At 34.3% G+C, this 72,089-nt stretch overlaps 3 long non-coding RNA genes across 3 annotated transcripts; all 3 read right to left on the reverse strand.

The window, feature by feature from the left end:
* Positions 1-12,062: 12,062 nt before the first annotated feature.
* On the reverse strand, positions 12,063-15,505 carry LOC111895491 (uncharacterized). Its single transcript, XR_008224599.1, has 3 exons — positions 15,297-15,505; positions 13,115-13,175; positions 12,063-12,216 (listed from the first exon to the last, which is right to left on the reverse strand). It is a non-coding gene; the product is annotated as an uncharacterized LOC111895491 (long non-coding RNA).
* A 4,536-nt stretch (positions 15,506-20,041) lies between these two features.
* LOC128126632 (uncharacterized) lies at positions 20,042-23,484 on the reverse strand. The gene is made up of 3 exons (XR_008224600.1): positions 23,276-23,484; positions 21,094-21,154; positions 20,042-20,195 (listed from the first exon to the last, which is right to left on the reverse strand). It is a non-coding gene; the product is annotated as an uncharacterized LOC128126632 (long non-coding RNA).
* A 4,542-nt stretch (positions 23,485-28,026) lies between these two features.
* On the reverse strand, positions 28,027-31,396 carry LOC111895490 (uncharacterized). The gene is made up of 3 exons (XR_008224601.1): positions 31,236-31,396; positions 29,057-29,117; positions 28,027-28,158 (listed from the first exon to the last, which is right to left on the reverse strand). It is a non-coding gene; the product is annotated as an uncharacterized LOC111895490 (long non-coding RNA).
* Positions 31,397-72,089: the final 40,693 nt, after the last annotated feature.

Consider the following 72,089-nt stretch of genomic DNA (forward strand, 5'->3'; position numbering starts at 1 on the left):
ATTCCTACTATGTTTAATGTCATTAAACCGTGATCGTACGTAAAAAGAATGCCCAAATCTGGCTTCGTATATTGAAGTTATGATTTTTCCAAGTTCGGCATAGCGACAAACTGCTAAAAACTCGAATCGGAGATCGAGCGACTTTTGGCCGGAATGACCTAAACGAGAATCGAAGGTCTCGACAATGGTAATTCAGCGGTAAAAAGTCTGGCAAAAACCGACGTCAGATAAAGAAGTTATGAATTTTTAGAGAAATTCCTTAAACACGACATTTTAAAAATAAATAATAAAAATAATTTCGAAATTTGTCGACGGAATCTAAACGAAAGTTGTAGAGCGTAGTCTCACCTACGCGTGGATATAAAGACCATCAAAAACGGAATTCGTATGAAGAAGATATGAATTTTAGAAGTTTATTAATTAAATTAAATATAAATTTAATTATAATTGTTTGGTATTATCCGAAGGGAGTCAGCAGATAGGCCGAAGTACGCCCTGCGTACCCTCGTACGCCCTGCGTACTCAAGGCCTAGGCCTCGGATCGTCCACGTCCCAACCTATGCGAAGCTACCCCTTGTCCCATCCGAAGTCCGAGGCAGTCGAGGACTTGGTCATGCATGACATACGCGTACGCCCCGCGTACCCTCGTACGCTCCGCGTACCGAGGCGGTTCCAGCCCCTATAAAAGGGATGTGAGGGTTCCGAAGAAAGGGCTCCATTTCTCTCCTTTCTTTTGCGTTCTTGCCTCGTTTTCCGTGCCCGTTCTAACCCGAAGCCCCAGTCATTTTGCTCAAGTCCCGAAGGTCGATTTTACTCCCGAGATTCCCGAGAATCCCGAGAAAAATCCGTTTCCTGAGACGAAACTCTGCCTGGTTTCCATCTCGCTTTCTTCAAATTTTCAAGTGAGTTCATACCCCTTAATTAACCTTTTAAATGTTCTATAAATGCTTTTATATGCTTTCAATGGGGGGAATACAAGTAAAATATATGAGTATCATCGTGTGTTATATAAAGAATTATTATATGCTTTTATTTAACCAAATCATATGTGATTTATAAACTTTATAGGGAACTTTTGTATATAAAATATGTTACAATAGCATTCTATCTTTTGAAATATAAATTGTTGTAATGCATGTATAAACTAAACATTTTCTTAGATTGTATGTATACTTGTCTATCTTAGGCTCTACAAAAATCTATACTTTCAATACAAGTGATTCCTTTTCTAGGTATTTCTAAACAAACGAGACACACTTTTAGAAAACTATAATAGGTATAGTTTTATGAGGATATTGCTAACTTTTACATACTAGAAACACGATTTTCAAGAAGTCACTTTCATATACAGAACAAACAAACATTTTAACACGTAAATCTATTTTTATACCACTGTTTCTGAGACATTAACTTGACGTACGTTTGAGTACACATTTCAAGTCCTATATTATATACCAGAATCCCTTGGAGGGGGAGCATGGTGTTTGTGTATAGATCTATACAGGCTTGACAACCCGCGCCTTGACTATTAGCTACAGTCCATCATTTGGGGTGACAAACGTCATAACATTCCAACGCCTGAAGAACGTTGTGTATAGGCATTCCGAGTCAATAGTATGGTTATAAAACTCACATGAGGTATTAAAAATGCATTGATTTACGAGGTTTTCAAACATATTGGTTATTTTACACTTACATACATTTTAGAAACAAACATTGGTCTTGAGAGAAGGCTATTTTTATACTAGTAGAAAATATAGGATTTTCTAGAAACAAACAAACAAGGACAAAACATTTCATTTCATAACAAACCTTTGTCATTTAATACTTATGAAACTCACTAGCTTAAATGTTGATCTACTCTTTCAAAATTACTTGTATGTCCTAGGGATTCAGTAATTTCAGGTATCAATATGCTTTTGAAGAAGGGATGCTGCGGCACCAGTTTAATCTCATATTTTGACATCATATTGTAATTGGTTTTGAACATGTAACTTTTGACAAATGTAAACTTTCAATTATATATATGATGGTTGTATTGCTTTCTTTACTATGTATTCATTTGTTACGTTACCACATGAAGTCATCCGCCCCCGAACGTTTCCGCCGTTCAGGTTTGGGGGTGTGACAAGATATGTCACCAATGTGGTGAAATTGAACACCTCAAGAAGGATTGCCCGATAGCGCAGAACTCTGGCACGGACGGGAAGATTCTCAGGATCGCAGCTGCAGGAGAGCCTACTCCAGACGCACGTTAATGTAATTAAGGCGTTTCGTTGTAACAGACTTATAAACCATTTTAATTTAGTATGACTCGAGTGTTACCTTTTGAGGGAGCCCGTCAGTTAAGGTACCATTGTGCTGCGTATACTTGTCTTTTTTAGTATACCTTATTCGCAGAAATAGTCTTGTAGTATGCCGAAAGTGTTGTAACTCTGTTGATGGTCGCACATCTGTATTTTGTCGGTAACGTCTTACGTTCAAATCTAATGTCTTTAATTTTCCTTATTATTCCGACATTATCATACAACTAGATTCAATTTGATCCACACCATACCAGCTTCTTAAGTACATCTCTTTCTCAGTAAACGTCTTTTTAGCGAATCCGTCATTTCAGAACACCGAAGTAATCATGCGTGGAGTGCCTCGTTCTTTTCTTTTCCGAAGAAATCCCCGAAGTACCACTCGTGCAGTACATCAAGTTCAATCTAAGGATTCATATGGTTGATCTATCACTGAGGAATGTATACATAAGGGTGATATATAATCAAGGTTCTACAGGTTTTGAATTGATGATTCCACTTTAACTTCTTTTCCCTCGATGGGATATGAGCTTAAAGAAGAATCAGTTATTCGACTACCTTATCAATCTTAATTATATACAACTCGTATACACGATATTGTGATCGCTGAACCAAATATGAATTCTAATGAACTTCATGACGGAGACTGCCCAAGACTACGAGTAATCGTGTCGTCATGTGAACAAACTTAGAACCCAGTATGACTCCTGTAAACAGATCACCCTATAGTCTAAACACCTACGGAGATACAAGAACAGCCCGGACAACGTAGCAAACTGCAAAAAATAGAATTAGAAGACTAGACTTCTCACCCTGGAGAACTCCGGTCTTATTCTACCAGAGGTCGACGGATTGCATCGTATGTACCTCTGATATCAAGGACTCCGTCAAAATTTTCCATTAGAAATCATTGTCTCTTCCTCGCATAGATGAAGCGGTTGAGCAAACGCAAGGAATGAATTACTTTCAGAAATGGTCCTGAGATCTGAATATCACCAGTTTGAGTGTGAGGGGTGGATGTCCGGAAGACTACCTTCTGAACTCGATGCAGACACTTCCAATCCGTAGTGATACCCCTCAGATAGGACCAATACGCCCGAAGCATTCATGAGTTTAATGAATAGAGTCCGTCCGTCTTACTTGGATCAGTTCGTCATTCTCCATGTAACGACTTACTTATCTACCCTCGTAGTAAGAAGTAACCCGCGGAAACATTACCTCGGAGATACTTTTCGCAAAGTTCTCTGAACACGAGTTTTGGAATTGAAGAGTCAAAATTTCCTAAGACACACTATTAGTGATGTGGAAATTCTTAAGTACTCTGTCAGTTTATTTAAAACCGTTGAGAATTTTTCGACACAAGAGCCGCCGACAGAAATTCGCCAAATTATAGGTCTTACAGACCTACTGTCATAGTTCATCCAGAACTCCCCGCAAATCAAAGAAACCTTTACGACTTTGACCAGCAGGGGGTGGCCCTTGACTGGGAAGATAAACAGGAAAAAGAAACCTTGGAGATTCCAAGTGTGAGACCAAGTTCTTTAGGAAAACTCACTCTGGGAATGGCTTAATACGCTTCGCTTCGCGTGGAAAGCTAAATCCAAGATAGTTAGGACCTCCGAGATTCTTACCAGAATCGGTCCTGTATTTCACAGACTAAACCTACTCCGCGAACTCAATAACGTACATTTTACCCTTCACGTCTCGATCTTGAAACCTTACCTTTCCGTTAGGACCCTCGTAAGTTCGACCCGACGAGATTAAGATTATCGAGATCCTCGCCTTCGTATTAGAACCGCAGTGACCCTTGACCAAGAGGTCAAGCGGACGAAGCAACGCCGTCGCCAGATAGTGAAGGTTCGTTGGGATACCAACCGAGGACCCGAATTCACTTATGAGCGCGAAAACCAATCGATTAGAAAGTTTCCACCTCATGACTCGATCATTCGTACCTACTTCTTTACCTAAATTCTAATTTCGGGACGAAATTCCCTTTAACAGGGGGATGATGTGACAACTCGAAATTTTCATTCGGTCAAACCCTAAAAGTCAATCACTTCGATTGATAGGTCAATTACATTATTACTTATTTTTAGCAAATTTATAGTTTGTTTGATTGTTTTAATATTACTCTTTAAACGAACGAGTGAAAGAAAGTGTCGTCTCGGGTTTTGAAATTTAAAAACCGCAAACACCTCGTGTCTTAGAAGTTCACGACCAAACTTTTATGTTTGAGTCGAAAAATCACCCAAAAACCGTGAACTCATGCATAAGCATGAGTTTACTCCCCAAAAACTAGTCATTTTGTGTTTACTCCCCATTTAACAAAAGAGTAAACTCCAAAAATCCTCTCAATTATCATCCTATAATTTATTCAAGATCTTCAATCTAGTTAGTGTTTCTAGCCCTTTCAAATTAGTATATCACTTAATCTAGTGATTGTACATCCTTTAATCCATCCATTTATGTGTTTTGACTAGTTTTTCCAAAACACCAAGTACACACACTAGTGTTCTTGGACTTTAAGTTCATTTCAAGCTTCCACAATGTAAGTACTTCTATCCTAGATTCATTTAAAGCTTGCTATACATGTTTATACTAAGGAAAAGTCCCAAGAACACCAAGAACAAGGTGTTCACGGTTTTGGGAGGCTCCCAAAACCGTAAACACCAAATTTAGTGCCTTAGGGTGCTTTAGGGTGTCTAGATGCTTCACAATGCCTTAGGGACTTATCTAGATCCAACCTTGATGTGTATATCACCTAAAAGATAAAGAAAACAACCATTTATATGTGTTTACGGTTTGGGGATCTCCCAAAACCGTAAACACCCCAAAAAGTGTTTAAATGTCCCATAAAAGTCCCATGGTTGTTCCTTATGTCTAAATCTAACCTAGTCTAGTGCCATGATTGAGCTAAGGACTTGAAAACCCCCAAATACCAAACTTATGGGTTTAAGGTAGTCAAATCATGAGTTTAAGATAGTAAACTCATGATTTTAAGGTAGTAAATTCATGGAGAAATGGTCCTTAGACTGTAAATTCCATTTAGGAGTGTTTTGTTGCCACACAACACTTCCTAAGGCTTAAACATGAAGTAGGAAAGCTTGGAATAGCTTAGAAGACTTCAAATCAACAAATGGTCAAAAGTTTAGGAGTTTACGACCATAAACTCAAGAGTTTACTACCGTCAACTCAAGGAGTGTTGGTCTTTAGGGAGTAAACTCATTTTAGGAGTGTTCCTTGAACCCCAAACACACTAGCCATTCCCTACACCGCTTAGATGCACTCCTTAGCACTTATAACACTTATACAAAGTGTTTCTCATGTCCTAGAGTGTCTTGACTTGTTTATTAGTTGTTTAAACACTAATTGTTTATATACATATGTCCTCATATGTAATTTATGATCTTTGGGCATGTCTAAGTCTTCACTTGACACCAAGCACTTATCCAACACTTCCTTCCGATCCGCTCGCAACAGGTGAGTTCATACCCCTTAATCAACCTTTTAAATGTTTTTAAATACTTTATGGGGGGATACAAGTATAATCATGCTACTTATTATATCAATCACATGTGATTAATAAGCAGCATTCAAATGATTGGCTACTCATTAGCCGTTTTATCAAACAGTTTCCTTCAAATGATTTTCATAAACATTTTATATGTTTAAAACTCCTAATTAAATTGTTCATTTTACACTGTATGTTTCATTTCAAACTCATTTACAATTGTGTTTCAAACAAATGTTTCTTTATACTTAAACTGTTATATCAAACCCATGCTTTCAACCTATTTTATAAATTGACATCAAGTCGATCTTTTCTTAGATAATAATTGTGTTCAAAGGTGTACAAAACTTGTTTTATGCTTTTATATTATCAATTGCATGCCTATATATGTATAGTTATATAAGAAATTTTTAAAAGACTTAGGAAGGCTATCCACCCTATTTCCTTTTCGCGCTTGAGATGTGGTCTGGTGGGACATCGGGTATCCGTCCGAAGGTTGTTTAAATATTAGTTATATATCGTATGTACATATATAGTCATAAAGTTCCTTTTAGTTCATCCAATTCCCTTGGGTAGCAAGGGTATACATCCATGTTCATACGTACCAGTTATATTACTAGTAAGCTACCATATGGGTAGTTTAGGAAGATACTAATACGTTTACTAGAACAATGAATCACACAAAGAGTCAGTTCATACATGAGTCATAATACTTAGTGATGAGAAACAAACATAATACTTAGTAATGAGAAAGAAACATAATACTTAGTGACGAGAAACAAACATAATACTTAGTGATGAGAAACAAACATAATACATAGTGATGAGAAACAAACATAATACATAGTGATGAGAAACAAACATAATACTTAGTGATGAGAAACAACCATATTACATAGTGATGAGAAACAAGCATACAGGCTAGACAGAGGAAGAACACACAATACAGCTTGCACATACATTACATATACATTACATTAGTTAGGTGAGCCATTAAAAGGGTCATGGCACTACCTGCCATGACCGTTTTTGTGTCCAGAATCTCCTTAATTAGGGAGCGTATGAGTTTGCGTATAGATCTATACTGGATTGACTATCCTACACCTTGCTGCTCGCTACTGTGGGACTTGCAAGTCTACGGGTGCCAAATGTTATGTCTTACGGCGTCTTACATCGTCGTTTTACTATAGTCAGTAGCAGGATACAGGTCGATCACATGTTACTTTAAATTACATTAGATTTAAGGTATTTAGTACGGTTGTAGTTAGATACTACACCATAGTACTGTTTCATTTTCCCATTACATTCACTTCGTGAACATTCACACGACGTGCGGTAATGTAGAAACTATATTTTTGGATTAATGATAGTCAGATTTGGGAAAATACACACTCTTACAAGAGCCACACACACAGACACTAGATGTCTTGGTAGAAGGATACGATTAGTAGGAAACATAGGCCTTCCTAGGATCATACAAAACATTTTCATACTTACAGTTCATATACATTTTCAACACTTACAGTTCATATACATTTTCAACACTTACAGTTCATATACATTTTCAATACGTACAGTTCATATACATACAAATACTTACATACAAATTAAGACACTAAAATACTTATGATCTCACCAGCTTTAAAGCTGATACTCTCTTTCAAAATAACTTGTATCCTCAGGTCAACCATAGACAGGTACCGATGCAAGGTTCAGAGAAGATGGTGCTCGTTCAAGACTCATCTTTCTTTTTGATTTATACTTTAGTGCCTATTATAATTTGACAGAACACACTTGTATTAAAATTATATTATTAATGCAATGGATGATGTTGTTGCTTGTTTACTACTTTTCATTGTTGTGATACTGTACATGACGTCCTCCGCCCCAGAACGTTTCCGCCGTTCATGGTTTTGGGGTGTTACAGAATCAAACGTAACATTTAGAATACTATAGGAGTACTTTATGCATACAATAACTTTAACTTTAATGTTCAACCTTATGTGCCTTAGTTCTAGACAATCCTTATCTCCGTATTATCCTACAGACACAATGGCTGGATTCCACCTACCAGGAGACCCCTACTACCCGGACCAAGACATTGTAGAAGGGATAGAGAATGATCTAGAAGAAGAAATGCAAGAAGAATCAGACTCAGATCCCGAGGACAATAACCTAACCTTAGGAGCTCCAATTCAAAATCCTAATCCTCGACCGGAATTTCATGGCTCGACACCTCTATGGGCAACCAACCTGAATAGGTGGAGTCGTGAACAGGATCAACCCCTTCCATACAATGGAGACCGAAGCTTTTACAATCTAAGTGAGGGAGGCTTAGCAGATAGAGTCCTTCCTATATTGGTTCACCGAATTGCTCGCATTGATGAACAAGGAAGGACAACCATCCATCAAACTGAGGAAAATGATGCGGACACCAGAGTCAATACAGTTCGCATCCGACAATTAGGATTAGCTCACGGGAGAATCCTAAATCAAAATGAAGCTTGGCATAGAGAGCTAACTGAAACTCAACCTGAAGTCAGGGAACTTAGAGCATGCCAGGCAAGGTATGAAATGCGTTTGCTCGAGATGCAACATCAGTTGGCAGGTCAAAAGGCTCAGCAAAACAGTTCCCGCCGCCAGTAGAGGATACTCTACTCACTCCTTCTTTTGGGTAGTGAAATAACCTTAGTATGTACTCTAAGTAGTACTCTTTTCATGTAATTATTCCTGTCTAGCAAGTACTGTCTCGTTAAGTCTTTATACTGTTAGTTTTCCCTGTGTGGTATATTATAGACCTACCCCAAAGTCTAATTTTCCGAATTCTAAGTAACTATATACCAACTAATATGACAGACCTCTTTCTTCCTTTAAAGATTATCTTTATCAATCTGCGCTTTGTCTATGTAAGCAGTTCATGACGTAAATTGTTATAGCAACTCACTACACTATCCATGTCGATCTAATCTATCGTAGTTCAACGTTATTTAACTCAACAACACTGGCGAAGTCTTTCCACCATTTCATCTGTAACCCTATAGCTGGAAAATGCCTTCTCGCTAATCAAACAAACTAAACCCTTTGATAAACCCAACTTTTTTATCACTTACACCCTTTAGAGAGAGACGATTATCATAGAATAACAAACCTTTATAACTTCAATTAGGGCAATCAAAACAACGACGGAGATTAAAACGTCCCTGAGGAAAGGCAAGGACGCCGTGTTTATAAGATACAGGATATAACAAATCGTTACCACTGAGGAGAGGACAGAGAGCAGAGGGAACCACTCGTGAAACTTGAGAGGTGGTATAGAACCTGATGCGTCAGACTAACAAGTAATAATTATTATTAGCTAATGAGTTGGTAAGTATAATACTCACGCTTTAAGATTGATACATCACATCCTTCTTCATGACTCGGAAAAGTAAAGGATATACCCTCTCCCAAAACTCATGAAGCTAGATCAACTTGATATTTCAACATTTCTACCCTAAATTGCAAAAACTAAACGTAAATGCGATACCTATTTCAACCCTCAAGTATAAATACATCAACTGAGTCGGAACATTAGAAACCGAATAACAAAGTGAGGAAATTATACGTATAAAGTCCAATTAAAGACGATCCTAGTTATCTAACCAACTCATTTCACATCATGTAACAGAATCATGTATTCAGCTGGAAGTAATTGAGGGGTTTTGAGCATTCTAACACGTCCTAAGTGTACATGCAACCCTAATAACCTTGGATCTATGTTTGTCTAATTATCATGCAAAGTTGAATTCCAAGGTTATATTCCTATCTATCATACATGGGGAACATTTTTAACTTGAATGAAAGATAGAATAACATACCTTGTTGTTGCGTATGATCCTTGAAACGTTGTGAGCCTAGCACCCCAAGTGTGATGCCTCAAATGCATCACACAGCACCAAATGAAAAGGAGTAAACTTTGAGAGAATCTTACACTTGCAAAATCGGCTCTAGCCCTCTTGTTTCTTAGTGTAACCGATTTTGGTGGAGAAGATGGTCTTTATATAGTGTGAAACATCTAGGGTTACACCATGTAAACCCTAATGTGTCATGGCTCTTCATTTCCATGACCCATGGGTTTGTAACTCCCATGAAGCATCCATGGAGCATCCTATGGGTTTAACCCAACTTGATAATCCATGGAGCCTCTTAGCCCACTTTACAAGTTATGTATGATTTACATAATCAACCCATATATTTAATTAGTTATCTTTTGATCACTTAATTAGTTCTAAATTAGTTCTTGATCAAACTAATTAAATAATATTATTAATATATTAGAACTTATAATATATTAATAAACCACAAGTGTTATTTCTCTCATTTAGTCTATCCAGTTGCATGGTGCCATGCAACCCAAATGGACCATGCCAGGTCGGGTCAAGTACATACCAGAAATAGTTATGGACTTAGACACCTTATCCAACAGTCTCCCACTAGGATAAGTCTAATAACTATAACTACAATACTTCAAGAACCGATCGGCAATCGTAGCTCTTTCAAGGTCTCTCAGAACTGGGAAGATGTTGATACGCCATTTAAGATAAGTGATTATATAATCCTCTGTTCTTGATATCAGTCGGACAAATACATGGAACAATGTCTTACTTATTGTCCAGCAGTTTGTTTCCCGATTTCCGATTTGTTTGACAAAGAAGTTAATTGAACACATCAACTGAGTTCTAACCGGGCTCGGTACATACGTCAAAATAAAATCATCGAGGGGCCCAGATATCAACTTCTAATCCAAGAAGGAACAGATAAACTTCGACTCATATGTTTGCTCTACTACTTATTGAATTATACACAAAGGCACGTTTTATAACATCTAGTTACCAATGCGTTTTCGTACAATCAATGCATAACCTACTCATAGGTAGCAAATCATATCTCTAGGTTTGAAGACTTATATGATATTACCGTCTCACGATCACTCAAGATAAATTCCATGAAGTGATTCCAGTGAGCGTGGGTTGAGTCCAATGCTCAGAACTTATGAGCACTCATGAGTGTTGTAGCCATGTCCAACAACATAGACCTCTGCAACCAATCATGACAGTCTTGATTCATACCTACTTCCGACATATGACCGACTGTGGAGGTTCGAATAATATGATATACCAAACATAATTATTTTGGAATTCATAACATGCAAAAGAAATATAGTAAACGATCGACAAGAGATAGAAAAACTTTACTCATAAATAAAACACCTTTTATTCATCATCTAATGTCAATTACACTTTACAAATTCCGAGGTTATCTAACTACTAAATCTAATATCATCCTTCAGCCCTATGCTCCGAGCATGCTGAAGCTGCTTAACCAGAGTCAGTTCCTTCATGAGGGGATTTGTTGGATTCTCATCTGATGATACCCTCTTCGTCACGAGGAGTCCTTCTTCTATTCGATGTCTGATGAAATGTTATTTTATGTCGATGTGTCTGGATCTCCCGTGATCCCTCGGTTCCTTGGCTAAGGCAATTGCACTTTCACTATCACAGAAAATTTCCATTGGCTCTTTAATAGCTAGCACAACTCCAAGGTCTCAAATGAAGGTCTTCTGCCATATCGCCTCCTTTGCTGCCTCACTAGCTGCTATATACTCTGATTCACAAGTTGAATCAGCCACTATCTCTTGCTTGGAACTCTTCCAAGAAATTGCTCCTCCGTTTAAGGTAATGACCCAACCTGACTGAGAGCGGAAATTATCCCTATCAGTCTGAAATCTAGGATCACTATACCCTACAACTCTCAAGTCTTCACTCCCACCAAGGGTAAGGACCCAGTCCTTAGTCCTCCGTAGGTACTTGAGGATATTCTTCACCGCAGTCCAGTGTGTCTTGCCAGGGTTCCCCTGATACCTGCTAACCATGCTCAAGGCAAAGGCTACATCAGGTCGAGTACACGTCATAGCATACATGATCGGTCCTACAGCCGAAGCATAAGGTATTCGACTCATTTATGCTATCTCAGCCTCAGTACTAGGGCTTCGTGTCTTACTCAATCTAGCGTTACTCTGGATGGGTAACTCTCCTTTCTTGGAGTCCTGCATGCCGAATCTCTTTAGCACCTTATCCAAGTAGGTACTCTGACTAAGTCCAATTAGTCTTTTACTCCGGTCTCTCAAGATCCTTATCCCTAGAATATTGTCACACCCCGCTAAAGCGAAAACACGAGGCGTGGCAGTATAAAGGGTTTCATAGCAAAAGTTAAAAGACAACACCAATCATAGTATTATAAATCATTACAATTTTACAGTGGGTTTTAACAACTTTTAAAAGAAATTACAATGTAAATTGAAATAAAACACATGCGAATCCTCCTAAAGTGAACTGTCCCTAAGTGCCACTTACTCGATGATTCCTGAAAAAGCATGTAAAACGAGCGTCAACTATAAAAATAGTTGGTGAGTACTCACAGATAAACAAAATAATATTGGTTCCATAAATTGAAATCAATATTTTGATAAAAGTTTCCAATAATAAAAGTATATTGTTAAAATGAGTAAATAAGTTTGTAAAAACAAAGTTCTTTGTCATCATGAGACATAAAGTATGTTGCCCAAATAAGATGCAACATTCATATTCTCATGGAAGATAAAGTTCGTTACTCAAACGAGTAAACAAGTTTCATTGCTAAAATGAGCAATCAATTTCGTTGCTACAAGGAGCAAACAATTTCATTGCTAAAACAAGTATATAAGTCTTCAGTAATAAAAGTTCGTTGCTATAATGAGAAACAAAGTCCATTGCTAATAAGCATAAAAGTTTCGTTGCTAAAATAAGTATACAAGTTTCATTGCTAAAATAAGTATACAGGTGTCGTTGCTAACATGAGAGTACAAGTTTCATGTGTCCATAAAGATTCGTATGTGCCTCAAGTTTCCATTCAAGAGTTCACAACCCAAGCCTAATGACCGAATCGTGCCCTATTGACTACTATGTGTATCGCAAACATAGTGTATAAAATGGTAAAATGCACTCAAGCGAATCGTGCGAGTGAAGAGTTGTCTACCTCCTGATAGCGCTATCCATAATAACCATAGGCTCAAAAGAGTTAATGAGCTGTGTCTAGAGATTCCAGGGACTTAACCGCGATACAGTCCTCATGAATTAAAGTAACATACACATACATACGAAATATAGCAAGCAAGTTTCATACAAGTCAAAATAAATACAACAAACATAAAAATAGTTTAGGACATGCTTTTCCACCCCAAAACATTTAAAAACCGAAAATAGGGGAGTGCGTGAATACTCACAATACATTGAGATGATGCAAATGGTGTCTTGACTATGTTCCACGTGTACCACTACCGATTCCTACAATATTGGTATTCACTAGTGAGTCTCTAATCGAAATGTAACACTAGTATACTTACTACTACAATAGAATTATGTCAATACTGAGTCACAATTGAATATTGATAAATTATAAATATTTTTTTCTATGGAAATTAAGTTTCAAAGAATCAATTGTATATAAAAATTTAAGCGGAAAATTTCCATTATTGAAATGTTAATATTTAACATTTAAGAGGTGTTCCAATGATTGAATATTCAAAACTAAATCAATTTAGTTCTAAAATTTCCCAAACTTTGAATTTTAGTTTTAATTGAAGTCAAAGACCTCAAGATAAATTTTCTTGAATTTTTGATTTGTCTAACTATTTTTCACCACTTTAGTTTCTTGAATAACCATAAAATTATGAAAACTACTAAACAGTTAATAAAAATTATCAAACTTCAGATTTCGGTTCTAAATGTGTTAAAAGACTACTAGATAAGTTTTCATGGATTATGGATATGCATAGCCATTTTTCATATATTTAATTCTCTAAATATATAAAAATTCATGAAAAATAGAAATCAGTTAAGAAAATGCCCCAAACTTTTTATAGTAATGTAATTACACATACTTAATCTTTGAAAAATATAAAAATGGGTTTCTAAACTGTTTAAACAATTTTTATTATTTTTATGCATTTATTATAATAAAAATTGAAATAAATATAAAACAGTTTCCAAAATTACCCAAACTCTTTTTATTACTGTTACTAAACATTATTGAGCTGGGAAAAATATAAAAATCTATTTCTAAACTCTTTAACCCAATTTTATGATTTTTGAGCATTTATTCTAATAAAAATTAAAATAAATAGAAAACAGTTTCTAAAATTATCCAAGCTTTTTATTTAAATGTTATTATACATAAATAGGCTGGGAAAAATATAAAAGATATTTTTCAGTGGGTATTTATATTTTTCCTTGTTTTGTCCCCTTAAATAATCATTAATTGAAGAATAAATAATAAACAGTTAAAATAAATTACAAAAAATTTTTTTAACATCATTTACAGTGTAAGTAATCTGGGAAAAATACCAAAAGTGGTTTTCATATTGTATAATCCGGTTTTGGGTATTTATGTGTATTTAAGTGTATTTAAGTGTATTTAACATTAGAAAATTGGAGAAAAATAGTATACTGTAGAGAAAAATCATCAAAATTTTTATGTAACCTCCTACTGTACAACATGATGTACTGATAAAATTTCATGAATTTTGGATAACCAGAAATATTTTTCCTATTTTTAGGCCATTATAGTTACCAAAAAATTGGGAAAAATAGGAAGGCTTGATGAAAAATTCTGAAATTACTTTTCTGAGAATCCCACTACAGGTAAGAGCTGCGACAATTGTTAGATACAATTTTCACACTTCCTAAAGTGGTTTTGTGATTTCTTATACCCAAACAAAAAGAAAATGGAAAATCGTAACTAACAGCAACATAAATCGATGACATTAAATGAGAGATCATTATTCATCATAGGGGTCATCCATGAATTTATTCCGGATTTATAGATTTCTAGAAGCATTTTATATGATTTATTGCCCTATTTTATTGCATTAATTATAATAATACGAGAAAATTGAATTGTCTTCTGGAAATTTACAGAGCATTTTATTTTGTTGACGAGAATCTGGGAAAAATCGGATTTGGTCAGAAAATGATTTTTAGATATTTATTTGGAAATAAATCTTTCATTAACATATTTGAAAGCTTTTTTAACAACAACTTTGATCATCAAGCATCTAAGCTTGAAGATCATCACATGCATGTTGTTTTGAAGACCATTCATGAGTTTGAAATGTTCAAAAATCGTTGTTGATAGAAAACTTTGGATGCATGTGGTGATTTTCCACCAAAACGTGTAGAAAAGTGCATTTTCATGGTTTTGACTTAGGTTTAGGTCATGGATCTTCACCATTTTGTAACATGCAAGATGCTTTTAGTGAAAATCTACCACCATTATCATCAAAACTGAAGTGAATGAACATTCACACAAATTTTCTAAGAGAATGGTGTAGAAGAACAAGGAAATGCAAGAAAAACCTTTAAAACTAGAAAGAAAAGTGAAGGAGATTGAAGGATTTTCGTGATTACCATGGAGAAGAACCCTAGAAGATTAAGATTTGAAGGTTAAGAGTTGTTCTTGGCTGGAGAATTTCGTGGTTTTAGAGAGGGAAAGAGAGAGTTTGAGTGTGGTAAATGGTGGAGTGTGAGAGAGAATGAGGGGTAGAGTGAGAGAGAGAAGATGGAGTGGTAGAGTGAATTGATTATGTGTTGGGAAGAGGAGAGAGAGGAGAGATCCGAATTTTTAATGAATAGAGGGTCTCCCTCTTTTAAATTTTATAAAATATAACTTTATTTTATAAAAATATCAAGTTTTTATAAAACATGCACCTTATTCTAAATTTTCCTTCACAAAACCTTGATTTTTGGCTTAGAAAATAAGGTTAAATACTAATGACTTCAATTTTTTTTTCCTTGGTTATATTTTACTAAATTGAGTTATTTTAAATTGATATTTTATAGTCCATACCAAATTTATGGATTTTTAGGTGTTAAAGTTTATAAATTTGAGTTTTTAGGGCATTTAGGGTTTTTGAGAGTTTGTAAGTCTTTGGATATCAAAATTAATTAAAATTTGAGATTTCAAACTATTTTAGAGTTTCATAACTCTTATTCAAGTTATAAATAATGTTTGTAATATTTTTTTATCGGTTTATTGGCATTCTATGTAGTGATTCCGAGATTCAAGCGAAATTGAGGAATCAAGTATACTAGTCCTACCCTTCAACTTTGACTTAAGTTTCTATGAGACTCTGACCTAACTTTTACTTCTAGGTCAAGTACATGATGTGTGTATATGATTCATGAAATGGTGTTCAGGTCAAAGAGTGACCCTAATATAGATAGTCACTAAAGTTAAGTAGTAGTAAAATTCACATATCAATGTCAAATTTAAGTACATTATCCATTGATTCTAATTGTTTCCAAGTTTCTAGTAGGTTATAACTTAGCTTCTAGTTACTAAGTCTAGTACGTGTAGTGCATATATGTGCAACTAAGTCTAGTCAAATCTAGAACCGACTCGAATTTTGACGGTTGTCACAGTCTCCCCCGGTTGAAAGAATTTCGTCCCGAAATTCAATTCGTGACGCATTCTATTTGAACTCAGCCGAATACAATTGTATAATTGGAGAGGTGGTGACTTGAAGAGCTCTGTGATTATTTTGGGTTAATTCCTCAAGGGAAGAGCCCAACATTTTAGTTATAATCAAATTAATGTTTCTCTAATTCGAGTTCTACAGTCTAGATTGCGAGAAATTAAGATCATGGAAATCATGATCCAACCATGGTGACCTAGTTGAAAAAAAGATCATCTAGTTAGATATTATCTGAATTAAGAGAGCGCTATAAGTTTTGCTGAATCACCAACTGCACTGAGTGTTAAATCCGCATTGATGCTTAAGTCGCATTCTAAATTAGCACTAAGTGTAAATTCGCCACCTAATAAAGAAGAGATTAGGAACAATTTGTTCACTTCTGGGATAGATATTACCTCTAGAAAAGATATATTTCGAAATAAGAAGGGGTAGCACGAATGAAAGGGAAGCGATCGAGGGTAAGTTCCTAAAAATACGTAGTATGGGTAGGCAACGAAGTTTTAGTACATCTCAAATGTAAAGGCTATTTAAGTGTCGTCTACAAAATTAATTACGAAATGATTAAGGATCTTCGAGGCTGTAATTACTACTACGGTTACTCTTACAATAATAGAACTATATTCGAAGAGTATATATAATTAGAGAGTCATTGTTTCCAATGAAGGCGGTGAAAGTTTATGATAAGTTAAATCACATTGTGTATATAGCATTTTAAGTGCTTAGAAGTGATAAAAATCTCACTATTATCAAAATGTGTTTTTAGAAATGATAATTAATCTCACTATTATCAAAATATGTAATAATTCTAAGATAATGTAGATACATGTGTGGCGATCCAACAAAGTAGTGAAATAATATAAAGATTAATTAATGTTAAAGGTTTAAGTCATCAATGAGGGAATTTATATAGAAATATTCATATTAAACTTTTGAGAAATTATCTAATTGTCTAAGTCAGGACAAATTCAAGTTTACGAGGAGTCCGAATACTTATGAAAACAAGTTTGAGAGTTTAGGAACTCACTGAAAATTTCAAAGTAAAATGCTATTTTATGAAATGTGTAAAAATGTTGATCTTTGGAAATAGTGCATTCTTAGTTTAGTGGTTCTACGAAAACAATCATTTAGAGAATAGATAATCGTAAAATTCAAAACTTTTGATGTATTGAAAGAAAAGAAAAACATAAGGAAACATATCCTTCACATATAATTTCCGAATATAGAAAAATGATAAGCATAAGAGTATTCATCTTGTGCATTAATTATAATGAAAAATTCAATGAAAATTGCATTTTAAATCAAGTTTCCGAATTTAAAACGAAAGAGCAAATGTAAATAAGGATTACTTGTTTAAGAGTAGATTTCAAAATACAAATAAAAAGTATATGATAAATGACATATTTGAATATGTCAAAGCTGACTAAATTAAAATTATTTTTCAAGACTACATGTATTAATCGCTCAAAACGAAAGGGTAGACTTCTAGTCTATATGTGCACGGACATGGTACCAAGAGAAGCAAAATACAGAGAAACAGAGTCAGACAATGTATTATGTTAATATTATGGCGTGCAAGATCTAAAATCAGAAGGAGAGCGAGAAACCAAGTTCAGGGAAAAGAAAAAGGAAGGTAGCGGCGACAACGATTGTTATTGTTAAAATTATAAGAACAATACCTATAGGTAGATTTAAAACCAGGTTGAGATATATTTCAAACTTCAATATTTTATGTATATTGATGGTTAAATGAACATATGCGAGTTTTAAAGTGTTTGCTAAGGATTGCTAAAAATTCACAAGTTATCTATTAAGTTAAAACTCCAATTGTAAAAAACAAAAAAAAAAAAACAAAAAAAAAAAAAAAGCACTACAACTGGTAATTGAAAATCTGACAGTCTTGACCCTTTTAGGCTTGAGTTCAACAATGGTTAAAATAGATAAGGTAAAACTCAGTATATTTAAAACAATAATTTCGCGTTCTCGAAAGTGCATCACTGGGAATTTAAAAGTGAACACTAAGTTTTCAAATGCAATAATTTTTAAAAACTTCATAGATTATAAAACTATATTGAAGCAAAGTACACAAATAATATGTGTTTTGAAATACAAGCATTAGAGATGTCTTATAAATATGTTTGAAGTAGAAATTTGCATAAACATCACGTTGGGTTTCGAGAAACACATTAAAGTAAATTACAATGTCTAAATGAGAAAACTGTTAAAAATGTCAAACAAAAGTGTTTTGAAGATTCAATGAAGCTTTTACCCATAAAATGAACTTCAATGTCATAGGTCTATGTTTTGTAGCAAAGATTTATAACACGATTATAAAAAAAAAATGTTTCTAGATTTGTGAAAACGAGTCAAAATGGTAAGCAATGTTTAAAATGGTTTATGTGCCCTCAAAAGCACATCTATCCATTGAAATGGATTTGAAATGAGATTGTAATAACATGATTAAAAACAATATTGGTTAAATTGAGTTTTGAATAAAAGTTTTAAGTTAAAGCAAGTTGTCAAAAGATTTTTAGCGACAATATGGCTTACATTGTTAGGAAAAATCTAATAAGTTGAATGAAGTGGTTATAAAATATTTTATCGATGATAAATAAAACCTATGAAGCGAAATAAATTTTTGATGGAAGATTAAGAAGTAATGAATAGGTATGTTAGTGTAGCTAATCGTACCTAAATACTAAGGTGAGTATAAAGCGAGTACCAATGTCTTTTTCCCCAAGATAAAGGACAAGAAAAATTGTTAGTAAAACGTTTTATGGTGCCAATGCAGTTTATGACCTTATATAAAGGTCAAAGAGATATCCTATGTTATGTTTTAAGCTCAATGTGGAAACAACCTAAAGCTAAATCGTAGCGTAGTAATAAAGTCTCACGTATGGGTTAAACCTCCGTATCTCCTCGTGAGTTGAATCCGGAATGCCCGCTAATGGTATCCAAGTGATTATTTAGTGGAGACTCATCTACCCCCTTACGTGATGCTCCAATTATCATTCGTGTCGATATCGAAACACTTTTTCATAGTTGTAACTCTAGTACGAGGACGATGAAGAGGTATTGAGGAATAATTGGTATAGGTTTTGACTTATGATTATTAGTAATGTATATCTAGCTACTAACCTTACATCTAAAGTCAATAGCTACCAAGGAATACCCATTCTCAACACTAAGTGCATTGCTCCTAGAGTGGCTAGTGATATAACCTAAGTGGTTAACCTAGCACATGATAAGGGATAGGAATATTTCTAAATAAAGGCATTATGGTAAAAGTGCACTTAGTTTCTAAGTGTACCTAGATGAATGCCTATAATATGCAATGCCCGTACGCACACCGAAAATTTTTGTTTTTCAAAAGTTTAAGTTGAAAATTGTTTTGAACATAATTCTAGTATAACTGTTTCAAGCCTTGCATTAAATTTCCTTAATTAAGCATAGTTGGCCAGGCTATACTTAATTAGAGTCCAATAATGCGTACTCGAATTAGTTATACCAGTAGTATGTTCAGTATTTTTAAAATGTTTAGAAATTTTTTTGGCTATAGTTGTGGTTTTCCAAAGGAAAACCGGTATTCTCTATAACCTTCGGCTCTAATACCATTTTCTGTCACACCCCGCTAAAGCGAAAACACGAGGCGTGGCAGTATAAAGGGTTTCATAGCAAAAGTTAAAAGACAACACCAATCATAGTATTATAAATCATTACAATTTTACAGTGGGTTTTAACAACTTTTAAAAGAAATTACAATGTAAATTGAAATACAACACATGTGAATCCTCCTAAAGTGAACTGTCCCTAAGTGCCACTTACTCGATGATTCCTGAAAAAGCATGTAAAACGAGCGTCAACTATAAAAATAGTTGGTGAGTACTCACAGATAAACAAAATAATATTGGTTCCATAAATTGAAATCAATATTTTGATAAAAGTTTCCAATAATAAAAGTATATTGTTAAAATGAGTAAATAAGTTTGTAAAAACAAAGTTCTGTGTCATCATGAGACATAAAGTATGTTGCCCAAATAAGATGCAACATTCATATTCTCATGGAAGATAAAGTTCGTTACTCAAACGAGTAAACAAGTTTCATTGCTAAAATGAGCAATCAATTTCGTTGCTACAAGGAGCAAACAATTTCATTGCTAAAACAAGTATATAAGTCTTCAGTAATAAAAGTTCGTTGCTATAATGAGAAACAAAGTCCATTGCTAATAAGCATAAAAGTTTCGTTGCTAAAATAAGTATACAAGTTTCATTGCTAAAATAAGTATACAGGTGTCGTTGCTAACATGAGAATACAAGTTTCATGTGTCCATAAAGATTCGTATGTGCCTCAAGTTTCCATTCATGAGTTCACAACCCAAGCCTAATGACCGAATCATGCCCTATTGACTACTATGTGTATCGCAAACATAGTGTATAAAATGGTAAAATGCACTCAAGCGAATCGTGCGAGTGAAGAGTTGTCTACCTCCTGATAGCGCTATCCATAATAACCATAGGCTCAAAAGAGTTAATGAGCTGTGTCTAGAGATTCCAGGGACTTAACCGCGATACAGTCCTCATGAATTAAAGTAACATACACATACATACGAAATATAGCAAGCAAGTTTCATACAAGTCAAAATAAATACAACAAACATAAAAATAGTTTAGGACATGCTTTTCCACCCCAAAACATTTAAAAACCGAAAATAGGGGAGTGCGTGAATACTCACAATACATTGAGATGATGCAAATGGTGTCTTGACTATGTTCCACGTGTACCACTACCGATTCCTACAATATTGGTATTCACTAGTGAGTCTCTAATCGAAATGTAACACTAGTATACTTACTACTACAATAGAATTATGCCAATACTGAGTCACAATTGAATATTGATAAATTATAAATATTTTTTTCTATGGAAATTAAGTTTCAAAGAATCAATTGTATATAAAAATTTAAGCGGAAAATTTCCATTATTGAAATGTTAATATTTAACATTTTAGAGGTGTTCCAATGATTGAATATTCAAAACTAAATCAATTTAGTTCTAAAATTTCCCAAACTTTGAATTTTAGTTTTAATTGAAGTCAAAGACCTCAAGATAAATTTTCTTGAATTTTTGATTTGTCTAACTATTTTTCACCACTTTAGTTTCTTGAATAACCATAAAATTATGAAAACTACTAAACAGTTAATAAAAATTATCAAACTTCAGATTTCGGTTCTAAATGTGTTAAAAGACTACTAGATAAGTTTTCATGGATTATGGATATGCATAGCCATTTTTCATATATTTAATTCTCTAAATATATAAAAATTCATGAAAAATAGAAATCAGTTAAGAAAATGCCCCAAACTTTTTATAGTAATGTAATTACACATACTTAATCTTTGAAAAATATAAAAATGGGTTTCTAAACTGTTTAAACAATTTTTATTATTTTTATGCATTTATTATAATAAAAATTGAAATAAATAGAAAACAGTTTCCAAAATTACCCAAACTCTTTTTATTACTGTTACTAAACATTATTGAGCTGGGAAAAATATAAAAATCTATTTCTAAACTCTTTAACCCAATTTTATGATTTTTGAGCATTTATTCTAATAAAAATTAAAATAAATAGAAAACAGTTTCTAAAATTATCCAAGCTTTTTATTTAAATGTTATTATACATAAATAGGCTGGGAAAAATATAAAAGATATTTTTCAGTGGGTATTTATATTTTTCCTTGTTTTGTCCCCTTAAATAATCATTAATTGAAGAATAAATAATAAACAGTTAAAATAAATTACAAAAAATTTTTTTAACATCATTTACAGTGTAAGTAATCTGGGAAAAATACCAAAAGTGGTTTTCATATTGTATAATTCGGTTTTGGGTATTTATGTTTATTTAAGTGTATTTAAGTGTATTTAACATTAGAAAATTGGAGAAAAATAGTATACTGTAGAGAAAAATCATCAAAATTTGTATGTAACCTCCTACTGTACAACATGATGTACTGATAAAATTTCATGAATTTTGGATAACCAGAAATATTTTTCCTATTTTTAGGCCATTATAGTTACCAAAAAATTGGGAAAAATAGGAAGGCCTGATGAAAAATTCTGAAATTACTTTTCTGAGAATCCCACTACAGGTAAGAGCTGCGACAATTGTTAGATACAATTTTCACACTTCCTAAAGTGGTTTTGTGATTTCTTATACCCAAACAAAAAGAAAATGGAAAATCGTACTAAACAGCAACATAAATCGATGACATTTAATGAGAGATCATTATTCATCATAGGGGTCATCCATGAATTTATTCCGGATTTATAGACTTCTAGAAGCATTTTATATGATTTATTGCCCTATTTTATTGCATTAATTATAATAATACGAGAAAATTGAATTGTCTTCTGGAAATTTACAGAGCATTTTATTTTGTTGACGAGAATCTGGGAAAAATCGGATTTGGTCAGAAAATGATTTTTAGTTATTTATTTGGAAATAAATCTTTCATTAACATATTTGAAAGCTTTTTTAACAACAACTTTGATCATCAAGCATCTAAGCTTGAAGATCATCACATGCATGTTGTTTTGAAGACCATTCATGAGTTTGAAATGTTCAAAAATCGTTGTTGATAGAAAACTTTGGATGCATGTGGTGATTTTCCACCAAAACGTGTAGAAAAGTGCATTTTCATGGTTTTGACTTAGGTTTAGGTCATGGATCTTCACCATTTTGTAACATGCAAGATGCTTTTAGTGAAAATCTACCACCATTATCATCAAAACTGAAGTGAATGAACATTCACACAAATTTTCTAAGAGAATGGTGTAGAAGAACAAGGAAATGCAAGAAAAACCTTTAAAACTAGAAAGAAAAGTGAAGGAGATTGAAGGATTTTCGTGATTACCATGGAGAAGAACCCTAGAAGATTAAGATTTGAAGGTTAAGAGTTGTTCTTGGCTGGAGAATTTCGTGGTTTTAGAGAGGGAAAGAGAGAGTTTGAGTGTGGTAAATGGTGGAGTGTGAGAGAGAATGAGGGGTAGAGTGAGAGAGAGAAGATGGAGTGGTAGAGTGAATTGATTATGTGTTGGGAAGAGGAGAGAGAGGAGAGATCCGAATTTTTAATGAATAGAGGGTCTCCCTCTTTTAAATTTTATAAAATATAACTTTATTTTATAAAAATATCAAGTTTTTATAAAACATGCACCTTATTCTAAATTTTCCTTCACAAAACCTTGATTTTTGGCTTAGAAAATAAGGTTAAATACTAATGACTTCAATTTTTTTTTCCTTGGTTATATTTTACTAAATTGAGTTATTTTAAATTGATATTTTATAGTCCATACCAAATTTATGGATTTTTAGGTGTTAAAGTTTATAAATTTGAGTTTTTAGGGCATTTAGGGTTTTTGAGAGTTTGTAAGTCTTTGGATATCAAAATTAATTAAAATTTGAGATTTCAAACTATTTTAGAGTTTCATAACTCTTATTCAAGTTATAAATAATGTTTGTAATATTTTTTTATCGGTTTATTGGCATTCTATGTAGTGATTCCGAGATTCAAGCGAAATTGAGGAATCAAGTATACTAGTCCTACCCTTCAACTTTGACTTAAGTTTCTATGAGACTCTGACCTAACTTTTACTTCTAGGTCAAGTACATGATGTGTGTATATGATTCATGAAATGGTGTTCAGGTCAAAGAGTGACCCTAATATAGATAGTCACTAAAGTTAAGTAGTAGTAAAATTCACATATCAAGGTCAAATTTAAGTACATTATCCATTGATTCTAATTGTTTCCAAGTTTCTAGTAGGTTATAACTTAGCTTCTAGTTACTAAGTCTAGTACGTGTAGTGCATATATGTGCAACTAAGTCTAGTCAAATCTAGAACCGACTCGAATTTTGACGGTTGTCACAGTCTCCCCCGGTTGAAAGAATTTCGTCCCGAAATTCAATTCGTGACGCATTCTATTTGAACTCAGCCGAATACAATTGTATAATTGGAGAGGTGGTGACTTGAAGAGCTCTGTGATTATTTTGGGTTAATTCCTCAAGGGAAGAGCCCAACATTTTAGTTATAATCAAATTAATGTTTCTCTAATTCGAGTTCTACAGTCTAGATTGCGAGAAATTAAGATCATGGAAATCATGATCCAACCATGGTGACCTAGTTGAAAAAAAGATCATCTAGTTAGATATTATCTGAATTAAGAGAGCGCTATAAGTTTTGCTGAATCACCAACTGCACTGAGTGTTAAATCCGCATTGATGCTTAAGTCGCATTCTAAATTAGCACTAAGTGTAAATTCGCCACCTAATAAAGAAGAGATTAGGAACAATTTGTTCACTTCTGGGTTAGATATTACCTCTGGAAAAGATATATTTCGAAATAAGAAGGGGTAGCACGAGTGAAAGGGAAGGGATCGAGGGTAAGTTCCTAAAAATACGTAGTATGGGTAGGCAACGAAGTTTTAGTACATCTCAAATGTAAAGGCTATTTAAGTGTCGTCTACAAAATTAATTACGAAATGATTAAGGATCTTCGAGGCTGTAATTACTACTACGGTTACTCTTACAATAATAGAACTATATTCGAAGAGTATATATAATTAGAGAGTCATTGTTTCCAATGAAGGCGGTGAAAGTTTATGATAAGTTAAATCACATTGTGTATATAGCATTTTAAGTGCTTAGAAGTGATAAAAATCTCACTATTATCAAAATGTGTTTTTAGAAATGATAATTAATCTCACTATTATCAAAATATGTAATAATTCTAAGATAATGTAGATACATGTGTGGCGATCCAACAAAGTAGTGAAATAATATAAAGATTAATTAATGTTAAAGGTTTAAGTCATCAATGAGGGAATTTATATAGAAATATTCATATTAAACTTTTGAGAAATTATCCAATTGTCTAAGTCAGGACAAATTCAAGTTTACGAGGAGTCCGAATACTTATGAAAACAAGTTTGAGAGTTTAGGAACTCACTGAAAATTTCAAAGTAAAATGCTATTTTATGAAATGTGTAAAAATGTTGATCTTTGGAAATAGTGCATTCTTAGTTTAGTGGTTCTACGAAAACAATCATTTAGAGAATAGATAATCGTAAAATTCAAAACTTTTGATGTATTGAAAGAAAAGAAAAACATAAGGAAACATATCCTTCACATATAATTTCCGAATATAGAAAAATGATAAGCATAAGAGTATTCATCTTGTGCATTAATTATAATGAAAAATTCAATGAAAATTGCATTTTAAATCAAGTTTCCGAATTTAAAACGAAAGAGCAAATGTAAATAAGGATTACTTGTTTAAGAGTAGATTTCAAAATACAAATAAAAAGTATATGATAAATGACATATTTGAATATGTCAAAGCTGACTAAATTAAAATTATTTTTCAAGACTACATGTATTAATCGCTCAAAACGAAAGGGTAGACTTCTAGTCTATATGTGCACGGACATGGTACCAAGAGAAGCAAAATACAGAGAAACAGAGTCAGACAATGTATTATGTTAATATTATGGCGTGCAAGATCTAAAATCAGAAGGAGAGCGAGAAACCAAGTTCAGGGAAAAGAAAAAGGAAGGTAGCGGCGACAACGATTGTTATTGTTAAAATTATAAGAACAATACCTATAGGTAGATTTAAAACCAGGTTGAGATATATTTCAAACTTCAATATTTTATGTATATTGATGGTTAAATGAACATATGCGAGTTTTAAAGTGTTTGCTAAGGATTGCTAAAAATTCACAAGTTATCTATTAAGTTAAAACTCCAATTGTAAAAAAAAAAAAAAAAAAAAGCACTACAACTGGTAATTGAAAATCTGACAGTCTTGACCCTTTTAGGCTTGAGTTCAACAATGGTTAAAATAGATAAGGTAAAACTTAGTATATTTAAAACAATAATTTCGCGTTCTCGAAAGTGCATCACTGGGAATTTAAAAGTGAACACTAAGTTTTCAAATGCAATAATTTTTAAAAACTTCATAGATTATAAAACTATATTGAAGCAAAGTACACAAATAATATGTGTTTTGAAATACAAGCATTAGAGATGTCTTATAAATATGTTTGAAGTAGAAATTTGCATAAACATCACGTTGGGTTTCGAGAAACACATTAAAGTAAATTACAATGTCTAAATGAGAAAACTGTTAAAAATGTCAAACAAAAGTGTTTTGAAGATTCAATGAAGCTTTTACCCATAAAATGAACTTCAATGTCATAGGTCTATGTTTTGTAGCAAAGATTTTTAACACGATTATAAAAAAAAAATGTTTCTAGATTTGTGAAAACGAGTCAAAATGGTAAGCAATGTTTAAAATGGTTTATGTGCCCTCAAAAGCACATCTATCCATTGAAATGGATTTGAAATGAGATTGTAATAACATGATTAAAAACAATATTGGTTAAATTGAGTTTTGAATAAAAGTTTTAAGTTAAAGCAAGTTGTCAAAAGATTTTTAGCGACAATATGGCTTACATTGTTAGGAAAAATCTAATAAGTTGAATGAAGTGGTTATAAAATATTTTATCGATGATAAATAAAACCTATGAAGCGAAATAAATTTTTGATGGAAGATTAAGAAGTAATGAATAGGTATGTTAGTGTAGCTAATCGTACCTAAATACTAAGGTGAGTATAAAGCGAGTACCAATGTCTTTTTCCCCAAGATAAAGGACAAGAAAAATTGTTAGTAAAACGTTTTATGGTGCCAATGCAGTTTATGACCTTATATAAAGGTCAAAGAGATATCCTATGTTATGTTTTAAGCTCAATGTGGAAACAACCTAAAGCTAAATCGTAGCGTAGTAATAAAGTCTCACGTATGGGTTAAACCTCCGTATCTCCTCGTGAGTTGAATCCGGAATGCCCGCTAATGGTATCCAAGTGATTATTTAGTGGAGACTCATCTACCCCCTTACGTGATGCTCCAATTATCATTCGTGTCGATATCGAAACACTTTTTCATAGTTGTAACTCTAGTACGAGGACGATGAAGAGGTATTGAGGAATAATTGGTATAGGTTTTGACTTATGATTATTAGTAGTGTATATCTAGCTACTAACCTTACATCTAAAGTCAATAGCTACCAAGGAATACCCATTCTCAACACTAAGTGCATTGCTCCTAGAGTGGCTAGTGATATAACCTAAGTGGTTAACCTAGCACATGATAAGGGATAGGAATATTTCTAAATAAAGGCATTATGGTAAAAGTGCACTTAGTTTCTAAGTGTACCTAGATGAATGCCTATAATATGCAATGCCCGTACGCACACCGAAAATTTTTGTTTTTCAAAAGTTTAAGTTGAAAATTGTTTTGAACATAATTCTAGTATAACTGTTTCAAGCCTTGCATTAAATTTCCTTAATTAAGCATAGTTGGCCAGGCTATACTTAATTAGAGTCCAATAATGCGTACTCGAATTAGTTATACCAGTAGTATGTTCAGTATTTTTAAAATGTTTAGAAATTTTTTTGGCTATAGTTGTGGTTTTCCAAAGGAAAACCGGTATTCTCTATAACCTTCGGCTCTAATACCATTTTCTGTCACACCCCGCTAAAGCGAAAACACGAGGCGTGGCAGTATAAAGGGTTTCATAGCAAAAGTTAAAAGACAACACCAATCATAGTATTATAAATCATTACAATTTTACAGTGGGTTTTAACAACTTTTAAAAGAAATTACAATGTAAATTGAAATACAACACATGCGAATCCTCCAAAAGTGAAGTGTCCCTAAGTGCCACTTACTCGATGATTCCTGAAAAAGCATGTAAAACGAGCGTCAACTATAAAAATAGTTGGTGAGTACTCACAGATAAACAAAATAATATTGGTTCCATGAATTGAAATCAATATTTTGATAAAAGTTTCCAATAATAAAAGTATATTGTTAAAATGAGTAAATAAGTTTGTAAAAACAAAGTTCTTTGTCATCATGAGAGATAAAGTATGTTGCCCAAATAAGATGCAACATTCATATTCTCATGGAAGATAAAGTTCGTTACTCAAACGAGTAAACAAGTTTCATTGCTAAAATGAGCAATCAATTTCGTTGCTACAAGGAGCAAACAATTTCATTGCTAAAACAAGTATATAAGTCTTCAGTAATAAAAGTTCGTTGCTATAATGAGAAACAAAGTCCATTGCTAATAAGCATAAAAGTTTCGTTGCTAAAATAAGTATACAAGTTTCATTGCTAAAATAAGTATACAGGTGTCGTTGCTAACATGAGAGTACAAGTTTCATGTGTCCATAAAGATTCGTATGTGCCTCAAGTTTCCATTCAAGAGTTCACAACCCAAGCCTAATGACCGAATCATGCCCTATTGACTACTATGTGTATCGCAAACATAGTGTATAAAATGGTAAAATGCACTCAAGCGAATCGTGCGAGTGAAGAGTTGTCTACCTCCTGATAGCGCTATCCATAATAACCATAGGCTCAAAAGAGTTAATGAGCTGTGTCTAGAGATTCCAGGGACTTAACCGCGATACAGTCCTCATGAATTAAAGTAACATACACATACATACGAAATATAGCAAGCAAGTTTCATACAAGTCAAAATAAATACAACAAACATAAAAATAGTTTAGGACATGCTTTTCCACCCCAAAACATTTAAAAACCGAAAATAGGGGAGTGCGTGAATACTCACAATACATTGAGATGATGCAAATGGTGTCTTGACTATGTTCCACGTGTACCACTACCGATTCCTACAATATTGGTATTCACTAGTGAGTCTCTAATCGAAATGTAACACTAGTATACTTACTACTACAATAGAATTATGCCAATACTGAGTCACAATTGAATATTGATAAATTATAAATATTTTTTTCTATGGAAATTAAGTTTCAAAGAATCAATTGTATATAAAAATTTAAGCGGAAAATTTCCATTATTGAAATGTTAATATTTAACATTTAAGAGGTGTTCCAATGATTGAATATTCAAAACTAAATCAATTTAGTTCTAAAATTTCCCAAACTTTGAATTTTAGTTTTAATTGAAGTCAAAGACCTCAAGATAAATTTTCTTGAATTTTTGATTTGTCTAACTATTTTTCACCACTTTAGTTTCTTGAATAACCATAAAATTATGAAAACTACTAAACAGTTAATAAAAATTATCAAACTTCAGATTTCGGTTCTAAATGTGTTAAAAGACTACTAGATAAGTTTTCATGGATTATGGATATGCATAGCCATTTTTCATATATTTAATTCTCTAAATATATAAAAATTCATGAAAAATAGAAATCAGTTAAGAAAATGCCCCAAACTTTTTAAAGTAATGTAATTACACATACTTAATCTTTGAAAAATACAAAAATGGGTTTCTAAACTGTTTAAACAATTTTTATTATTTTTATGCATTTATTATAATAAAAATTGAAATAAATAGAAAACAGTTTCCAAAATTACCCAAACTCTTTTTATTACTGTTACTAAACATTATTGAGCTGGGAAAAATATAAAAATCTATTTCTAAACTCTTTAACCCAATTTTATGATTTTTGAGCATTTATTCTAATAAAAATTGAAATAAATAGAAAACAGTTTCTAAAATTATCCAAGCTTTTTATTTAAATGTTATTATACATAAATAGGCTGGGAAAAATATAAAAGATATTTTTCAGTGGGTATTTATATTTTTCCTTGTTTTGTCCCCTTAAATAATCATTAATTGAAGAATAAATAATAAACAGTTGAAATAAATTACCAAAATTTTTTTTAACATCATTTACAGTGTAAGTAATCTGGGAAAAATACCAAAAGTGGTTTTCATATTGTATAATCCGGTTTTGGGTATTTATGTGTATTTAAGTGTATTTAAGTGTATTTAACATTAGAAAATTGGAGAAAAATAGTATACTATAGAGAAAAATCATCAAAATTTGTATGTAACCTCCTACTGTACAACATGATGTACTGGTAAAATTTCATGAATTTTGGATAACCAGAAATATTTTTCCTATTTTTAGGCCATTATAGTTACCAAAAAATTGGGAAAAATAGGAAGGCCTGATGAAAAATTCTGAAATTACTTTTCTGAGTATCCCACTACAGGTAAGAGCTGCGACAATTGTTAGATACAATTTTCACACTTCCTAAAGTGGTTTTGTGATTTCTTATACCCAAACAAAAAGAAAATGGAAAATCGTACTAAACAGCAAAATAAATCGATGAAATTTAATGAGAGATCATTATTCATCATAGGGGTTATCCATGAATTTATTCCGGATTTCTAGACTTCTAGAAGCATTTTATATGATTTATTGCCCTATTTTATTGCATTAATTATAATAATACGAGAAAATTGAATTGTCTTCTGGAAATTTACAGAGCATTTTACTTTGTTGACGAGAATCTGGGAAAAATCGGATTTGGTCAGAAAATGATTTTTAGATATTTATTTGGAAATAAATCTTTCATTAACATATTTGAAAGCTTTTTTAACAACTTTGATCATCAAGCATCTAAGCTTGAAGATCATCACATGCATGTTGTTTTGAAGACCATTCATGAGTTTGAAATGTTCAAAAATCGTTGTTGATAGAAAACTTTGGATGCATGTGGTGATTTTCCACCAAAACGTGTAGAAAAGTGCATTTTCATGGTTTTGACTTAGGTTTAGGTCATGGATCTTCACCATTTTGTAACATGCAAGATGCTTTTAGTGAAAATCTACCACCATTATCATCAAAACTGAAGTGAATGAACATTCACACAAATTTTCTAAGAGAATGGTGTAGAAGAACAAGGAAATGCAAGAAAAACCTTTAAAACTAGAAAGAAAAGTGAAGGAGATTGAAGGATTTTCGTGATTACCATGGAGAAAAACCCTAGAAGATGAAGATTTGAAGGTTAAGAGTTGTTCTTGGCTGGAGAATTTCGTGGTTTTAGAGAGGGAAAGAGAGAGTTTGAGTGTGGTAAATGGTAGAGTGTGAGAGAGAATGAGGGGTAGAGTGAGAGAGAGAAGATGGAGTGGTAGAGTGAATTGATTATGTGTTGGGAAGAGGAGAGAGAGGAGAGATCCGAATTTTTAATGAATAGAGGGTCTCCCTCTTTTAAATTTTATAAAATATAACTTTATTTTATAAAAATATCAAGTTTTTATAAAACATGCACCTTATTCTAAATTTTCCTTCACAAAACCTTGATTTTTGGCTTAGAAAATAAGGTTAAATACTAATGACTTCAATTTTTTTTTCCTTGGTTATATTTTATTAAATTGAGTTATTTTAAATTGATATTTTATAGTCCATACCAAATTTATGGATTTTTAGGTGTTAAAGTTTATAAATTTGAGTTTTTAGGGCATTTAGGGTTTTTGAGAGTTTGTAAGTCTTTGGATATCAAAATTAATTAAAATTTGAGATTTCAAACTATTTTAGAGTTTAATAACTCTTATTCAAGTTATAAATAATGTTTGTAATATTTTTTTTATCGGTTTATTGGCATTCTATGTAGTGATTCCGAGATTCAAGCGAAATTGAGGAATCAAGTATACTAGTCCTACCCTTCAACTTTGACTTAAGTTTCTATGAGACTCTGACCTAACTTTTACTTCTAGGTCAAGTACATGATGTGTGTATATGATTCATGAAATGGTGTTCAGGTCAAAGAGTGACCCTAATATAGATAGTCACTAAAGTTAAGTAGTAGTAAAATTCACATATCAATGTCAAATTTAAGTACATTATCCATTGATTCTAATTGTTTCCAAGTTTCTAGTAGGTTATAACTTAGCTTCTAGTTACTAAGTCTAGTACGTGTAGTGCCTATATGTGCAACTAAGTCTAGTCAAATCTAGAACCGACTCGAATTTTGACGGTTGTCACAAATATAGGCAGCTTCTCCTAGGTCCTTCGTATAGAAACACTTACCAAGCCAGGACTTAACTTCCTGCAGAGTTGGGATGTCATTTCCTATGAATAGTATGTCATCCACATACAATACCAAAAAGCTAACTATACTCCCACTAGCCTTGACATATACATAAGATTCGTTTTCACTCCTAGAAAAGCCAAATTCTTTGACTTTCTCATCAAACCGAAGATTCCATCTGCGAGGTGCTTGCTTTAACCCATAAATGGATTTCTCAAGCTTACACACTCTATTAGGGTACTCTTTATTGATAAAACCCTCTCGCTGACTCATGTAAACATCTTCAGCCAACTTTCCATTAAGGAAAGCAGTTTTGACATCCATTTGCCATATTTCATAGTCATGAAATGCAGCTATGGCTAACAGAACCCTAATAGACTTAATCTTGGCCACTGGAGAAAAGGTCTCATCATAATCAACTCCCGGAGTTTGTGATAAACCCTTTGCAACCAGTCGTTCCTTATAAGTGTGTACATTACCATCCATGTCGGTCTTCTTTCTGAAGCTCCATTTGCACCCTATAGTCTACGACCTAGTACATCCTCAACCAAGTTCCAAACTTGATTGTCATACATGGACTGTATCTCGCTATCCATTGCCTCTTTCCACTTGGCTTACTCAGGGCCTGCCATGGCTTCCGCGTAACTGTTAGGTTCATCCAGACCTATCAGTGTCTCATCACTGATAAGTGTATCACCTTCCGCAGTAATATGGAATGCATAGTAATGCTCAGGTGCATTCCTAACCCTTGTGGAATGCCTCGGAGGTACAGACTTGTCAATTGGCTCAACAGGAGTTTCCTCCTCAAGTTGAGTGCTAGGGTTTGAAGTTCCTTCACCACTTGACTCTTGAATTTCTTCAAGGTCAACTTACCTGTTGAATCATTAAAAGTGACCCTCTTGAACTTCTCCCTACCGCAGTCAGCACTGTAGTCGCTGCCAAGATTTTCTACTACAGTTATCCGCAACCGAAGTCCAAGGATCAGCAGTCTTAATTTTGTAATCAGTCTGTATTCTCTTATCTCTTTTATTTCTATTGAACAGTAGACCTTGCATGGTTACTCATAGAAAACCTTTTGTATTGTAACTCTTGCGTCTCTATAAATAGAGACCATGCTCTTTGTATCAGATACGCATCTTCACTTTCTAATACATCTTCTCTGGATTTATCCTTTCTATCTCCTTGTTACTCAACCATATTTCTTACTGTTACATAGCAGATTGCAATCACTCTTCGTAGCAAGTCTTTGTGACTTAATCACTAAGTTTGATCTCACTTACTAACATTGGTTTGAATGCATTCCAAGTTATGAATCAACTTATGTGTATACTTGATATAACAATTGTTGTCATTTACATTACTTTACTTTCCGCATCTAACTTGCTATCTTCTAACTATTAATATTATTGTTGAGCTAACATATCCTTCGCGATTAACTATTCCGCTATATACTTGTTCTAACCATTTTGTTCAAGTGTGTCTCAAAGTTTTTCCCTCAAGAATTAGTATCAGAGCCATAGTGGTTACTTTTTGAAAATCAGAACTCTGGTTTTTTGAAGAGCCCTCTATACCACTGAAGCTCATTTCTAAACAAAAAAAATCTTCAAAATGGCATAATCGTTATCACTGAATGTTTCCAACAGTGTTTGTGGTTCCAATCGAGCCCCAATACTGGTTGCAAATGAGTACCATCACTGGTCTCAAAGGATGGAAAGATATCTTAGACGACTTGGTAGAGATGTCTGGAGATCCATAGAAGAAGGACCCTACGTTCCAGTCCTTACCCCAGTCCAAACTGATGGAGCCACAACAAGGCTAGGAGGAGGTCAACCAGCTTTGAACCGTCCCACAAAAGATGATCTAGACAAGATGGAAAATGATGCTATTGCCTTTTCTGAAATATCTTGTGGAGTTGCACCTGACAACTTCGACATCATCAAAAATTACAAATCAGCAAAGGAGATTTGGGATGTTCTCAAAAACTTGTACGAATGTTCAGAGCAGGCTCAAGACAAGAAGCTCACTATAGCACTCAATGAATTCAATAACTTCAAAGACCACTCCAGTGAAAGTTCGGAAGACTCATTTAAAAGATTCAACTTGATTGTCACAAAACTGTCCAATCTAGGTACCATTCGCAACAATCATGAAACAAATCTGCAGTTTCTTAATGGCTTAGGAAGACACTGGACAAAAACCAAAATGATTGTACAAGGTGACAGGAAGATTCACTCATTATCTATCTATAAGATTTATGGAGAATTACAAGCTCAAGAGTCCACCGTACTTAAGGACTGCTCAGACTTCAGAGGTCCACTTGCATTAGTAGCTCAATCACCTCACACTCAAACCTATCCCACTTCGTATGACTCACCACCGCAGTCGTATGAAGCTGACTCAGAATATGACGATGAAGAAGAGTTTTAGAATGCCATTGCTCTTATCAGTCAGAAATTCAATCGCTTACCACCTTCATTTCGTAAAAACCAACAATACAATCAACCACCTTTCAACCGTAACTTTCAAAACAATCACTTCCATTCCACCAAGAACCCTCTCCCTCCACCGCAGTCTCAGCAAACACATTCCAAAGAAGTACCACCGCAGTCCCAATCAACTGACTCTGGTACCTCTTTAGAAGACAAGAGTGACATTATCATATGTCACAAGTGCAACAAGGAAAACCATTTTGCTAAGGATTGCAAGGCAAACGTAGTGAAAGATAGAGGCTTTTATCTCAGAATAGCTCAAGAACTGGAAGATAAAGAAAAGGGAAAGGCCTACGTTGCTCAAGTGAAGAGGAATCATCAAGTGTGGTCATCAGGAGATGAAGATGAAGATGATCTCAGCAAAGGGAAAGGCAAGATCTGTATGGTAGCAACTGCTGATGAAGACGGCTCAACCAATCTAAAGAAGAACCATTTCTATATGGCTAAAGATGGAACTCTCAGCATTGTGGAATAGGTAAAACTTATGATTCAAACTTTAAATTACAACATGCATGATTGTCAACCTTTCATAGACACACTCAATGACACTTGTGCTACCGTCCTTACAGACTACAATAAAGCCCTAGATGAGAAGAACATCGCTTCGCAGGAGATGTTCCATGTTAGACAATGTTTGGACAATAAGAGACTCAAAATGTCAATGTTAGAGAAGGACTTAATTCTAGAAAAAGATGCAAGAATGTTAAGTGAAACTCAATTAGAAATAGCCTTGAATCAGAGAGATCTAGCACAGAATGAAATTATACATTTAAATCTTTTAATTGAAAAGATGTTTAATGAAACTGAGGCCATTGAGAATCTTGTTAATAATGGGAATGTTGATAACACCTTTAACTGGGGTTGGTCCAATGGTTACCCAACCGCAACGGACTCCTCTCCTCGGTTCACACCGGAACGTCCCTATGTCCCACCAGACCGCAACTTCATGATCTGAGTAATAATTGTGTTTTAGAAGAAATTATCCCTGAATTTTCTACTCATGTTGACAACATAGATTCTCAGACATCATTCATAGCCGATGAGGAAATTGTTATTGAAAGTCCTGAAATCTCTTTAGACTTCCCATCCTTACAGTCTAACCGCAGTGTTTCTGACCGCAATCATGTACTGCAATCTGTCTCGTTTTCCAATATCAAATGTCCCATAGAAGTGTCCACCAAGACTTACTCTGCGGTAGTCCAAAGCACTACACCACTGATCGAAGTCAAAAGTTATGTGACTATTGAACCAATTAATCATGAATTACCAATTGAAAATTTTGAATTTGGTCAATTTTCTCAAAGTCCTGACTTCTCAAGTTCGGATGAATCAAGTCACTATTTTTCAAAATCCTCAAAAGATTTAAGGAAACCGCAATTAAATGTCACAGACTGCGGTTCTCCTAAGACCGAAGCAAAAAAGAGCTTTTAAAGAAGAATTTCGTTCCCGTGGCAAGCAACGGGAAATATGTTCAAAACTTAAGAAATCTGTGAAATGTCCAAAGTCAAAAAGTCCTGAAAAATTTGTTTTCTCAAATTATCATTTCAAGAAAACTGTTTCCAAGAAAACAAAAAAGAAGGAGTTCACTATTTCTGACAATACTCAAAAAACGTTCAAACCTAAGGATAAGTCTTTTCGATCAAAAGGTTTTCAAATCTATTCTCTCAATGATCCAAAATGGAAAGGTATCCTACCTACTCCAACCCTTCAAGTGTCAGTTTCAAAATCTCAAAAGTTTAAAGGAATTTTGCCAACTTCGGCACTCAAAAGTTCATCTCAAGTGTTTAAGAAATCACATCACAAAAGGTCTGCACGTGTCTTCACACCTGCAAGACCTGCACAAAACACTTTTTCAAAACACACAAACAAAAGGGTCAAATCTCACAATCCTCTAAATGGACAAAAGCATACTTTTTCTTTAAAACCTTAGACCAAGTCAAATGTCAGGGAGCATGACAAAAAGTTCTCATGTCAATGTCAATGTAAAAAATTCCAAAGAACTTCAAACACCCAGGATTTCAGGGTCACCTCTAATCTCTCCAAAAACACTCGTAATTATCCACAATCTTACAAAACTCCAAAGGACTAGGCTTGAAAGTTGACTTAAAATCTGTCCCTGCCACCTCGTATCATGCATCGATTAACACATCGTATGTGACTACGGGCTCCAAACTCGCTTGGGTGCCCAAATTAACCACTTAATTTCTATAGGCTTTGTGCAAGGAGGATCAAGAAGAAGAATGGTTGATCGACAGTGCCTGCTCCTTGCACATGACTGGAAGGTTAGAGTACCTTCGGGATTTCAGGCCTATATGCAATGGTGGAATTGTCACTTTTGGAAACAATGCAAATGACATCCTACGAGGCTATGGTGTTCTCACTATGGGGAACTTTTCCATTAAGAAGGTTGCTTATGTAGAAATCCTTAAACACAATCTCATCAGTGTTGGCCAACTATGTAAAGCAGGCCATCGAGTGGATTTTGATGATCAATTATGTTACATAATGACAATTGACATAAGCACTTGCTTAATCAAGTCACGATCTGAAGGCACAATGTATCCTCTGGATGTCTCTCTCATCATTGGTAAATTGCAGTTGTGCTTTCTCTCTAAAGTCGTATCCGAAGCTAGTTAGTTATGGCACCGCAAGCTCGCTCATCACAACTTCAGATACATCAACACCTTAGTCACTGAAGAATTGGTCAGAGGTCTACCCATTCTCAAATTCAGCAATGACACTCTATGTCCTGCTTGTGAATGTGGTAAGCAATCAAAAGCAAGTCATCCTATAGTAATTGATTCATCCATATCTGAACCACTCGAACTTCTCCACATTGATCTCTGCGGTCCATCAACAGTAGCTAGTCTTCATCATAAAAAATATATACTGGTTATAGTTGATGACTTCACTCGCTTCACTTGGGTATTCTTTCTCATACTCAAATCCGAAACACCGCAGATTCTCATAAACTTCATCAAAGAAATAGAACTTCAGAACAAGCTTCCAGTAAGACGCATCCGCAGTGACAATGGTACTGGATTCACCAATCATCCAGTCAACAACTTCTTGGTGTCAAAAGGGATTTTACATAACTTTTCAGCTCCGTATACACCTCAACAAAATGGTGTTGTTGAACGAAGAAACTGCACAGTTGTTGAAGCAGCCAGATCCATGCTCAACTTTGCCCACCTTCCTCTTTACTTCTGGGCTGAAGCTGTAGCCACTGCATGCTTTGTTCAAAACCGAAGCATTGTAGGCAAACGCCTCAACAAGACACCATATGAGGGCCTCAACAACCAAAATCCAAATGTTCATTCCTTTCACATCTTTGGGTGTAGATGTTTTGCGATCAACAACCGAGATCAACTTAACAAGTTTGCACCAAAGTCTGATGAAGGTATCTTTCTTGGTTACTCCACAAATAAGGTTGCGTATCGGGTTCTCATCAGACGTACAAGGATAATCACTGAAAGTTTTGATGTAAAGTTCGATGATTCTTACATTCGCAACACCCCTCCATCTAAAGAAACCACTGCCATTATGGAAAGCGATATTCCTGCCTCTTCAGGACCGTTAAATTTGGTTGAAGTAAAATATGATGATCTCTTCGACCCTGTTGAAACGGCGAAACTATCCGAAGTTCTTGTGTCTCCTGCAGCTTAACAACAACGTGCTGATGTTTCTGGACCATCTCTCTTCGAGGTAGCATCTCTCAATACTTCCACCTCTCCTATTGAGGGGGAAAGCGCTACTCTGGTTCGTACTACAACCATTGAGGCTCCAGTATTTGATAAGTCTCAAGCTCCCACCCTCAGAAAATCAACTGAAACTTCGCATTCAGATGAACATCCATCAGCAGTCCAGGGGGAACCTTCTCAGCTTCTAGATGAACTCCTTTCAGCAATCCAGGGGGAACCTCTCCAAACTAAAGAAAATGCCTTTCTCACTCCAACAAGTCAAGATGAATCAGCAGGCTATTCACAAATCTAAGGGGAACTTCCTTCCCCAAGCAACATCTGACATTGAAAACATTCCTTCAACCGCAGCTGCTGATCATTTGATGCCTCGTCTAAATGTATGGACGAAGGATCACCCACCAGGCCAAATTATTGGCAACCCATCCGCAGGTATCCAAACTTGATCTGCCAACGATTTATCTGATCATTGTCACTATGCAGCAGTTATGTCCACAGTCGAGCCTCGGTCTATCAATGAAGCATTATTGGAACCAAATTGGATTTCTGCAATGCAAAAAGAACTGAAATCATTTGAAAGAAACAAGGTATGGTAACTTGTTCCCATTCCACAAGGCCATAATATTGTTGGTATAAGATGGGTTTTCAAGAACAAGCTAGAGGAATCTGGTGCGGTTATCAGAAATAAGGCAAGGCTAGTTGCTAAAGGCTATAGTCAACTGGAAGGTGTTGACTACGATGAAACATATGCTCTGGTAGCTAGAATGGAAGCAATCAAAATCTTCTTAGCATATGCTTCTCACAAAAACATCAAAGTACACCAAATGGACGTTAAGAGTTCTTTTTTCAATGGGGAATTAAAAGAAGAGGTTTATCTTCAACAACCTCCCAGCTTTGAAAGTATCGAGTTCCCTGATCATTGCTACAAGCTTCAAAAAACAGTCTACGGTCTGAAGCAAGCCCCTAGAGCTTGGTATGAAAATCTTTCTGAATTCTTAGTCTCTTCAGGCTACAAAAGAGGAGTGATTGATCCCACATTATTTAGAAAAGCAAACGGGTCTCACCTTATGCTTGTACAAATATATGTGGATGATATCATCTTCGGATCATCTGATCAAGGAATGGTGGATGAATTTGCTAAGATCATGAAAAACAAATTTCAAATAAGCATGAATAGAGAGATTAACTTCTTTCTAGGTCTTTAAGTCAAACAAATTCAGCAAGGGATATTCATTCATCAAGAGAAATACACCACTGAACTTTTGAAGAAATACTCTATGGACAAATGCTCTTAGGCTAAGGTCCCTATGGCCTTCGGATAGAAGATCTCTGCTGATCCCTCTGGCGAATCTGTGGATCACAAGACTTATAGAGGTATCATTGGCTCGTTAATGTATCTCACTGCAAGCCGACCTGACATTGTCTTTGCAACCGGTGTGTGTGCAAGGTACCAGGCTGACCCAAAAGTGTCACACATGACTGTAGCCAAACAAATTCTTCGGTACCTAAAAGGAAGCAAATCTCTTGGTGTATGGTACCCCACAGGCAGTGACTTCAATCTTCAAGCATTTACTAATGTGGATCATGCCGGATGCAAACTTGATCGAAAAAGTACATCTGGTGGATGTCAATTTTTAGGAGGAAGACTTGTCAGCTGGTCCTCAAGAAAACAAAGTTGTGTTTTCTTATCTACCGCAGAAGCAGAATACGTGGCCGCAGCTAGCTGTTGTGTTCCTCCTAACTCAATGTGTTCCTACAAATGTTGGGAATGATGAATCCGGATCCTAAATTTTTCTTGAATTAACAAGCACCGCAGACCTTCCTGGTCTCCATTGCGGTCCTTACTGAAAGTTATTTATAATAGATGGTTTTGGAACATTCCCTGTTCTACAGTCGATGTACCGCAACCATATATTATATCTATCTTTCATGGGTCCTTCTTTTTTGTGATTACTAACTTTTGTACAAGTGCTCTCCTCAGTTTCCTTCACTGCAGTCATCTGCAATATCAAAGAAACCATCCGCAACTGATGTGTTCATCCGCAGTCACATGAATTACCTTCCAGACAATTTTTTTTTAAAAAAACAACAAAAAACAAAGTGTGCTATTTAATGATCCTTCATTAAATAAAACATTAAAAAAACATTCCTTTGAGTAACTGTTACATTCCTCTCTCCCATAACCTCAGGTCAGACCTATTTTAGGTATGATGACAAAATAAAAGATTTTCCAAATCAAATCCTCTAAAATGTCTCTTCCTAGTACCCAAACCATCCCATCCATTACAACTTCCACTTTATCCAACGGATTTTTCTCACCCCCTCCACACGTTCTCAAGACGTGATCTGACATTTCATTAAATGCAGCGTTATTTTGGTTAATCCCAATTTTTAATCTTTATCCTTTTTTAACATGTGGTTAAGATTAAAGATACCTTTTCACAGATAAACCATTTCCTTTTACCCAATTTCACCTAGGTCAAAACCTTTACGTTTCCCACTTCTTCAAATCACCATAAACCCCTCTTCCTCTTAACAAAGAAACCTTTACACTCTCAAAACCCTCAATCTTTCTCTGAACTCCTTAAGCTTTTTCAAAATCAACAATGGTGAAATCAAGTGTGTCAAAGAAACCAACTAAGCCCTCTGGATCACGAAGCTCCAACCCTACAGACTCTCCCACGATTGCTTCTAGTAATTTCAGAGCAATCTTCGATAATCATCCCTCATACAATGCCCCACTCAAGTTAATGATCAAGTTCTTAAAGAATCATCCTTTGTATGGTCCATTGGATGCTTTCACATACGTGGTTCCTGTATCTACACTCTTCAAATGTGCTTTTTCTGCATATCGACCACTCAACAATCTCCAAGAAGTTCATCTCAACCTAGTTGACGATTCCCTTGTTATACTGTCAAAAGAAAAGTTTCTCAACGCCATCAATCTATTGGTTCACCCTTTCATCAAGTTTTTCACCTCGTCAATGGCCGACATCACATCTGCTCTCTATCAGATGGGATACCAAAAGAAGATTAAGGGCATCGGTGAATTCAAGAAGAACCAACTGCCTGCAGTGTGGCAATACGTATGCCACTATGTCATCCGCAGTCTCTCCAGCAGAACCGGAGGCATCGATAACATGGGCCTTAAACTGCTGGAACTTATATGGAGTATTTTCACTATCCACCATGTCAACTACGGTCAAATCCTTTGGGAGGATTTCCTTCGGTACATTCCCAAGGAAAGCCCTAAGGAGAAACCAACCGAGCTCACTTTTGCTAGGTTTTGGTCCTTGTGCATCTTGGATCTTCATTCTGATGCAGGCATCAGTATGGGAGACGACATCAACTTCTTCATCACTAAGGATATTAAAAGGTACTCTCCATCAGCTAATCAAACTCCCTTTGGACCTATTCGTAGACTCCCAAACCACATACTTTCAACCCTTGGTCTTGAGACTGCTGATGTCTCTGACCACATAGAGACTACGGAGGGTATTGACCCATACCCACCTACGCCGCCTCTTCCATCCTCAGTTGTTGCTCCTGAAGGTACCGCAGTCCCTTCCTCTACCACTCTTTCCAATGTCTCTGGGAGAAGAAAATAGTTAGCATCAAAGAAAACCCCTCCAACTCCCAAGAAGAATACTCCCAAGGCAACCGCACCCACAAAGAAGCGTAAGTCAAAAATTGTTGTTGTATCTGACAGTGATTCCGGTGAGGATGCGCTACCTATTGCCATTCTCAAAAAGAGAAAAACCACTACCACTAGCCAAATGTGTGACGGGACTGATACCTCAGCCTCTCCATAGGCTCGGGTAGTCCTTGGGATTGCCGCAGATCCTTTCACTACAACTATCGAATACCACTCAAGCTCATCAAGTGAGCATGTTTCATCACATCGTGGAGACACCCCACCAGTTTCATCCCAAAGGGATGATACTGGTTCTCGCCCTAAGGTCTCCAGGGCTTCCCGACTGCACTTCTTTTCTGTTGAGGAGTTGAACTCCATCCTTTTATCAGTCACCCAAACACTACAAATAAATTCCCAACCGCAGGGCGCCTCTTCTACCCATGCCAGAACTGAGTTGAGGCCAGACTTGACCATGGGTCAAGGAGACCAAGGACACTCAGGAAATCCTACTCTACTTACATCTGTTTCAGGTGGTTTAGGCACGGTGAGCACTAATGTGCAAGGATCCGTGAACCCAAGGGACACCTTGGTGCGAACTCAAGGAGTTGACGGTAGTAAATCTAGTGATTCATGGAGCCGTTATCAACCAACTACCGAAGCTGAAATGAAGAAGTTTAAAGCTTTCAGAGGGGCTTTCCAAGCCCGTAAAGATCAGCAAATCAAGCAACAACAACAGAAAGAATAGGAACTTCAAACTGTGGCTAAGTATTGGGCAAATGCTATCAGCAATGCCAACATCGTAGCTACCATCCTCAAAGTTCAAAGCTGGATGGATCAAATGGCTGCATCTCTTCAACAACAACAAGCCGATGCAGCTGACCAACAAGCATCCAAAGTCCCCCTACTCCAATTTTTGAAGCTTCTCAAGATGAAGAACCCACGATCTCAATCAGCTCTGCTCCCACTTTCGGTCTGGATGATGACGACATTCAGGAGGTAAACAGACCCTCTCCCTCAGATGATGACTTAATGATGTTTGATGAAGGTGAAGAATCAAGTGGCTCCCAGCACTCCACCTTGAAACCCAAGAAGAAGAAGAAGAAGAAGAAGAAGAAGAAGAAGAAGAAGAAGAATGTGGTGACCAGGAAAGAGTTCTTATCTCTTCAAGCCAAAGTTGATCAAATCCTGGCTGCGGTCAAGCCTACTCAACCGCAACCAGATGATCTTCCAGGACCGCAGTCGCTTATTGAAAGGATTGAGCGACTAGAAACACGTCAAAGATTGGCAGCAGAGTGTCTCTCCCTGAATGTTGAAATTGGGATCCGCTCCCTAGACAATAACCGCAAAGCTGACCACAAGAAATTTCTGGCCACTACTGATCGACTCATTTCTGAAGTCACTGCAGTTAAAAAGGATCTTCAAGCGGCCATTTCGGATCAAGCCTCCAATTCTAAAAGGTTGATTGTTGAGACTCACTCAGCTTATGAGTCTGCAATCACTGTTCTTCAATCCACAATCAACCAGCTGCAACGCTCAATAACTACCAACTTTCATGGTCCTGAGATCCTTCTTCTAGTCAAAGACATCCACAAACTTCTCTTCAATCCTTTTATTCCCAATAGTCAGCAGCTGGCTGATGCCATGAAATCCCAATTCCAAGAAGTTTTCTCTAAGGTCGATGGCCTTCGTTCTTGGCTTGAGGAAGCTCCGGGGATGAATTCCTCAAGAGGGGGAAGTGATGAAGAAGAAGCCCATCACTCACATCACTCTCAGCACTCCCATCATTCAATGTCACCACATCAGAGTCCTCCCATCATCACTGAAAAAATCCTTCACCTCAAGCATCCCATCACTCTCCACCTTTTATTCCAGAAAAATCTGAAACTCCCCAACACTTTAAACTCCTTGCGGAACACATGTCCTCTCCAAGCTCAACTGATTCTCCTGCCACAGCTCAAAAGAAGTAAGACTGGAGGTCAGCTAAACTTGCTGAAGAAATCTAGAGGCTAAGTGGTTTCGATACTGTCATGGATGAAACCCTTATCAACTCTTAGGTCAATCCTCACCGAAGGCTGCAAGATGAAGATTATGTTCCCCACCTCACCTATGTAGAACCTCCTTCGGATGGCTACTGGGATGTTCCCATTTCACCCAATGCCAAATACTTCACGGTATTTGAGAAGTTTGACCAAAGCCTTCCTGATGCCAAGAGACTGCCTATGGAGTTTGAGAGACTTGCACAATTCTTTACTAAGTATGCCTCCCCCATAGAGCCCATATGGTCCAATGACCGGCCATCCGCAGTTGTAAACTACAAACCTCTGAAACTGATGAAGGCATAATTCTTCCAATACACCCTCACCCGAAGGGGGCATGACTACATTCGCACTCAAGCAAACTATCCCTACATGAACCCGGAAGAATTGTTTCTCATAGCCAAAGTATTTCAAAACAAGGCTGAGAAGCATCCAAAAATAAAGACTGCACTCGATCGGGCCAACAACTTCTTGATGGAAACTATGTACGACTTTGCCAAAATTGATGCGGACATCTATCCCATCATTTCCAAGAAGGTTGATCTACCACCACTCGACCCCGGACCGATGCCCACCGAAGGCTTTGCTGACAGATCTTTAGGTGCAACTAACTTCCCAGAGCTTGGCATCATTTTCAAAAGGAAAACCGACAATGTCAAATACTTTATTCCTATGAGTGCCATGCATCGGCTCACCAGGAAGCAGCTTGACATCTGCCGCATTGCAGTAGAGAAATCCAAATTCACTACCGCAGAGGTCTAGTTTGAGATCCTGAGGAGAATCACCTGGTTAGAGAATGTAAGGAAGTTCTGGTGGATCTTGATCAAATATCTTTGTCTTGATAAATGATCAGAAGTTAAAGAGGTCACATAGGGGGAAATTGTTGAATCATTAAAGGTGACCCTCTTGAACTTCTCCCTACCGCAGTCAACACCGCAGCCGTAGCCAAGATTTTCTACTTCAGTCATCCGCAACCGAAGTCCAAGGATCAGCAGTCTTAATTTTGTAATCAGTCTGTATTCTCTTATCTCTTTTATTTCTATTGTTCAGTAGACCTTGCATGGCTACTCATAGAAAACCTTTTGTATTGTAACTCTTGCGTCTCTATAAATATAGACCATGCTCTTTGTATCAGATATGCATCTTCACTTTCTAATACATCTTCTCTGGATTTATCCTTTCTATCTCCTTCTTACTCAACCATATTTCTTACTGTTACATAGCAGATTGCAATCACTCTTCAGAGCAAGTCTTTGTGACTTAATCACTAAGTTTGATCTCACTTACTAACATTGGTTTGAATGCATTCCAAGTTATGAATCAACTTATGTGTATACTTGATATAACAATTGTTGTCATTTACATTACTTTACTTTCCGCATCTAACTCGCTAACTTCTAACTATTAATAGTATTGTGTAGCTAACAGATCCTTCGAGATTAACTATTCCGCTATATACTTGTTCTAACCGTTTTGTTCAAGTGTGTCTCAAAGTTTTTCTGTCAACATTGCCTCCCACTATTTCCTTGGCTTATGAACTCTCTCTCTCTCTCTCTCTCTCTCTCTCTCTCAAGAAAGAAAGAAAGCCCTTCTAGCTACAAAGACCACATTTTCACTAGGTCTGCAGAAGAGGTAACCAAAGGATTTTGTGGGTAGCCGATGAAAATACACCTATCGCTTCGGGGTTCTAGCTTATCACGAGTCTCGCGTCTCACGAAAGCCTCGCAAACCCAAATCTTAATGTGTTCTAGTTTGGGTACTTTACTAGTCCACATCTCATGATGAGTTTTGGCAACTTTCTTTGTAGGGACTAGATTAAGGATATGGGCGACAGTCTCTAAGGCGTACCCCCAAAATGAGATTAGTAGCGAAGCTCGACTCATCATGGAACGAACCATATCCAACAAGGTTCGATTACGCCTCTCAGCTACACCATTCAAATCTGGTGTCCTGGAAGGTGTCAAACATGAGATAATCCCATATTCCCTAAGATACTCAAGGAACTATGAACTAAGATACTCACCACCTCGATCAGATCGAAGCATCTTAATGTTCCTGCCCAATTGATTCTTGACTTCTTGTTTAAATTCTTTAAACCTCTCAAAAGTCTCTGACTTATGCTTGATTAAGTAGACATATCGATATCTACTATAATCATCAGTAAAAATCAAATAATAATGATTAGCATCCCTTGTGGCATGTTTGAAGGGTCCACACACATCCGTGTGTACAAGATCCAACAAACCTTCACCCCTCTCACAAGAACCTGTGAAGGGTGACTTTGTCATTTTTCCAAGTAAGCATGATTCGCAACTATCATATGACTTTATGTCAAATGACTCCAAGACTCCATCCTTTTGGAGTTGACCTATGCGTTTCTTGCTTATATGTCCAAGACGACAATGCCATAATGATGCTTTATCCAAGTTATTATCATTCATAGAATAAATACACAATACATTATTTCTTAAGTTATCAACCACAGATATAGTTTCATACACACCATCACAAGGTAATGCTTTAAAATAAAGAACATTATTAAAGAAAGCATTAATCGAACCAACTTCATTATCAAATGAAAAGTGAAACCTTGTTTATACAATGCATGAAAGGAAATAATATTTCTTGCCATTTCTGGCGAATAACAACATTTATTCAAATCTAAACTAAACCCACTACTTAGCGATAAAGTATAAACTCCAATCTTGGTGACAGGTAAAGCTTTCCTATTCCCCATGATTAAGTTTATTCTACCATGCTCCACATTCTCACTTCTTCTTAGTCCCTGCAAATCAGAACATATATGAATACCACAACCGGTATCAAGGACCCAAGAGTTAGAATGGGGTGAGTTATTAGATAAGATAGTGTAAATACCTGCATGGTTGGCTTTAACTTTCCCATCCTTCACATCCTACTGGTACTTTGGGCAGTTCTGCTTCCAATGTGACTTTTCATGGCAATAGAAGCATTCAGCCTCTTTTGGGTCAGAAGAAGGAGTAACGAAACCTTTCTTGGTTCCACTTGAAGAAGAGCCATCAAGGGTCCTAGCCTTGGTACCCTTCGAAGAGCTCTTCCTCTTCTTCCCTCGACCTTTCCCTATTGCCAAAACTGGGGCGGAGTTTGGAGTAGGAGTGTTCATAACCGACTTACCCTTAAGACCTGTTTTTGCGGTCTTGAGGAGTCCCTGAAGTTTGCTGAGTGTGACCTCTTCCTTATTCATGTGATATGTCATACGGAATTGATCATAGCATGATGGTAAAGAGTGCAAAATTATATCTATTGCAAGCTCCTCAAGGAAGTCCACATTAAGCTTCAGCAACCGATCCACGTACCTTTGCATTTTCTGCATGTGGCTCGTGACAGATTCCCCGTCCTTCATCATGGTTGTTATGATAGAGCAGATGATTTCATACCTCTCTTGTCTTGCACTTTGATGGTATCTTTCCATCAGATCTTGGTGCATTTCAAAAGGGTAGAAGTCCTCATAGGACTTTTGGAGGTCCACGGTCATGGTGGCCAACATGATGCATGCCACTTTTGTAGCATCCCTTTCATGTGCCCGCAAGTCAGCGATCTCATGGGGAGTTGCAGTGGTCTCATCAATCTCCTTAAGCTCCTTGTTAAGGACATATTCTTTGTCCTCGTAGCGGGTAATCATCCTGATGTTTCTGATCCATTCATTGAAGTTGGATCCATCAAAAGTGACTTTCCCACACAAGTTCATAAGGGTAAAGGAGCCATTAGGATTAGAGCCAAAAGCAACATTGTTTGAAGAGATCTGAAAGAAAAGAACAAGATTAGTTTAGATATTTAAGAGAGTCGTTAATAAAACACCCAAATGTAATATTAAGGCTAGGATCCAATCACGACATATTATAACTTAGAAGAGGTATGTCGTAAACCAAGCTATAACATATTTGAAAGGTAGGTGAATGACGATTCACCAATTTTCACCATGAAAAACGAAATATAGATATTAGGTTTTTAATTAGTTCTTAAAAATTCCTAGATTCTTTTGAGATTAAATGAACTTTTCAAAGGCATGTTTCAATCTCGAGTGTGCCCTCCAAGTTTAGTGGCTGGGATACCGAGGATCACAAAACGAGGTGTGAAGTAACCATGCAAATCACTTGGTACCTTTAAAGTTTGTCACTCAATCGATGTGCCGGTAAACCACACAAGCTCCACCGATAATATGATAAACCTTAAGTCGCCCTTTACCTACCTTGTTTAGTCCAAGTTAGTGTGCCGGTTAACCACACACGCGCCACTAACGACTTAAACAAAGTGTAAAGTGTAATTTCATGGATTAGCACCTTATTCACATTTTTCCTAAAGTAAGTAAGATTAGGAATTTAATAAAAGCATTTAGTTACTTTATAATATTCATCATACTTTTAATGAGAATTTATAAGTCCATGTCCTACCCGTTCGGCTAACGACCCTCCACCGACCAAGGAAGCGATGGGTGAGAGTGGACACCCATTAAGTTTCCATTTTATAGGCAACAACCTTATACCCCCTTATAGACCGGCTTCATGAATGAGGCGTACTAGCGGTAAGACGACTTGATCTTATACATACATACATACATACATACATATATATATATATATATATATATATATATATATATATATATATATATTATTAACTTATAATATTATAAAGTATAAGGGTTGAATTTTAACTTTTAAAATTCTAAGGTGTCACACCCCCAAACCGGAACGGCGGAATCGTTCGGGGGCGGAGGACATCATATTCAGTATCATAACAGTTCATAGAAAGGAAAGTACACACCACCATAATATAAATATGTTTGAAAAGTTTACATGATTGTAGGTGTTACATGTTTGCAAAAGAAATCAAATATAAAATGGTGATCCAAAATATGTTACTAACGCCAATGCGTTAGTCTTCAGAAGTAGTTGCTACCTGGCTAGCGGTTTCCTGTGAATACAAGTTATTTCAAAGAAAAAGTGTCAACATTTAAGTTGGTGAGTTCATAAGTAGTGTTTTGAGAAGATGTATGCCATTCGAAAGTGTTTGCATGTTTTCCAGAAAAACCCTTATTTTCTTATTAAAGTATGCAATGCATATGAATGTTCGTGATGTAAATTGCAACTAATTGTACCAAGAAAATCCCTTATTTTCCTATTAGTTGTTTGGTTTGTATACAGGAAAAACCCTTATTTCCCTGACATAGCTGGCAGTCTCTAAGACCGAAAATCGCAAGCAATCGACGTGCTCGAAAGGTGTGGCATAGTTTTACATAGTAAAGCTATACGAAGATCGCACTTATTAGATGAAGAATAGTTTTAATGACTACTCGTTCATAAAAGCATAATACCATAATAATTGTATATCCGATGAGTTTTATAACCATACTAAACATAATATGCCTGTAGCGACGTTCTTCAGGCGTCGTAGCGTTATGACAACTGTCACCCCAAAAGACGGACTGTAGCTAACAGTCAGGGCGCGGGATCATGACTTCCCGTATAGATCTATACACATTTGACACGTTCTCCGAACGGGAGACTCTGGTTATAGACAGGACTTGTTGCATTATTTTCTAATAAAGAAAGTAACGTTTGAAGATATACACGACTCATGGATTCTCAACTAAGTCCGTAATAAGGTAGTAGTTTGTATGCAAAGTTTAACCTCTTTCACAATGTTTGACAAAGCATAATCATAAGTTCTTTGAATGCATGAAATGATTTAGTAAAGAATGTTACCCTTGATATGATGTGTTTGTATGTAAACGTATAAATAAAACATATTTCTATTTATAAACATATTATATCCCAAAGAGGGTAAAGCTGTGTTGTGAGGGGTTTTGTATCATAATAACTTCACCAGATAGTTAAAACAACAGTATGAAAAGTATACCAAAAGGTTAATGTTTCACACGAATTTAGTCATGTGTTAACTTGTATTCCTCCCCAAAAAGAGTATAAAACATTTAAAATGTATTTAAAGAGTGTTCAAAGGGGATATGAACTCACTTGATAGTTTGAAGATTGTGAGGTGGAAAACCGAGCAGAGTTTCGTCTCGGGAAACTGATTTTTCTTGGGATTCTCGGGAATCTCGGGAGTAGAATCGGCCTTCGGGACTTGAGCCAAAAAGACCAGAGCTTCGGGTTTGAACGGACACGGAAAACGAGGAAATGCTGAGAGAGAGAGAAGAGAAATGAACCCTTTCTTTGGAAACCCTCGCATTCTATTTATAGGAAGGCAAGTCTGCCTCGGTACGCGTACGTCATGCATGACCGAAGCCTCGACTGCCTCGGTTCGGATGGGACGGGTTCTTGGGTTATCGGGTCGGATGGGACGGGTTGCTGGGGAGGTGGGTCGGATGGGACGCCGGGTCGGATGGGACGTCGGGTCGGACGGGTCGGACGGGTCGGACGGGTCGGCTTCCTCGGATATGGCGACGTGGACGATCCGAGGCCAATCCTCTCGGTTACGCGGGGCGTACAGGAGTACGCAGCGCGTACTTCGGAGAAGGACGCTGACTCCTCTTCGGATAATATCCGAATTTTGAATTAAATAATTAATTAATTTATTTAATAAACTTCAAAAATCCATATCTTCTTCATATGAACTCCGTTTTCGATGGTCTTTATATCCACGCGTTGGTGAGACTACGATCTACAACTTTCGTTTAGACTCCGTTGGCAAATTCCAAAATTATTTTTATTATTTATTTTATAACTAATCGTTTTTAAGGAATTTCTTTGAAAAATCATAACTTCCTCATGCGAAGTCAGATTTGGACGTTCTTTTTGTGTACGCTCACGGTTTAATGTTATCTATGACTTTCATTTAGATACCTAAGGCTAAATGTTATCGTATTGAAACTTTGCGTTTTTCGTTTGATCGGTGTTGTCGGTTTTGACAGAAATCTTAGAATGGTCATAGCTTCTTCGCCATAACTCAGATTTTAGTGTTCTTTATTTATTTGGAACCTTTAAGACGATATCTACTACATAGCGTACTCCAAATCAGAGCTTTTGAACAATTCATTTATCGATGATATTCCCATTACATTCAAAAAGGGTTACAAGACTCGGTTTATAATGCCCGGGATAACGGGTTGTTACATCATCCCCCCGTTAAACGGAATTTCGTCCCGAAATTTAATACAAGGTAAGAGTTTTAGGGGCTGAGGAAGAGATGCGGATACTTTTGTAGCATTTGGTCTTCCCGTTCCCATGTGAATTCGGGTCCTCTCTTAGCATTCCATCGAACTTTTACTATTGGAATGCGACTCTGTTTGGTCCTTTTAACTTCCCTATCCATGATCTCGACGGGTTCTTCCACAAAGTTGAGATTTTCGTTTAACGCGATTTCATCGAGTGGAATTACAAGTGTTTCGTCGGACAAACACTTTTTCAGGTTCGACACGTGGAATACTGGATGCACTTTGTTAAGCTCGATTGGAAGTTGGAGTTTGTAGGCCACTGGACCAACTCTCGAAATGATTTCGAAGGGTCCAATGTACCTGGGGTTTAGCTTTCCACGCTTCCCAAAGCGTATCATGCCTTTCCAGGGTGAGACCTTCAGTAGCGCACGGTCGCCAATCTGGAATTCCAAGGGTTTACGTCTCCTGTCGGCATAGCTCTTTTGTCTATCCCTTGAGGACTTCAGTCGTTCTCGTATTTGCACGATCTTTTCGGTAGTCTCTCTGATGATCTCTGGGCCAGTAAGGGTGCTCTTAGTGACTAGACCTTTTGCCAATTGGGTGTCGCCCACTTCCGTCCAGCACAGGGGTGATCTGCACTTACGGCCGTAAAGGGCTTCGAACGGAGCGGTCTTGATACTAGTATGATAACTATTGTTATAAGAGAACTCGACCAAAGGCAAGTGAATATCCCATGCCTTGCCAAAGTCGATTACACATGCTCGCAACATGTCTTCCAAGGTTTGGATCGTCCTCTCACTCTGTCCGTCAGTTTGAGGGTGGTATGCTGTACTCATGTCCAACCTTGTTCCCATGGATTTTTGCAGTGATTGCCAAAATCTGGAAGTGAACCTGCTGTCTCTATCTGAGATGATGGACATTGGTACTCCATGAAGTCGTACGATCTCCCGGATGTAGGTTCTTGATAGTTTTTCCATCCTATCGGTTTCCTTGATAGGTAAGAAATGGGCTGATTTGGTTAATCTGTCGACGATTACCCAAATAGTATCTTGGCCACTCTGAGTTTTGGGCAGTTCAAAGTTGAATGATATTGAGTTAACTGTCTTAAATAGATTAAGAATTTGGTTTGATCAACAACGGGTTTTAAGCTTGATTTATTAATAACGTTTGAATGGATGCCCTTATGAGTTGAACGGAATACACATATTTAAAATCAGAGAAGGGGGGGTATGCCCCATATATATAAAACATATAGTCGTGTTACATCCGAGTTTAGACAAAACTTTTTGACCTTTCTAAAGGTCTCCGATTACAGAAAGTTTTAACGAAAAGGAAATTCTTATCCGAAGTCCTAATTTATAACAAAATTTGAAATCCTGGCAGGCACTACTTGCGACGTAGGTTGCGCTTGGAGCTTGACTCCGCATCTGATTGCTTCGATTCCATTAGGCGTCGATCAAAAGCGGCTTGTTGCTCCCTTAACTCGGCTAGGGCTGCAATTATCTGTGCCTGAAATGCCTCAGACTGGAGTTGGACATTATCTTGTATCTTGTCCAGTCTACGGATATCGGAAGTGTGAACCTGCACTTCCACGTTGATATCCCGGAGTCGGCTTGCTTGTACTCCGGACTGATAGGACTGATTGGCTAACTTACCAACCATTACCGGGAGTGCTCGATCAGCCGAACTGCCACCGCGGACATCGTAGAAGTCCCGACACATGCCGTAGGGAGGGCGTATGCCTTGTTGTTGGCTCCAATGATGTAGGTGACTTCCCCAGACGGGAGTGGGTCCTTGGAAGTTCCTCACATGGACAGGAGGTTGAATGGGCGGTGGATCGATCACTTCAGGCTCTGAGTCAGTACCGGAGTCATCACCCAATTCTATGGGTTCCTCATCCTCTTCTGGATCATCTTCGATCCATCCTCCGTTGCCTTGGTTGGGAAAGTAGGGGTCATTGGGGTGGTGAAATCCAGCCATTTGACTGTACGAGAAATAGGGTCGTAAGATTTGAATAAAGTCGGAACATGCAAAACATGTAAGTTAGTTTAAATAGCAACTACTCCTATAGCATTTAAATTATTGTGTTTGATTCTAATAACGGTTTGGTAAGTTTTTAAAATTTGTTGTCCACTGCAGACACCCCTCGGCACACGTTAGTCGGCTCTCGGACAAATATAGTTGATCAGGCTATATCCTTCCCAGTTCCGATTACATGTCCCAAGGCGTACCTGTACTGCACAACTCATTAATAATACTTCTAATATGGTACGATGTGGAACTGTTATTTATTACTAAATGAATGCATGCTTACTTACAAAAACTAAATAGATTTAATTTCAAAAGCATGACTCTTCTCAGAGTGTTTTTGCCCAGTTGAGTTTATAGTTCTATATAAAAAAAATGGTTTTGATATACTTAATTCACTATAAACGAAGCTCTGATACCAATCTGTCACACCCCCAAACCGGAACGGCGGAATCGTTCGGGGGCGGAGGACATCATATTCAGTATCATAACAGTTCATAGAAAGGAAAGTACACACCACCATAATATAAATATGTTTGAAAAGTTTACATGATTGTAGGTGTTACATGTTTGCAAAAGAAATCAAATATAAAATGGTGATCCAAAATATGTTACTAACGCCAATGCGTTAGTCTTCAGAAGTAGTTGCTACCTGGCTAGCGGTTTCCTGTGAATACAAGTTATTTCAAAGAAAAAGTGTCAACATTTAAGTTGGTGAGTTCATAAGTAGTGTTTTGAGAAGATGTATGCCATTCGAAAGTGTTTGCATGTTTTCCAGAAAAACCCTTATTTTCTTATTAAAGTATGCAATGCATATGAATGTTCGTGATGTAAATTGCAACTAATTGTACCAAGAAAATCCCTTATTTTCCTATTAGTTGTTTGGTTTGTATACAGGAAAAACCCTTATTTCCCTGACATAGCTGGCAGTCTCTAAGACCGAAAATCGCAAGCAATCGACGTGCTCGAAAGGTGTGGCATAGTTTTACATAGTAAAGCTATACGAAGATCGCACTTATTAGATGAAGAATAGTTTTAATGACTACTCGTTCATAAAAGCATAATACCATAATAATTGTATATCCGATGAGTTTTATAACCATACTAAACATAATATGCCTGTAGCGACGTTCTTCAGGCGTCGTAGCGTTATGACAACTGTCACCCCAAAAGACGGACTGTAGCTAACAGTCAGGGCGCGGGATCATGACTTCCCGTATAGATCTATACACATTTGACACGTTCTCCGAACGGGAGACTCTGGTTATAGACAGGACTTGTTGCATTATTTTCTAATAAAGAAAGTAACGTTTGAAGATATACACGACTCATGGATTCTCAACTAAGTCCGTAATAAGGTAGTAGTTTGTATGCAAAGTTTAACCTCTTTCACAATGTTTGACAAAGCATAATCATAAGTTCTTTGAATGCATGAAATGATTTAGTAAAGAATGTTACCCTTGATATGATGTGTTTGTATGTAAACGTATAAATAAAACATATTTCTATTTATAAACATATTATATCCCAAAGAGGGTAAAGCTGTGTTGTGAGGGGTTTTGTATCATAATAACTTCACCAGATAGTTAAAACAACAGTATGAAAAGTATACCAAAAGGTTAATGTTTCACACGAATTTAGTCATGTGTTAACTTGTATTCCTCCCCAAAAAGAGTATAAAACATTTAAAATGTATTTAAAGAGTGTTCAAAGGGGATATGAACTCACTTGATAGTTTGAAGATTGTGAGGTGGAAAACCGAGCAGAGTTTCGTCTCGGGAAACTGATTTTTCTTGGGATTCTCGGGAATCTCGGGAGTAGAATCGGCCTTCGGGACTTGAGCCAAAAAGACCAGAGCTTCGGGTTTGAACGGACACGGAAAACGAGGAAATGCTGAGAGAGAGAGAAGAGAAATGAACCCTTTCTTTGGAAACCCTCGCATTCTATTTATAGGAAGGCAAGTCTGCCTCGGTACGCGGGGCGTACGCTCGTACGCGCTGCGTACGCGTACGTCATGCATGACCGAAGCCTCGACTGCCTCGGTTCGGATGGGACGGGTTCTTGGGTTATCGGGTCGGATGGGACGGGTTGCTGGGGAGGTGGGTCGGATGGGACGCCGGGTCGGATGGGACGTCGGGTCGGACGGGTCGGACGGGTCGGCTTCCTCGGATATGGCGACGTGGACGATCCGAGGCCAATCCTCTCGGTTACGCGGGGCGTACAGGAGTACGCAGCGCGTACTTCGGAGAAGGACGCTGACTCCTCTTCGGATAATATCCGAATTTTGAATTAAATAATTAATTAATTTATTTAATAAACTTCAAAAATCCATATCTTCTTCATATGAACTCCGTTTTCGATGGTCTTTATATCCACGCGTTGGTGAGACTACGATCTACAACTTTCGTTTAGACTCCGTTGGCAAATTCCAAAATTATTTTTATTATTTATTTTATAACTAATCGTTTTTAAGGAATTTCTTTGAAAAATCATAACTTCCTCATGCGAAGTCAGATTTGGACGTTCTTTTTGTGTACGCTCACGGTTTAATGTTATCTATGACTTTCATTTAGATACCTAAGGCTAAATGTTATCGTATTGAAACTTTGCGTTTTTCGTTTGATCGGTGTTGTCGGTTTTGACAGAAATCTTAGAATGGTCATAGCTTCTTCGCCATAACTCAGATTTTAGTGTTCTTTATTTATTTGGAACCTTTAAGACGATATCTACTACATAGCGTACTCCAAATCAGAGCTTTTGAACAATTCATTTATCGATGATATTCCCATTACATTCAAAAAGGGTTACAAGACTCGGTTTATAATGCCCGGGATAACGGGTTGTTACATAAGGGTTGGAACTAAAGTTTTAATCAATACTTTACTTGTTCCAAAACTTGAGGGCAAGTTTTGTAAACTTTCAAAACTTTTTATTTCTTATAACTTATGAATTAATTGAGTAATAAAAATGAAGACTCTTTATTTTTTATAACTCTTGTGCTCTTTTAATAGCTTTAACAAAAGTGTGACTTTTGGTTTTCCATAACTTGAGGACAAGTTATGGACTCCATTAAAACACATTATGATCATGAATTAAACTACCATGAAGGTTACAAGCAATTCCTATGATCATAAACATTACACCATCTAAAACAAGTTTTAAAACACCAAAACAGTTTAGGGTAATGTTTCTAGTCCATTTCCATCAACAAATGTCGAAATTCTGAAAACTGCAGCCTCTACTCGTCGAGTCCAAGAACATACTATACGGGTAGCTTGCATTTGTTCATGGACTCGTCGAGGCACCCCATGGACTCGGCGTGTTCATACGAGCAGAAAACAGAAAAACGTTTTTTTCAAGCAGTTTGCACAAAAAATCAACAAACAAGCCTAGGCTCTGATACCACTAAGGGGTTTTGAGCATTCTAACACTTCCTAAGTGTACATGCAACCCTAATAACCTTGGATCTATGTTTGTCTAATTATCATGCAAAGTTGAATTCCAAGCTTATATTCCTATCTAGCATACATGGGGAACATTTTTACCTTGAATGAAAGATAGAATAACATACCTTGTTGTTGCTTATGATCCTTGAAACCTTGTGAGCCTAGCACCCCAAGTGTGATGCCTCAAATTCTTCACACAACACCAAATGCAAAGGAGTAAACTTTGAGAGAATCTTACACTTGCAAAATCGGCTCTAGCCCTCTTGTTTCTTAGTGTAACCGATTTTGGTGGAGAAGATGGTCTTTATATAGTGTGACACATCTAGGGTTACACCATGTAAACCCTAATATTTCATGGCTTTTCATTTCCATGACCCATGGGTTTGTAACTCCCATGAAGCATCCTATGGGTTTAACCCAACTTGATAATCCATGGAGCCTCTTAGCCCACTATACAAGTTATGGATGATTTACATAATCAACCCATATATTTAATTTGTTATCTTTTGATCACTTAATTAATTCTAAATTAATTCTTGATCAAACTAATTAAATAATATTATTAATATATTAGAACTTATAATATATTAATAAACCACAAGTGTTATTTCTCTCATTTAGTCTATCCAATTGAATAGTGCCATGCAACCCAAATGGACCATGTCGGGTCAAGTACATACCATAAATAGTTATGGACTTAGACACCTTATCCAACAGTAATCAACCAACCAACGACACACCACTTCTGCATATAGACTCAGTTACTCTGCACGCTGCAGTGACAATCGCCATATCAGCCATCATGGCTTATATCAATGCAAGTAATGCTAGTAAAAATAGGAATGGTGTCGACAATTCAAATCTCTGCAACAATCAAGGAAACCAACAAGTGCCAACTCATAAGAATACCCCAACCCACAAACCTCGTAACTGGAAATAAAAATTCGGGAATAGGAAAGGGAACACTTTGAATAAAGGGCCTCCCAAAAGACAACAGATTGTGACAACTCACACTGTTACTATTCCTACCACCCCAACACCCCTAACGCCGTATAATGACAACCAGCCTAAGTGTACCCGATGCAACTTTCATCATCACAGACCTTTCCGTGAAATATATTGTGCTAGGTACAACAGCAAGGGGCACACCGTCCGCTACTGCCGAGTTCTATCGCCGAGGTTCCGATAGTTAGTGAGTTTCCGGATGTTTTTCCCGAGGAATTACCAAGTATGCCTCCCGAGAGGCAAGTGGAGTTCCACAGGAAATATAGGATTTTCTAGAGGAACAGACGAACTTTTCTAAACAGACGTTACAACTTACTACAACTTTCTACAACTTACTTACATCACTAAAATCTTATGAACTCACCAGCTTAAATGCTGATCTACTCTTTCAAAATAACTTCTATTCTCAGAAGACCAGTAGACAGGTACGCGCATAGGGATTCAGATGATGGAGCAGTATGGCTTCAAGTCTTGTTTTGTTATTTACTTTGTAGTCTATGTTATGTGACCACATACTTTGTAAACACTTTTTTTCTAATGAAATGGTTGTTCATTACTTTGACTACTATGATTCATGTCTTGTGATACTAAACATGACGTCCTCCACCCCCGAACGTTTCTGTCGTTCCGGTTTTGGGGTGTGACATACCCCTAGAGGACATTCAAGTGGATGCGAGACTGAATTACATTGAGAGGCCGATTGCGATCTTCAATCGAAAGGTGAAGGTTCTGAGGAACAAAGAGGTACCCCTAGTTTAGGTCCAGTGGCAACATCGGAGATGGTCCGAGTTGACTTGGGAGATGGAATCTGAGATACGAGAGCAATATCTAGAGTTATTTCCATAGCATGACTTCGATGGAGAAGTATAATTCTAGTAAGGGAGAATTGTAACATCCCAAGTTCAGGTATACCTTGTAACCATTAACGCAGAACATACCTAGGACATTCAAGTGGATGCGAGTGTACGCTTAGCGTACTCATGTGTGTGCTCTTGATGCAGAACACACCAAGTATGTTGCGTGTACCAGAGGGTACGCTAGGCGTACTAGGCCCAGAGTGAAAACCCTAATTTAGAGTGAGTCCCCTATATCAAGGATATGATGGCCTCATTCCTGGCCACCATTCTCAGACAACAAACCCTCCTAAACCCTAGCTTTCTTTCATAGAGCTTGTGAGTGCATTTGAGAGCCTTTGAGAGTCTTTGTGTGTTCTTGAAGTGAAGGAGAAGATTTGGAGGAGTGAGAGACCATTCCCTTGGAACTGAGGTTAACCTATGTTAGGAGCTTCACATAGAGTTATAAAGCTTCAAGCTTTCTGACTTTTTGATTTGTGCATCATAGTAGAGTATTTGAGGGTTTTGTCCCAAAAGTTGGAGACTTTATGAAATATTGAGCTCCAGTGACTATGATCAACCCCTTTGAGTGTATTTAGTGGTGTAGTGTCATAAAAATCCAGTCTTAGACGTTGGAATCAAGCCATGCATGAGATATGAGCTTTTTGAGATAAGAGAGTAAGTGTTTTGTGTGTTTGTGACCATATCATCCATACAAAGGCTTAAAGTCACTGACGTTATGTAGTAAGAGCTATTAGGGAGTCTAGATCTGTAATATGAGACAAAGTCTTAACTGATTAAGACCAAATGAGTAGAAATAGTGAAATTCGGACCTATGTTGGGCGTAATCCCAGAGGGGTCGAGCATCCCCGATGCCTGCATGGCAGCAAAGTACGCCCAACGTAGAGAGCTGGTACACACAGCGTAAGCTGTACCGTTGACTTTTGGTTGACTTTCAGGGTTTGGTCAATCTGTGGACTTTTAACGCCATGGAGGGGTAAAGTGGTCTTTTACCCTTATGTGAGTTTGTAGAAGGTTTAGTCTAGCTTCAGTGAGAGACATTATTAATTAGGGATAGTTATCATTGTGTTAGGTGAAGGCTAGAATGGTGATTTGAGCTCGCGATTATCCGAGTTCTTACGAGGTGAGTCTTCTCACTATACCTTACCTAGAGTGGTAATTCTTGTGTGACCGGAAGATCTTATGTATTTATATTGAGTACTGTGATATCATGCGTTATGTCTACGTGATTTATGTTGTGTATTATTCTGAGCTTACTGAGTTAGAACCGGAGGGTCCATCTGAGTTAGGACCGGAGGGTCCACCCAAGTTGTGGGACCTGAGGGTCCCGATGAGACACATTGACTGGAGGGTCTTATTGAGTTATAGCCTCGGGTGGCTAATGAGCTGTGTTTGGTATTTTGAGGAACTCACTATGCTTCGTTCTTACCGTGTTATGTGTTATGTGTTTCAGGTACTTCTCACGATCACGGGAAGGCACCGGCTTGATTGTACACACACTCGCATTGGAGATATGTTTTTGGAGGATACTGGATTTGTGATTAACAATTTTTGAAATATGTGTTGATGATTGATACTTGAGATTTTTGAGAAAACATGACATGTGTTTATTGTGTTTGAAAATGAAAATTTTGGTTTGAAAATTTACGTCGTTACAAATAAAACCTGTTAAAAATATTGAAATGAGGGGTTAAAGAATTTTTTTTCTTAATGCTTCTTATGGACGTTAAGAAAATAACTCGAAAGTTTATGATGATAAAATTTCATTAAATAATGTCATTTTTCTATCATCGTTTTATATTCTATTAATACGAGAGATTATAAAAAGGTATAAAATATGATAATTCTACAACAGAATCTCTCATGGTCGACCACATGGTTCCTGAAACATTACAGTTGATGCCTAAACTGGTCAAAATCAATAATATAAGAAAACAAAGATATAAGAGATGAGGTTTTAGCCTCTTTACTTAAAGAATGAAAGAGTTTATTAAGTTTGTTTATCATGACGATGTAAGACCAAATTCGTTTTTATAACATGCCATCTTTTATCATGATTTTTTATTCTACATCACTTAAAAAAAAGTTATACCGAAAGCAATTAACTATACGTAAAGCAAGTAACACATTTCTTATCACGCATTGCATAAGAAATAAAACTTGTCGGAAATACACATATATAAGTAAAGAGACTAAAACATTTTCTCTAATATCTTTGTTCTCTTATGTTCTTCACTTTGACCGGTTTAGACATTAAGCTCAACATTCCATGAACCTTTTATGTTTTATATTATTATATTGCATTATATATATATATATATATATATATATATATATATATAATTAAGTGGAATTGAGCTTATGAATAATAAACTTCTTATTTTTCATATTTTTGTCATATATCTTTGATTTTTCTTTTTGACACTTTTAGTCCATAAAATAAGTTTCCACTTTTTGCCTATTTTCCCCAATCATCAGCCTTTTCATCACTCATATACCATTTTCGTCTTTTTTGACTCATTTTGCTTAGTCATCCGTTTTTATGGACTTTTTCTTCCTCGTATCTTTCTTGTGTCCCTTTTCTCGCTTACGTTCATCTGATGCTCGAACTTCTCCTTCGCTTCTTTCTGCAAGTTTATGTTCTTGAACTCTGCTCCGTTTCTATTTTTTTTCTATGTTTGCAGTTATCTTCGTTCTGCCTAATTAGAATTAAATTGCATGAAAATCAAGTAACATTAATTTTCAACTATTTTAAAAAATTGTTTAATCACTTAAAAACGATTAAGTTTGCAAGCTCATAGTGTGTCATTTTTCATAGTTCATTGGGTAGTGATCCATTTAAATTTCTTTCGAATCATCACAAGACATATATAATATCCTTTTGACAATGAACGTTTGAACATTATTTAACAAAATTAAGTTAAATGTTGTATTTATATAGATGTTAATAAAAATTTAAATTTTATAAAAGCATCAATACTTCATATTATGTACTAAAACCCGTTAAAAAGATTTTACAAAATATTTTTTTTAATTAAGGTTTCCCATAGAGGTTAAAAAATAAATCGAAAGTTTATGACGATAATATTTTCATTAAATAGTGTCATTTTAATATCATCATTTTATATTCTACCAATATGATAACTCATAAATGGTAGAAAACATGAGAATTCTAAAAAAAAAATGTTTTAGCCTCTTTTTATTTTGCAGTTAATACTTAAACCAAACAAAATCATGAACATAAGAGAACAAAGCGTAAGAGAAAATGTTTTAGCCTCTTTGCTTATAGATGTGTGTTTTCCCATAAGTTTTATTTCTTAAGCAATGTGGGATAAGAAATGTGTTGGCCTCTTTAATTATAGTTAATTGTTTTCACTTCAGTTTTTTTTCTTAAGTGATGTGGGATAAAAAAACATGAGGAAAAAAAAAGATACATGATGAAGAAGAATTTGATCCAACATCCTCATAGAAAACAAACTTAATAAACTCTTATATTCTATAAATAAATGTCTCCCTTTAAAGTTAAAATAGTTATATAATTCATTGATAATTTTTCATCCTTAGAAAGTTTTCTAAATATTAAAATTCAAGGAAAAAATATAATTAAACATTCTACTATTTGATTATAACGACGTTCAGTATACACAATAAATCGATTTTGAGTATAAGATATATCTTATTTAAATAAAATATTTTGTAATTTAATGCTACTTTATTTTACTGTAATTTAGTTTTAAAAATATAAAACATAAATGGTTTGTGGAATGTTCTGGTTGATGTCGAAATTGATCAAAACTAAGAACACAAGAGAACTATTATAAGAGAAAAGGTTTTAGCCTCTTTTACTTATAGATGTGTGTTTTCTTATGAGTTTTGTTTGTTATAGAATATGGGATAAGAAATGTGTTATATATATATATATATATATATATATATATATATATATATATATATATATATATATATATATATATATATATTTGACTGCTCTCACTTCAACTTTTCTTCTTAAGTGATGTGGGATAAAGAAAACATGACAAAAGAAGACATATGATAAAGACGAATTTGATCCAACGTTGTCATGGTAAACAAAGTTAATTAGTTCTTATATATATATATATATATATATATATATATATATATATATATATATATATATATATATATATATATATATAGCTAGTCATCCAAATTAATATGATTCAAGATAAATCATCTATTTTGAACCATATTCATTTCAATCACTCGCTGTTTTAACTTATGCTAATTAGCTAGATGATTAATTAAAATATGTGGCCTAAATAAGAATATTATTTCATGCTTGGTTACTCACATTGATAGCAAATGTTTGAATGATGAAATATATTTGGAAGAACTAACAAGGCTGTGATAGTAAACTTTTGAAAGCCTAAAAGGTACTTGGCCTATTTTGTGAGTATCCTATTCTATTTACATATCTTCCATTTTACATTCTTTAGATTTCAAGAAAATAATTATAGTTGTATATTTGGAGCCAAACGAAAAACAAATTAATTTATTTAAATTTATATGTTACAATGGTTGAAGACACATATTCATAATTTGCAAAATCCAATGTTTTTTGTTTGACAGGGTTCCATCATTAGGTATGTAACTAATATAATTATTTTGTTTGATTGGGTTCCATCATTAGGTATGTAACTAATATAATTAGAAAAGTAAAATTATATTATTCATGAATATTTTACTCAAATGTATGTGTTTCATCTTAATAGAAACGAGAATTTCTTTAATAGTATGATGAAAAATATGAAAAATTATTTTTCGTGATGTTAAGTATTATATCTTTCAATGGATTAAATACATGGCTAAAAATGATTTGGTATCTAAGTAGGAGGAATATATGTAGCAATCCTAAAATGAATGCTATTTTGGTTGCAACATTCTAGCTCCTCGCTACTTTGTTTTAATAAATATGAGTTGAGTTGATGAAAAATATGAAAATTATGTTTCATGATGTGAAGTATTATATATTTCAATGGATTTAAAACATGGCTAAAAATGATTTGGCCTATAAATAGGACGAATGGATGTAGCAACCCTAAAATGAAAGCAATTTTGTTTGCAACATTCTAGCTACTCACTAATTTGTTTTTATAAATATGAGTTGAGGTTCAACTAGGTTTTTATACTTTATCATTTGTTTCAAATATTTTCATACAATTATGAATTTACTTTTTCATACATACAAATTATACATAAAAAATAAACAACCAAGGTTGATATAATATGTTAGGGTGTTGAATTTTACTATAAAAAATGCAAAAAAAAAAAAAAAAAAAAAAAAAAAAAAAAAAAGAGAGAGAGATTTTAATTATAAAATCATCCTTATTAGTTTGTATTTTTTTGTTACTTTCTAAGCATTCGTTAATAATAGATACATATGATACATCCCTATATTGATGGTGACTTACATGTAAATGAGGAAATATTCACCTTAACTACAATGCTAAAAACTATATAACAAAAAAAACATAAATAACAAGATCGTAAACTTAAAGAATAGTTTACAACAAAATAACATAATAGATGGATGTGTATAACAACTCACAATCATGAAATTGTAACAACTAATAGTATCCTATTTGTATTTCTTAGGTATCTTTATATATTTATAATTCTTATCTTTATAAAATTATCTATCTCTTATAAAGGAGGTCATTCTAAATCATGTGGTTAGAGATGTTTTTTTTTTCTTAAACCATATTGATTTGAAACCTAAATGACATTTTTTATTCCTTAACTAATAGCATTTATAATATTTATAAATTTCTAATAATGTTTTGCATTCTCTCATTATATATGTAGCTATATTAGTACACTTTTGTTACAAAAAGTCTCCATGTGGTTTAAGTTTTTGTGATTCAAAAAGCTTTCAAGTACATCAAGCGTTTATGGTTTAAATATTAGTAGTATATCTCACAAAAAGCATTCATGTAGTTCAAGTGTTTACGATCCGAATATTAATAGTTGAAAAAAATGGTTTATGTCGCAACAATTGTAATTGTAATATGATTTTTTCTTTCAACAAACGCAAATGAAGCTTTTCTATTCTTTCTTTATTTTCATTTTCTCATGCGATATTTATATGTGATTTGTGTGTATTACTCAATCTTAAATGTGATTCTCCAAACATCAATGTTTTTCTTGGAACATCTTTATGATTCTTCTTTGGGAAGAAAAACATTTTGATTTGAGGTTAGTAAAGAATTATCATCAAGTTTCTATGATTGAATGGTGTCAAGGAAAGAACGAATAGTCAGAAAACGAATATAGTTTTTTTTAGCAGAGTAGATGGATGTGAGTTTTTTTCTTTGGATTTAAAAGTATATTTATATAATATTTTTATTTACATATTACACCTTCTAATTTCTTAATTATTTGATTTTGGTTTTTTTTTATTTTGATTATGTTTAGTTTCTACTATTTTTTGTTGGGTTATCTTTAACAACATATTTACAAGATAATATTTAAAAGATAACGTCATTTTTAATATTAGATATGTAATTATGATTGACTTCGTGATCTGTTCTTCAAATGAAAGTGTTTTTTCATCTTACTACGACAATAATTGCAAGTGTTTTTTCATATTACTACAACAATAATTGCATATGAAATTTACAAATATATATATCCGCGTATGTATGTTATAAAATTAAAAGTAAATATCTTTATGTTTAAGAATTGAAGGGATTAAAATGATGCATCAAAACCAACTATTTATATGGAAAATAATATTTATATAATAATAGTAATAATAATAGTAATAATAATAATAATAATAATAATAATAATAATAATAATAATAATAATCTATATATAATTATAAAAAATACATTTTTACTTGCACCACATGTATATGGAACCCCCATGACTTTTCAATTTCTTTCTAATAATTATTAGAAATTGGTTAATAATGTTAAATTAATTAAAAAAACTAAATTCTAATCATAAATTAACTAAGCTACAATATTAAAATATCATATTTACTTCTATTTAGAAAATTATGACTTTGACTTGTCAGCATATTGTAGTTAACTTATTATTTTGAATATGTTGTCCTATGTGGGTAATTGTCATTTTAAAGTCACAACTTTTGTATAATTTATGATTTTATGCAAAGTAGTTAAATCATTAATTTCAATATAATGTTAAACGGTTAACTTAAATCAAAATTTCAGTTAAATTTGAAAAAAAAATCAAGAGACTATTTTATAAATAGTTAAAAGTTATAAATTATAGTGTTAAACCTAAATTGTAATCCTAAATTAACATAAAAAAAACCATAAAACTATTTTTTATAATCATTAAAAATTTCAAATAAGTAGCTTAAAAATAACTTACAATAAAAATAGTAACAAGTAATATCATATAAAAAAAATTATAATGTTATCTTTAAAAACAAAAATAATGTTTGTTGTTTTAAATAATTACAATAAATGAAACTATCAATATTCATCGAATAAATTTTTAAAAGTTAAATTTCTGAAACGAAATTAAAATAGTTAAGAGTTTCCAAATACATTATTTTAAATAACTCACAACAACAATAGTTAAAAGTAACATTATATATAAAAATTATAATGTTACTATTAAAAACAAAAACAAATTTTTATGTTTTAAATAATTACAATGATAAAAATTAAAACCTTAAGCAAATAAAGGTTTTAAAATATAATCATAACAACAACTATAAATTTCATTAAACCTTATATTATATGTAATTTATTCTATAATCTTAATTGTCTCAATGGCCTCTACCAACAGGTTACTCATGAATAAATTACATATAATATAAGGTTTAATGAAATTTATAGTTGTTGTTATTATTATATTTTAAAACCTTTATTTGCTTAAGGTTTTAATTTTTATCATTGTAATTATTTAAAACATTAAATATTGATTTTGTTTTTACATATAACAATATAATTTTTGTATATAATTTTACTTTTAACTATTGTTGTTATAAGTTATTTAAAATAACGTAGTTGGAACCCTTAATTATTTTAATTTGATTTCAGAAATTTAACTTTTTTAAAATTTACTTGATGAATATTGTTAATTTATTTGATTGAAATTATTTAAAACAACAAATATTGTTTTTGTTTTTAAAGATAACATTATAATTTTTTTTATATAATATTACTTTTACCTATTCTTATTGTATGCTATTTTTAAGCTATTTATTTAAAAATTCATAATGATTATAATAAATAACTTTTTTGTTAATTTAGGATTACAATTTAGGTTTAGCATTAAAATTTATAATTTCTAACTATTTGTATAATAGTCTCTCGATTTTTTTTCAAGTTTAACTGAAATATTGATTGAAGTTGACCATTTAACATTATATTGAAATTAATAATTTAACAATTTTGCATAAAATCATAAATTATACAAAAGTTAACCATTTTGCATAAAATCATAAATTATACAAAAGTTGTGACTTTAAAATGACAATTGCTCACATACGACAACATATTTAAACTAATAAGTTAACTATAATATGTTAAAAAATTGAAGTCATAATTTTATAAATAGAAGTAAAATACTTTATTTTAATATTGTAGTTTAGTTAATTATGATTAGAATTTAATTTTTACATTAATTTAACATTATTAACCAATTTATAATACTTATTAGAAAGAATTTGAAAAGTCATGAAGGTTTCAAACACATGTGGTGTAAGTAAAAATGCTTCTTTTATAAGTATACTAGGTGAATACCCACGCGTTGCATAGAAACACCTATATAGTTGAAATCTTTACAAATATATGTTTTTTTAAATATAACAATAACGTTGTTTTTAAATTTGATATAGTAATTCGTATACTAAATTGATATAATATATTGATTATTTTGAATTATATGATAATATATACATTTATTAAAACTGTATAATCTTAACCGTTTAAATGACTTCTATCCGCGAGTTACTAATGAATAAAATTAAATATAATATATGACTTAATGTTATTTATAGTTTTTGTTATTTTTAATTAATTTTTTAAAATTTATTTTCTTAACGTTTTAATTTCTTATATTATAATTATTTAAAACATCACACATTGTTTTTTGATTTTAAAGGTAACAATATAATCATTTATATAAAATTATTTTTAACTATTGTTTTTGTAAGTTATTTTCAGCTACTTATTTGAAAACTTTTAACGATTATAAAAATATCTTTAGAAAATATTTTAGTTAAATTGATATTATAATTTAGTTTTTGCATTTAACACTAAAATTTATTACTTTTAACTATTCACAAAATATTCATTGCATTTTTTAAGTGGAATTGGAATTTATATTTAAGTTGACATTGTAATGTTATATTTAAATTAACAGTTTAAGTATTTTGTCAAAACTGTTCCAAAGTTGTAGCTTTAAATTAGTAATGGTTTACATACAACAACATATTAAATCTAATAAATTAAGTATAATATGTTAAAAGTTAAAGACATAATTTTATAAGTAGAAGTAAAGATATTATTTTAATATTGAAATTTAGTTTATTTAAGATTGCACTTTAGGTTTGATATTTATTTAAACTTATTAACAAAATTAATTAGAAATACACTACAATTTATCACTTTTAACTATTTACAAAATATTATTTGGGTTGTTTAAGTTAAACTAAATTTTATATTTAAGTTGGTCCTATAATGTTATATTTAAGTTTATAATTTAAATATTTTTATACAAATTGTTCAAAACTTGTAGATTTAAAATGATAATGGTTTACATCCAACAATATACTAAAACTAATAAATTAAGTATAATATCTAGAAAGTTAAAAAAACATAACTTTATAAGTAGAAGTAAAGATATTATTTTAATATTGAAATTTAGTTTATATATGATTACACTTTAGGTTTGATATTTATTTAATCTTATTAACCAAGTTATAATCATTATTAGAAGGAAATTGAAAAGTCATGGGAGTTTCAAATGAATGTGGTGAAAGGAAAAATACATGAGAGTTTCAAATAAATATGGTGAAAGAAAAAATGTTTCCTTTATAATATAGTATGATATGATATGATATGTTATGACTAGGCGAATATTTGCGCATAGCGCAAAATATTATACTATAATTAATATATGTTATTAAAAACAGTTATGTATGTGCGATTGACTTTGAAATAATATTTTTTTACATTGTAATTGTTTTAAATATAGAATAAGATAGATACATATTTAAACTAACTCATCTCAAGATCATTTATTCTTGGACAATATAAAATTTCAATAACTTTTGATTTATTGTATTATTTACTATGATAATTAATCAATTTGTATAGTTATGTTTTAGATTTTTATTATATTAATGATATATGTCCGAACATGTTTTTGTTCTCTAACAATAATAGTTTGATCTGTCATTTTTTCCTCATAAAATACATCAATAAATATTTTCTTCCATTCACCTACATAAATAAAAATTCGCAATCTATATATAAAATCAGTTAACTTTGAAAAAATATTTAATTTCATGTTTACATAAAGACAAATGTCAGTAATGAAATCATTTAACCTACAGAATATCACGCCACCAAATACACTTCATGTCATCTAGGCATGATAGTCATGTGGGTAAGTCGGATTCCGGGTTTTCGGTTTGATGTTTGTCACTTAACTGAATCGTATTACTTCCGTTAATCCACTTTTTGGTTATTCAGTTCCATTTTGAAACAATTCGGTTTCGTTACTCGAATAACACACTAAATTCAAATTGTTGCATCCATCTTCTCTTACTCGCGTAATCTCATCAACTTGTTTAATATCATATTTGTTATTATATTTTGACAGTCATTAACTTGGTAAGGCTTTACACTCACGTACATCGAATCATGTGAATATATTATAATACTATAATACTATAACTTTTTTAATTAATATAATACTATAACTTTTTTAATTAAAAGTAATTATATAAAAAATCATCACATTTTAAGCCTATAACGTATTTATTCAAGTGAAAAAAAATTAAGCACACGGACTTAATTAAAAATGCTCTAAGAATGAGTAATCTTATTATTCTAGTCAATTGGAAGAAATAATAATTAGAATCCTAACTATTATCTGGAAGTAAAAATAATTGTATGTAGAGAAATATATGGTTGAGATGTATTACAACTCTAGATATTGGTTTCACTGGAGATGTGAGAAACAACCCTTGAAAACACACAAATATAATACAAAAACTTCATCAAAAGTGTGAAAAATATTAATAATAAGAATAAGAAGACTACATGTATTAAATCAATAACAAACCTTATAACAAAAGAGTCCAAAATTTTTAACGTCAATATATTCATTGATATTCTCTGCAAGGAAATGAAATTATGCATACACATAGGTAAAGAGATATTATGAGGTACCCTTTAAAGTGCAATGACCATGAAATACGATTAAGTATATATAAGTTAAAAAATGAACATGATTTAATCAATTTGTTTCATAAAATACCATTAAGGATATGTAAATTACAAAACTTTTTAATGGTTGTTATTAATTATGTTGAAAATGGAAAGTTTTTGAGGTTTCAAATGCATATGGTGCAAGAAAAAATGTCTCCTTTATAAGTATCAAATGAATGTGGTGAAAGGAAAAATGCGTCCTTTATAATATAGTATGATATGATATGATTAGGTGAATATCTACTCGTTGCGCAACAACACCTATATAGTTGAAATCTTTAAAAATATATGTTTTTTTAAATATAACAATAACTTTGCTGTTAAATTTGATATAATAATTCGTGTACTAAATTGATATAATATATTGATTATTCTGAATTATATTATAATATATACATCTATTATAACTACATAATTTCAAAAGTTTGAATGACTTCTATCCGCAAGTTAATTACTTATGAAAAAAAAATATAATATATGGTTTAATGTTATTTATAGTTGTTATTGTTAATTTTTTTTTAATTTATTTGTTTAACGTTTTAATTTCTATTATTATAATTATTTAAAACATCAAACATTGTTTTGTTGATTTTAAAGGTTACAATCTAATCATTTATATAGAGTTATTTTTAACTATTGTTATTATAAGTTATTTTAAGTCACTTATTTGAAAACTTTTAACGATTATACAAATATGTTTAGGAAATATTTTAGTTAAATTGAGATTATAATTTAGTATTTGCATTTAGCACTACAATTTATCACTTTTAACTATTCACAAAATATTCATTGGGTTTTTTAAGTGCAACTGAAATTTATATTTAAGTTGACATAGTAATGTCATATTCAAATTGACAATTTAAGTATTTTGTCCAAACTGTTTAAAAGTTGTAGCTTTAAATTGATAATGGTTTACATACAACAACATATTAAATCTAAAAAAATTAAGTATAATATGTTAAAAGCAAGGTTGTAAAAATTGCTCGACGTTAGCTAGTCGGTGGACTGGGGTTAAGGGATTAATCAGCTAGGCGGAGATTAATCGGGGGATTAATCGAGGACCATTAATTGCTAATTTGTTAGATTTTAAAAAATTAAATATGACTAATATCATATAAAAGTTCATAAATACCACTAATATCATAACAAAATAGGTTAATATGATAAATACAACACTAAGCATACCTCAAATAGTTTCTATTGAGATATAACTTCTTCAAAGTGTTAAAAATTCATCGGGTTCTACTGTTTCAGTCTTTTTGTATGCATAGATTAATCACTAGGCGCTCTCTAATCGGTCGAGTAGCGCCTAGGGATTAATCGGGACCTAATCGGGATTTTTACAACATTGGTTAAAAGTTAAAGACATAACTTTATAAGTAGAACTAAATATATTATTTTTGTTGGATAAGGTGTCTAAGTCCGAAACTATATTTGGTATGTACTTGTCCCGACTCGGCATGGTCCATTTGGGTTGCACTTCATCGAAACAATTTGTATGGATAATCTTTTGAGAATAGTATATTTATGATTTATTAATATATTATAAGTTATAATATATTAATATGAAATCATATTATTAAATTAGTATTGATTAAGAATTAATTTGCAATTAATTTAGTGATCAAAAGAGACTAATTAAATGTGGACTCTTATATATATAGAATGGGCCACTGTTCATTTAGGATGGGCTAAGCTTGCATGGATAATCCATGGAGTTTTTAATCCATGGATCCTATGGAAATGAAAGGTCATGGGTATTAGGGTTTACATGGATGTAACCCTCCTGAATCAGCGCAAGGAAAAATCCGCAAGCAGAATCCACCATACTATATAAAGAGGTGTTTGGTACATGAAATGGCACTAGTGTGTGTGAGGACAAGGATGGGCTGATTTCTACTAGTGCATACTATTCTCTCAAGTTTTCCAAGTTGTTTGGTGATTTGTGATTCCACTTGAGGTATCCACATTATTGGTGCTAGGCTTTTGA

This window comes from Lactuca sativa, chromosome 6, assembly GCF_002870075.4.
Source record: "Lactuca sativa cultivar Salinas chromosome 6, Lsat_Salinas_v11, whole genome shotgun sequence".
Lineage (NCBI taxonomy): Eukaryota > Viridiplantae > Streptophyta > Magnoliopsida > Asterales > Asteraceae > Lactuca > Lactuca sativa.